At 32.7% G+C, this 59,376-nt stretch overlaps 6 protein-coding genes and 1 pseudogene across 6 annotated transcripts; all 7 read left to right on the forward strand.

Moving 5' to 3' along the window:
• Nucleotides 1-497: 497 nt before the first annotated feature.
• LOC123219626 lies at nt 498-9,838 on the forward strand (annotated as a pseudogene).
• Nucleotides 9,839-13,161: 3,323 nt separating this feature from the next.
• On the forward strand, nt 13,162-15,299 carry LOC123219421 (ankyrin repeat-containing protein BDA1-like). The gene is made up of 2 exons (XM_044641380.1): nt 13,162-13,811; nt 14,375-15,299. The coding sequence occupies exons 1-2, from the start codon at nt 13,215-13,217 to the stop codon at nt 15,170-15,172; spliced, it is 1,395 nt and encodes a 464-aa protein (XP_044497315.1). The 5' UTR covers nt 13,162-13,214; the 3' UTR covers nt 15,173-15,299.
• Nucleotides 15,300-27,068: 11,769 nt separating this feature from the next.
• On the forward strand, nt 27,069-29,479 carry LOC123219423 (ankyrin repeat-containing protein C6C3.08-like). The gene is made up of 2 exons (XM_044641382.1): nt 27,069-27,464; nt 28,959-29,479. The coding sequence occupies exons 1-2, from the start codon at nt 27,144-27,146 to the stop codon at nt 29,100-29,102; spliced, it is 465 nt and encodes a 154-aa protein (XP_044497317.1). The 5' UTR covers nt 27,069-27,143; the 3' UTR covers nt 29,103-29,479.
• Nucleotides 29,165-30,359, forward strand: LOC123219628. Its single transcript, XM_044641631.1, has 2 exons — nt 29,165-29,362; nt 29,913-30,359. Exons 1-2 carry the CDS (start codon nt 29,165-29,167, stop codon nt 30,357-30,359), a joined length of 645 nt encoding a protein of 214 aa, XP_044497566.1.
• A 5,243-nt stretch (nt 30,360-35,602) lies between these two features.
• Nucleotides 35,603-36,210, forward strand: LOC123219629 (ankyrin repeat-containing protein ITN1-like). Its single transcript, XM_044641632.1, has 2 exons — nt 35,603-35,803; nt 35,848-36,210. Exons 1-2 carry the CDS (start codon nt 35,603-35,605, stop codon nt 36,208-36,210), a joined length of 564 nt encoding a protein of 187 aa, XP_044497567.1.
• Nucleotides 36,211-40,378: 4,168 nt separating this feature from the next.
• LOC123219422 (ankyrin repeat-containing protein BDA1-like) lies at nt 40,379-42,346 on the forward strand. The gene is made up of 2 exons (XM_044641381.1): nt 40,379-41,004; nt 41,437-42,346. The coding sequence occupies exons 1-2, from the start codon at nt 40,414-40,416 to the stop codon at nt 42,217-42,219; spliced, it is 1,374 nt and encodes a 457-aa protein (XP_044497316.1). The 5' UTR covers nt 40,379-40,413; the 3' UTR covers nt 42,220-42,346.
• Nucleotides 42,347-52,405: 10,059 nt separating this feature from the next.
• Nucleotides 52,406-54,591, forward strand: LOC123219630 (ankyrin repeat-containing protein NPR4-like). The gene is made up of 3 exons (XM_044641634.1): nt 52,406-52,529; nt 52,853-53,256; nt 53,809-54,591. The coding sequence occupies exons 1-3, from the start codon at nt 52,406-52,408 to the stop codon at nt 54,589-54,591; spliced, it is 1,311 nt and encodes a 436-aa protein (XP_044497569.1).
• The last annotated feature ends 4,785 nt before the right edge of the window (nt 54,592-59,376 follow it).

A 59,376-nucleotide genomic window follows, 5' to 3' on the forward strand; every position in this document is an offset into this window, starting at 1 on the left:
ATGCAATTTAAATTTCATAATGTAGTTTACAATGTGATGTTCAGCATCTATACCTACTCTTATAAAACTGTAAAACTCGTAAACCAAATTTTTATATATGTTAAGTCTCATGAAAAATAAATTTCTCCATTTCATCCGATTAACAATCTCGATAAACAGACCAACAATGCCAATTTCCTCTAAAATAGGCAAGAATACACACCTTCCCACAAAAATTTATCTTAAAAAATCAATATTGACAAAAGATCAAATCATAACAAAATGTGTGTTGCCGAAGAGTAATACCTATTAAAAAAAAAAAGAAATTGTCCTTAATCACTACAACAAATTTCATAAAAGGTGACAAAATTTTTCATCCCAAAAAGTCATTCATGACTGAAGATTAAACATAAAAAAAGACGCATTACCAGAAGACAATACCCACGAGAAAAGAAAATCGTTTTTAATAACCAATCGTTGTTGACTGCTTAGGGAGAATTCCTCTCCATTTTGCTGCAATGAGAGGGAGAGTTGAGGTGATACAAGGGCTAATAAGTGCACAACCTGAGTCGATTCTCGTGCAAATCCATGGAGAAACAGCTTTACATTTGTGTGTTAAGCATAATCATTTGGATGCACTCAAAGTATTGGTGGCATTAGTTGATGATGAGGAGTTTCTCAACTCTAAAAACCTTGAAGGAAACTCTGTCTTGCAAGTATCTACTATGTTGCAACAATACGAGGTATAAGCCTTTTTATCTCTTGCTTAATTTACTTAAATTCTAGATAGGATTAAATTCAAACCGAATTTGTTTAAGTGTGAGCTTGGCTAAAATGAGTCTGAATTGGGCTCAACTCAAGTGAGTTCATACTTAAGCCTGAGTTAAATATTTTCAAGTTTAAGTTTTAGAGGTGTTTAGCATGTTAAATTCGTAAACTTGAAAAAATTTGACACAAATTAATTAAAATGATGTTGTTTTGGCCATACCCATGGGTTTATGGTTTGCCGCTTATCGCTATAATTTTTATACATGTAATAAGATTTTGCTGGTGGGTGTTGAAGAAGCTGTTCATGGGGTGATTTTTGTGGCTAAATGTTGCTGCTTTAAGAAGAACAAACAGCTTGATCAGCCTGTGGTGAGTGTTTAGAAAAATCAGATATAATCTTATCTATTGAAGTGGACACATTTGATCTATAAATTCTATATGAACAATAAAATTTTATGTAATCTATTGATAGACTTGTTATATTCTATCTGTTAATGTTACATTATGAGTTCTTATTTTGGATGAAAGTAGGAGGGGATAAAAGGTTGAAAAAATTAAATTTAACAAATGTTTGATTGATTGTCTATTTGTCTTAAGTCTTACTTTTGATTTCTCTTATCATTTTAAATATATGAAAAAATAGGGAACAATGTTATACGTATAATTTTTTTATTATATAAATAATATATTATTATGTGATTAAGTATTATTTTAATTTTAATTTAAAATTACATGTTCATATAATAATATACATCAAATATATATTTATTTTATACTCAGAATAAATATATATAATTTTATTAATAACTTTATTTTATCCCTAAAATTATCATTTAAGGCGAAACTAAAAATGTTTTTAAGAGCAATGTGTGGGTGACCTGAATAAAAGGTGAGTTTAGATTAAAATGGCTTAAGGGAAACCGACACGTGGCAGAAATTTCGTTTTAATGTTCTGTTGTTAGGTGGCTTTGTTTGAGGGTGAGGAAGAAATTGGAGAATGATCAGCCGTTGATTGGTTGACAGAAGTGACCATCCAGACAGTTTTTGAATTGTTCAAATGGTGGAGTGAAATAGATGATCCTAACCTCTTGGTCTAGTTGATGTGAAGTGACATGTAAATCGTATCCATTTTAAGGTAGGTTCAGGTGTGGGAGGGTGTATGAATATCTACATGGACACCTAAAAATAATTAAAAATATAATAAAATTATGTATATATAATCAAATATATAAATGATATATTATTATATGGTTAAATAATTTTAAAATAATATATAATCACATAATAATATATAATATATGTACAAAATTATATATTTAAAAATATGTATATATGATATTGTTCTGCTCATCACAGGTGATTTTGGGACTGACTGTTAATTTTATAAAGGCACTCCCAATAAAAATCAGCCACCTAGTTTAAAGGCACTACATTTTGTATGAAGACGATCAAAACTCCTCGTTCAAACATGTTGATACCCAAGGTCGAGTGAAAACGCAGAAAATGCATAATCTCATTTGAAAATTATTAGAAGGAATATGAGCGACTATTTACCATGACTTCCACGATCTCTCGAATTTAAATAATAATTTTACGTTGTCTTGGAACCATTTTTCGCATTTTTAGTAATTGTAATCAATGTAATATTGCTGCTTTCCTCTTCACATTATTCAAATAATATCACTAGGCTCTTGGTTTTTTTTGTAACCACATTAAAAATCGGTCATATCTTAATCTTTTTGTGTTTCTTTATCTTCTTATATTGAATTCTATAACCATTCAATGTACTTCTCATAGGTGTTAAGAGTGTTCAAAATTATCTGATAATCGAATCAAACCGAATTTTAAACCGAAAACCGAACAAAAAAATATATTATTTAAAAAACTAGTGCAAATATAGGTTCAAAAATATAGAAAAACTGACTTTTCATATTGATTATTGGTTAGTCTAATCTTTAAAACCGATTAATTTAACTAAATCAGTTTTTCAAAAAATGAATAACACTCAATTAATAGACAAGAGGTTGAGGTTGATATTCTCTCCTACCCTGAGATTGCAGGGACGGAACTGGCAGAGAAATTGCAGAAAAGAAAAACTATGTCAAGGGAAATGGAGATTATTGCTGAAAGTAACACTCAAATGTTGTTTGAAGCAAGCATGAGGGGATGTGTAGCAACCTTGAACACATTGATACAGAATGATCCATTAACTCTCCATAAAATTTCACTCACTCCCTTTCACTGAAACTCCCTTGCACATCTCAGCTTTGCTTGGTCATGTTGAGTTCACCAAAGCTATTGTGAGCCAAAAGCCTCAACTTGTCACAGAGTTGGACTCTTTCAAACTTTCACCTCTTCACTTGGCTGCTGCTGAGGGCCACGGTGAAATTGTCAAAGAGCTGTTAATAGCAAATAAGGATGTGAGTATGGTTGCTGACCAAGAGGGGAGAATTCCTCTCCATTTGGCTGCAATGAGAGGGAGAGTTGAGGTGATAAAAGAGCTTATAAGTGCAAAACCTGAGTCAATTCTTGTGCAAATCCATGGACAAACAGTTTTACATTTGTGTGTTAAGCATAATCATTTGGATGCACTCAAAGTATTGGTGTCATCAGTTGATGATGAGGAGTTTCTCAACTCTAAAAACCTTGAAGGCAACACTATCTTGCAAGTATCTGTTATATTGCAGCAGTATGAGGTACAAGTCTTCTTATCTCTTGCTTAATTTGCTTGAATTCTAGGAGAATTATCACATTGCACTAGGGTTGGACTTGAGCCGAATCAAGTTTAAGCTTGTCAAGCTTGCTTTGGAGGTGTTTGAGTTTCAATTTGTTTGAGAGGAGTCAAGTTTGAGTTTGATTTGAGTCCGAGCTCTAAGTTTGACTCGATACTAAAATAATATCGTTTTGATATATATAAATCAAAATGACATCGTTTTAATTGAATTTTATCAAATTTTTCGGGCTCATAGTTTGACTAGTCAAACACTCGTAAAACTTGAGCTTAAGTTTGAAAATATTTAACTTTTAAGCTCGAGCTCAAGATTAAACTCGCTTGAGCCAAACTTGTTTCAAATTTGTTCAAACCAAGCTCATGCTCGAACTCAAATAAGCTCGGTTCGAAACCGATCTTGCATTGCACATTCAAAGAGTAGGCAGACACTTCATGTTTCCTCGTTGTATAACACAACACATATAGGGAATTCTCATTTTGCTCACTCTATTGTAGTTTTATTTCAATTTGGTTGAATCTATTGATATTTTTTTTATCCATTTTTCTAATGTTAGTAGTAGGAAGATCATGAACAATTACGAAATTATGCATGTATATGCTTTATGCAGACCACTACCTACTTGCTTTCAGTGCCAAAAATAAGAGTGGATTTAAACTCCTTGATCAAAAATGACTGTCCAGCCTTTGATGGAAGCTGCAGAAATGGCACAACTCAAAGCAATTTACAGAAGAATCCCACCGAAGAAACAACCAGCCATGAAACAACAAGAGGCAACTTGATGGTGGTGGCCACTTTGATTGCCTCCATGAGTTTCCAGATTGCAACAAACCCACCAGTTGGCTACTGGCAAGAAGACACCACTAATCTGAAAGATGAAACCTGCCCAAAGGGGGTAATTTGCAGAGCTGGAACTTCAATTCATGCATACACTGATGATTACCACATATTAACAATCGTGAGCACAACCTCATTCTCAGCATCGCTCAGCATAATTTTGTGGCTCATTGTTCGAGTTCCTCTCAGGAATAGAGTTTCTATGGGAATTTTACTGGTGGGAATGTGGGCTGCAGTGCTGTTTATTGCTGCTGCATACTACTTGTCAATAAGCTTGGTGGTGCCACATGGTCAAATATTTCGTAGTACTAGTAAATTGTACCCGCGGATTTGGTTTTTTTCGCTTGTCGCTATAATCTTTATACATACAATTAGATTTTGCTGGTGGGAGTTAAATAAGTTGTTCATGGGGGTGATTTATGTGGCTAAATTTTGTTGTTGCAAGAACAAAAAACAGCTTGATCAGCCTGTGATGAGTGTTTAGAAAGATAAGATTTAATGCTATCTATTGAAACGGACACACTTGATCAATAAATTCGATATGAACAAGAACAGTTTATGTAAATGTTATATTATTGAATATAACATTCACTGTTTTTTGCCACTCAAACTATCTACTCAAAGCTATCATTCACTATTTTTATGACTTGAAATGATAGAATGAGATATTTTTAAGAGTAATGTTATATATAAACTCTTTTGAGTATATAATTATGTATATAAATTATGTGTCATTATATAAGAAAGTATTATTTTTATTCTTAATTGAGTAAAACCACACGTCTATGGGTCGTGTTCGATCGGAAAAATAAAAAGGGACACAAAGTTCTGATATGAATATTTTTGCATCCCTATTCTTTTTAGAGCCAAAACAGCACATAAGAAGAAAAGAAAAGGGAGTGACTAAAGGAGTTTGACCGGAGTTTGGACACCAAAAATCCTTCAGCCATGCCAAGATTAGCAAGAACTTCGGAGGACAAGTAAGTTTGGTGTTTCATTGGCCAAACAGTTTTCTGTTTTGATAAACTTCTAAACTTTATTCATGAGTTTAAGATTTATGGGTTATGAATTGATGTTGAGATGATTATATAAAGGCTTTCATGTTTAAAGCATGTGGAAATAATATAGCGTTATATAAATGTGCTGGTAGTGTTAATATTAAAGAGATATGATAATGTGGTTCTTGATTTGAGACACGTTTTGATTGATTGTATGTGATTGGATTGTTAAAAGTTGGCTAGAACTCATAGAAACCAATAGGGTATGATTTTTAGATCACAACACACGCTCTTGTATGACAGCTCTCACGCTCATCTATCCTTTAAAGAAACAGTTCTTGAGTAGTAGCATGTTCATCCTGAGTACAGTCATGTTGTATGGGACAAACACCCATGTGTGACTTCCCCAATAGTGGACATCCATATTGAGTTGGTAAGGAAGATGGGGATGTAAAACTTTAACATACCTATGTTTCATCCTTGTGATGAACACATGGAAGGCAAGGATGAAGAATGACCATGTATGTACTAAGAAATGGAAGATTATTTTATCCCTAGACTATGTGTAAGGAGGAGAAGAGGAAAGAAAGAGAAACAGAATTGCTTTAGCAGGCAACTTAAGCTAGCCAACCATAGTAAAGGTGTTCAGTTATGTGAAAGATGACACAAATCTTGACTAAGTCAAATCTGGGTTAAATATAGGAAAAATCAAGAAAATTGTTGTACACCTAATTAACCGCTAACTGTGTACGTAAGTGGCAAGATAAGTGAAAGTAATAGTGTTATATAAGAAATAGATACCCATGAGATGCATTATGTACTCGACACCAAGGCGTACTAACCAAATAGTTCAGTTTAGTTTATATGTGCATGGTAAGAGATAGTGGCACTTCAGTTAGTTTTTCACTTGGTCAATAGGATGCATCATATAAGTGCTCGTGATAGGTGACATCCAAGGATGGTATTTCAATTAACAATCCCGTAGCCATGTGCATGTGCATGTGGGACTATAACCAGTTTCCCTGTGTGACCAGAGTATTATAGCTAGTTAACCCAATAGTTCGACTGGCATGTGCGTGAGGCACAATAGTTAATTAGTAGATTCAAGATGTTGATTGTGTTTATTAGAGTAATAAATATGCCAAAATCAATTTAGGTTATAGTAGTTTATGTGAGAGCCTATATATTTAGGGCACGAGGGTGCTGAAAATGGACGAATGGACAAAAGAGAGGTCACATACTTATTAAGTGTTTCTCACTCATGCATGTCTTTTTGTGGTTTTGTAGGAAGAGGTGAGTAGCGGGTTATGCGGGGAGCAAGCAATCCAACCAGTTCATCGCATAAGGCTAAAGGGCAAAACCATCATTTGCACATTTTATGTTATTTATGTTATGTTTTTAGTATGGATTTTATGGTTTGTATTTATGTACTTATTTGAGTTGTTGCATTTCAAACACAACATTTTTTGAGACAATGGTTATTAGTTATGAATTTCAGTTATTTTAGTTACACCTTTTTGCCCATTTTAAGTGAAATTTGAACATGCTTTTTTATTCCTTTGTTTTAGTTAAGAGGTCAAGCTATGCATATTTCCTTGGGTCACATGCCATGTAGGAGTTTGTATTTGGAGAGATGTGTTAGAGTGATGAATATTTTTGTCCCTGAAAGTCAAAAATTTATCCCAAAAAGTCAATCTTGACTAAAGATGAAGTCATCACAAAAGGTGTGTTAGCAAAGGGTAATACCCATAAAAAAAAGAAATCGTCCTTAATCATTACAACAAATTTCATAAAAAATGATGAAAATTTTTGTCTTAAAAAGTCATTTGTGATGAAAGATTAAATCATCAAAAAAGGCACATTACAAAAGTAATACCTACGAGAAAAGATATAATTCTTAATAATGAGTTATTGTGAACGAAATGGTGTTTCATTATAAAATGATACACATTTTGAGATGAAATTTTTTATGCATAAATGAATTAGATTTCGTCGCAAGAATGAGGAGACGACAAAGTTTAGATACCTCAGAAACTGTTTGTTATCCTTTCTTGCCTCACTTACCAAGGTTTAGATACCTTAAGAAAAGAAAAAGTTCAACAAGAATGAGAAGAGTGCAAGGAAGATGAGGAATGATTAAAAGGGCCACCACCACAATTCCATCTGCCTGCTTTATTCATCAGAATTGTCAACATATATTCTTGCTTACGTTGATTTTTCTGTGCGAATGGCTTCTAATCACGGCAAATTTAATTTCCATCAATCTTGGAAGAAAAGCAGTGTATTGACTTTGATTCTTCCAACGTGAGAGAGGCTATGATCAATGATGATCAAGAAACAATAATTCATTTAGATTTGATGCAAGCTCAGGCGATAAATCATGTTGGTAGGAGGGATTAATCTACATATATGGGGCATAAGACCATGGATTAATTATTAAATTAAACGTGTTAGCTAGGATGATACAAGAGACATATCAAAAGACAACTTCGTCGTGGTGGGTCTCTTGACTCATATGTCCTATAGCTTCTTCTTTAACGCATGCCACCTAAATGCATAGATGACTATGCCCATTAAGAGTGGTCGCCATAACTCAATTCCAAGTTTTAGAATGGCTGACATTTTTTCCTGATGTTGGCGGATGCCTCAATCAACAAAGTCCTCTGCAATTTATATTGTTTCTTCTTAGCTTTTTGATATTTGTTCTTTGTACTTGGACAAGTTCTTGAAATCATGTATATATATGTATGACTTTGCAGGGAAGAGGACTCTGTCAACTGACCTGAGTAGTAATTCTGCGTAATCTGCCATAAACAGGCTAGAATTCAGGTCATAGATTCATTAAATGGCCAACAAATCGACTGCAGTAACACAGACAATGAATGAAACAGTGAAATTTTTTATCCATAAATGATAGTGTGGTGAATCTGAGACAATTTTTCATCCTTAATTTCTTGAATGTATAATGAATTTAGGATAATTTCTTTCATCCTTGATTGTGCAATGAATTAAGGATAAAATATTTCATCCTTAATTGTATAATAAATTAATGACAAATTTTTTTGTCATTGATTATGTGGTGAATTGGGGACAATTTTTTATGTTCTTGATTGTGTTGTAAATCAGTGACAAAAAATTTGTTCTTGATTATGTGGTGAATTAAGAACACAAATTTCCATTCTTGTTTATTTGGAGAATTTGAGAAAAGAAATTTGATCATAAATTAAAATTAATAGTTCTTTTAGTCTTCGAAATCAAACAAATCATATAAAACATCTTTTATCAAATTTTCAGCTTGTAACAGATGCCATTCTCTTCTTGTAGCATATCAAGCTGCAATTTATAAATTTACATTTGCTTGGACAGGTAGAGTTCACCAAGGCTATCGTGAGCCAAAAGCCTCAACTTGTCAGAGAGTTGGACTCTTTCAAACGCTCACCTCTTCACTTGGCTGCTGCTGAGGGCCACAGGGAGATTGTCAAAGAGTTGTTAATAACAAACAAGGAAGAAAGTATGGTTGCTGACCAAGAGGGGAGAATTCCTCTGCATTTGGCTGCAATGAGAGGGAGAGTTGAGGTGATACAAGAGCTAACAAGTGCAAAACCTGAGTCAATTCTTGTGCAACTCCATGGAAAAACAACTTTACATTTGTGTGTTAAGCATAATCAATTGGATGCACTCAAAGTATTGGTGGCATCAATTGATGATGAGGAGTTTCTCAATTCCAAAAACCTTGAGGGGAACTCTATCTTGCAAGTATCTGCTATATTGCAGCAATATGAGGTACAAGTCTTCTTATCTCTTAATTTGCTTAAATTTTAGATAAGATTAGATTTGGGCCAAGCTTGTTTAAGCTCGAGCTCAGTTTAAACAAGTCTAAAATGAACTCAACTCAATCAAGCTATAGCTCAAACAAGCATGAGCTCAAGATTGACTCTGTAAGTTAAATATTTTCAAGTTTGAGTTTTGTGGATGTTCAGTTTGTCAAGTTCATTACCCTGAAAAAATTTGACATAAATTGAGTAAAAAAAATCATTTTGACTAATACACATCAAAATAACATCATTTTAGTACTGAATCGAGTTTAAAGTCTCAGCTCGAGCCAAACTCAAACTTGACGATTTTCACACAAGTCAAGTTCGAGCATTTTTGAGGCGAACTCGAGTTTAAATATCGAAGTAAGCTTGAGTTTGACTCTGCTAAAACCGAACTGAGCTCCAGTCCCAAATAGCAGGCAGGCACTTCATGTTTGCTAGTTGTATAACACAACATTTATGGCGAATTACTGAATTATCATTTTGCTCACTGTATTCTAGTATTATTTCAATTTGGTTGAACTTTATGCAGACCATTAGCTACTTGCTTTCCGTGCCGAAAATAAGAGTGGATTTGAACTCCTTGATCAAAAATGGCTTTTCAGCCTTTGATGGAAGCTGCAGAAATGGCACAAGTCAAAGCAATTTACAGAGAATCCCATCAAAGAAACAACCACCAAAGTTCAAACCACCCAATCACCCCAAAAATTAAAATCAATAATAACATCATTCTTCAAATGGAGAAGGCCCAGCAAGTACAAGAGCGACCAGCATGAAAAAACAAGAGGGAACTTGATGGTGGTGGCCACTTTGATTGCCACCATGAGTTTCCAGATTGCAACAAATCCACCAGGTGGCTACTGGCAAGAAGACACCACTCATTCGAAAGCTGAAACCTGCCCAAAGGGGGTAATTTGCAGAGCTGGAACTTCACTTCATGCATACACTCATGAAAATGCGTTATTAACAATCTCAAGCATAGTCTCATTCTCAGTATCGCTCAACATAATTTTGTGGTTTATTATGTGATTATATATTATTTTATTCTTATTTTAAAATCGTTTAATTATATAATAATATATCATTTATATATCTTGTACACATAATTTTATTATATTCTTAATTGTTTGTTGATGTCCATGTAGATATTCATACACCCTCCCACACCTGAGCCCACCTTAAAATGGATAGGATTTACATGTCACCTGACATCGACTAGACAAGGACATTCGGATCATCGATTTCACTCCACCATTTGAACAAATCAAAAACCGTCGGATGGTCACTTCTCACAACCAATCAACGGCTAATCATTCTCCAATTTCTTCCTCACCCTCAAACAAAGCCACGTGACAGTAGAACATTAAAACGAAACTTTCTGCCACGTGTCGGTTTCCCTTAAGCCATTTTAATCTAAACTCACCTTCTATTCAGGTCACTCACACATTGCTGTTTCCCTTTGTAATACTTTCTTTGATGTTCTTTCGTATCTCGGTCTCTTTATTCCCGTAAGTCGAAACTCTCCAGCGAGTTATGCGGTCACCGGCCTCTACCTTGCGTGGTACGATCCACCCGTCGGTCTGGGTCTCCCTTGGTTTTTTCATTTGAAGTCCAGAAAAAGAACCAAAAAAAAAAAAAGAAACGAATTGTGTTGTTATAATAGCTGTTTATTGTAAATATTTGAGTTTTTTTTGGGGGGTGAAAATTTTTTTAATTTTTGTTGTGAAGATGAATTTAAGACCAGCGGAAGATGAATAACACAATAAACTTATAAGTTTATATCTCACATTTTAGGCATATAAAAAAAGTCTTCACAATCTAAAATATAAAACCAAATTACCTAAAATATTGTTAAAATTTAACAGTAATCTAATAATAGATAAAAAAGAAAAATGCGCATTTATAAGAATTATCTAAACTAAATTACACAATACAATTACTCACATTTTAATACAGATAATAGTTTACTTGAGAAACAAATGTAATCTTTATTGTTCAAAACAAATAAAAATAAGTTTTGTATCGACCGTTTATAAATCAGAACAATCCAATAATAAAATTGAAAACAAATGAACATCTTTTACAAATATATATTAAAAAATCAAGATAATATTTTTGTCTCTTCTTCTCTCTATTTTTATTTTACTTTTGTGTTATATATATATTTTTTATATAATATATATATATATATTACATAAAATAAATTTGAATTTCTTCCAATAACCAAACAATTATTACCATTTTTTATATAGCACTTATTGATTATTGCATAAAATTATGATTGACTTGTCAATCACAAACATGTTTTGTTTTTTTATCAAGGGAGTTTGTAAATTGTCAATATTACCCATCAGAGGTGCCTACTTTTTTGAAAGTGAAATCTCCAATATTAAGAGTCCAGTGACTTTCGCATGTGGTTTAGCGACTGACTTGTCAAATTTCAAAAGACTCCCAATAAAAATCAACCATCCACTATGTTATCTATGAGGACGATCAAAACTCCCCGTTCATACTTGTTGATACCCAAGGTCAAGTGAAAATGCAGACAATACAAAATCTCGTTTAAAAATTATTATAAGGAATATGAGTTACTATTTGCCATGGCTTCCACAATCTCTCGAATTTAAATAATAATTTTGTGTCGTCTTGGAACCATTTTTCACATTTTTAACCATTGTAATCAATGTAATATCACTGCTTTTCTCTTCAAATTATTCAAATAATATCACTAGGCTCTTGGTTTTTTTTGTAACCACATTAAAAATCGATCATATCTTAATTTTTTTGTGTCTCTTCCTCTTCTTATATTGAATTTTATAACCATTTAATGTACTTCTTGTGGGTGTTAGGAGTGTTCAAAATTATCTGATCACCAAACCAAACCGAATTTTGAATCAAAAACCGAATAAAAGATAGATTATTTAAAAACTAGTTCGAATATCAGTTTAAAAATTTAGAAAAGCTGACTTTTTGATTTGATTATTGGTTAGTCTAATTTTTAAATTCGATTAATTAAACTAACCGAGTTTTTAAAAAATTGAATGAAAATTGGGAGTATTTACAAAAAAAAAATTAATAAAATAAGATAATTCTTTGAAATTCGATTTAAAACTGATCAACTAAAAATTTGGTCTGATTAATTAGTATTTTCGATTTAATTCAAAATTGATTAATCTTTAAATCAGTTTTATTTCGGTTTATAATTTTTCTCAAATAAAAAATTTGATTCAATTTAAAAAATTGATAAACTAATTTAGTTAAATGGTTTTGAACACCCCTAGAGGGTGCAAATCCCATCACTAACAATATCAAAGATGTGGCTGCGTATTTGAACACAACAAATGCAAAAGTCTGTTTTGGTTGTAGAATTTTTTGCGGTATAGGCAATTTCGTTGAAATTTCAATTAATAGACAAGAGGTTGTGGTTTATATTCTCTCCTACCCTGAGATTACAGGGACAGAACTGGCAGAGAAATTACAGAAAAGAAAAACTAAGTCAAGGGAAATGGAGATTTTCGCTGAAAATGACACTCAAAGGCTGTATGAAGCAAGCATGAGGGGATGTGTAGCCACCTCGAACACATTGATACAGAATGATCCAATCATTCTCCATATCCGAAGTTTTAAGGAACAAAATTAAAATTCATCCTCAAAAGTAACATTTTAAAAATAAAGTCTAATTTTGTGTCTAAAATGAATCTTAAGTGTTAAGGAACGATATTAAAATTTCATCTTTTAAAAATAATATTTTAGACAAAACTTAAATTATTTGGAAAAATGAATCCTAAATTTTAGAAGATAAAAGTAATATTTTAGAAGATAGAAGACAAAACTTAAAAACAATATTTTGAGACGAAATTAAATTAAAATTTTGTTTCTAAAAATAACTTCTTGGGACAAAATTATAATAATGAAGTTGTTAGTTATATAAATGTTAAAAAGAATTTCTTTTTTAAAAGTGAAATATCCATTACTGTGAGTGCCGTCAGGCCCAAGTGGTTGATATTCTTTCTTTCTCTAATAACAATTCTTGGAGATAAAAGAATCCAGACAGGAGAGAATTTCAGCAAAACCAAGAGAAGACAGAAATGGAGATTCAAGCTCAGGAAGCAGCTCAAAATGACACTCAAATTCTGTATGAAGCAAGCATGAGGGGATGTGTAGCCACCTTGAACACATTGATACAGAATGATCCATTAATTCTCCATAAAATTTCACTCACTCCCTTCACTGAAACTCCCTTGCACATCTCAGCTTTGCTTGGTCATGTTGAGTTCACCAAGGCGATTGTGAGCCAAAACCCTCAACTTGTCACAGAGTTGGACTCTTTCAAACGCTCACCTCTTCACTTGGCTGCTGCTGAGGGCCACAGGGAGATTGTCAAAGAGTTGTTAATAACAAACAAGGAAGTAAGTATGGTTGCTGACCAAGAGGGGAGAATTCCTCTCCATTTGGCTGCAATGAGAGGGAGAGTTGAGGTGATACAAGAGCTAATAAGTGCAAAACCTGAGTCAATTCTTGTGCAACTCCATGGAGAAACAGCTTTACATTTGTGTGTTAAGCATAATCATTTGGATGCACTCAAAGTATTGGTGGCATCAATTGATGATGAGGAGTTTCTCAATTCTAAAAACCTTGAAGGGAACTCTATCTTGCAAGTATCCGTTATATTACAGCAATATGAGGTACAAGTCTTCTTATCTCTTAATTTGCTTAAATTTTAGATAGGATTAGATTTGGGCCGAACTTGTTTAAGTTCGAGCTCAGTTTGAATGACTCTAAAATAAACTCAACTCAATCAAGTTATAGCTCAAACAAGCTTGAGCTCGAGATTGACTCTGTGAGTTAAATGATTTCAAATTTGAGTTTTGTGGGTATTTAGTTTGTCAAGTTCATTACCTGAGAAAATTTGACATGAATTGACTAAAAAAAAGCATTTTGATTAATACGCATCAAAATGACATCGTTTTAGTATTGAATCGAGTTTAAAGTCTGAGCTTGAGCCAAACTCAAACTTGACTATTTTCACACAAGTCAAGTTTGAGCACTTTTGGAGCGAACTCGAGTTTAAATATCGAAGTGAGCTTGAGCTTGAATCTGCTTAAATCGAACCGAGCTCAAGTCCCAAATAGCAGGCAGGCACTTCATGTTTGCTAGTTGTATAACACAACATATATGGCGAATTACTGAATTATCATTTTGCTCGCTGTATTCTAGTATTATTTCAATTTGGTTGAACTTTATGCAGACCACTAGCTACTTGCTTTCCGTGCCGAAAATAAGAGTGGATTTGAACTCTTTGATCAAAAATGGCTTTCCAGCCTTTGATGGAAGTTGCAGAAATGGAACAAGTCAAAGCAATTTACAGAAGAATCCCATCAAAGAAACAACCACCAAAGTTAAAACCATCCAAGCACCCCAAAAATTTAAATCAATAATAACATCATTCGTCAAATGGAGAAGGCTCAGCAAGGACAAGAGCGACCGCTATGAAAAAACAAGAGGCAACTTGATGGTGGTGGCCATTTTGATGGCCACCATGAGTTTCCAGATTGCAACAAACCCACCAGGTGGCAACTGGCAAGCAGACACCATTGGTCTGAAAAATGAAACCTGCCCAGAGGGGGCAACTTGCCAAGCTGGAACTTCATTTTATGCAAACATTCGTATGCTTGAATTCAACACATTAACAATCGTGAGCACAATCTCATTCTCAGCATCTCTCGGCATAATTTTGTGGCTCATTAGTGGTGTTCCTCTCAGGAATAGAGTTTCTGAGGGGATTTTGCGGGTGGGAATGTGGGTTACAGTGCTGTGTATAGCCGCTGCATACTATTTGTCAATGAGCTTGGTGGTGCCACATGATGGAACTTTTAATGGCATTAGTAAGCATTTCCTACCGGCTTGGGTTTACTTTCTTATGTGTATAATTTTTATACATGTAATAAGATCTTGCTGGTGGGTGTTGAAGAAGCTGATTTTTGTGGCTAAATGGTGCTGTTTTAAGAAGAAAAAACAGCCTGATCAGCCTGTGGTGAGTGTTTAGAAAGATCAGATTTAATCTTATTATCTATTGAAGTGGACACATTTGATCAATAAATTATGTATGAACAAGAAAATTTCATGTAATCTATTGATGGACTTGTTGTATTCTATCAGTTAATATTGCATTATGAATTCTTATTTTGGATGGAAATTTAAGAAATGTTTGATTAATTATCTATTAGTCTTAAATCTTGCTTTTGATTTCTATTATTATTATTATTATATATATATATATATATATATATATATATATATATATAAACAAAGAGTATACTATGTGTATAATATTCAAGTACATAAATAATGTATTATCATATGATTAGATATTATTTTATTTTTAATTCAAAATCACTCAATCATTTGATAACACATATTAAATAAATATCTATTTTTTATACTCAAAATTGGTGCATATAGTTTTATTGATAAAAAAATATATAAAATTTTGCATTGATCCAAATATTATTATAATCTGTAGGGTTTATCTATATATCATATTATAAAATTTACAAAAAAAAAAATCCTAAAACATTAACATATCACTCTCTATTTTTTTTTTTTCCTTTTAATGAAAAATTTTTATTTAAGTTGAACTATCCTTTTAATACTGTATCTCCCACATCAAATAAATAAAATTTTAAATTTAATAACCGACTTCACATATATTTTCTTTGTTGTTTAGATGCAAGCATTTTTATTCTTGAAGCTATCATTCACTGTTTTAAAAACTTGAAATTATAAAATGAGATGTTCTGAAGAGCAATATTATGTATACACACTCTTAAATATATAATTTTGTACACTGATTATGTAATTATATATTTTTTTATTTTTATTTTAAAATCGTTTAATCATATAATAATATGTCATTTATATATATCTAATTATATATATATAATTTTATTATATTCTTAATTATTTGTAGATGTCCATGTAGATATTCATACACCCTCCCACACCTGAACCCGCTTTAAAATGGATAGGATTCACATGTCACCTTACATCAACTAGACAAAGAGGTTAGGATCATCTATTTCACTTTGCCATTTGAACAAATCAAAACCGTCGGATGGTCACTTCTCTCAACCCATCAACGGTTGATCATTCTCCAATTTCTTCCTCACCCTCAAACAAAGCCACCTGGCAACCGAACATTACAACGAAACCTTCTGCCACGTGTCGTTTTCCCTTAAGGCATTTTAATCTATACTCACCTTTTATTCAGTGCACCCACACATTGGGAAATTAATTAAAATAGACACTCGATTCACCACTTAAATCTTTTTTGGCAATAATTACTAACTTTTACCTTTTTAAGCAAATGATATTTTTCATTTCATAAATACCCTTCATCTTATTTATCTCCGTTTACAGTAGTTTTCACGTATTAATCTCTTATATTTCAAAGGATATGTATTAAACTTAATTTTTTTGTCATGAATAAGATTTACAGAAGAAAACAAGATATAATAATGGATACTTATATACTTTTACACATTTATAAAATGATAGACTTAACTAATACATGATGTCTGGGTTGTGTCGGATGAAAAAGGGTGCTCGTCTCTTCAAAAAGGTTGGAAACATTGCGAAAATGAGTGAAAGGGTGGGCGTATCCTCAAAACGGTGCGTTTTTTCGAGCAAGTGCGAAAATATGTGAAAGTGTAATGAGGTGCGTGAAAGGTTACGACAATGATGAAGGGGTGCGTGGAAGGGTGCGCCAATGTTGAAGGGGTGCATGGAAGGGTGCGACACTTTGCAATGGTGCATTATAATCTTAAGGGGTGCGTAAAAACCCTAAAAGGTGCGTCATTCTATCCATAGATGTGTGGATGGTGCGTTATTCTCTCCAAGGGTGTGTGCGTGTATGCATGCATAATTCATCAGTTGTAATGAAAACACTTTCGTACAAAGGGGTACGTGAAAATATAAATAGGTGCATAAAAATAAAAACGAGTGGGTAAAATATAAACAGGTGGGTGAAAATATAAATGGGTGCATAAAAATACAAAACGGCTGCGTAAAAATACAAATGGTTGCGTGAAAAAATAAACAGATAAATAAAAATATAAACAGATACGTGAAAAAGTAAAAGGGTGCGTGAAATACAAACGAGTACGTGAATTATAAAAGAGGTGTGAGAATTATAAAAAAATGTGCGGGAATTATAAAGGGGTGTGGGAGGTAATAATATATATTATATTAATAATATAATATATTAATATATAAATATATAGTATATTAATATATTATATTATTAATATATAATATAATATATTATTAATATAACATATATTATAAAAGGGTGCGGGAAATATGTTTATAATCTCCTGCACCTCTTTTATAATTCACGTATTCGTTTGTATTTTGAAACACCCATTTATATTTTCACACACCTGTTTGTATTTTTACACACCACTTTGTATAAAAATGTTTTCATTATAGCTGGTGAATTGTGCATGCATGCATGCACACGCCCTTGGAGAGAATAATGCACCATCCACGCACCCGTGGATAGAATGACGCACCTTTTAGGGTTTTCACGCACCTCTTGAGATTATAACGCACCCCTTCAAAGTGTCGCACCCTTCCACGTACCCTTTCAATGTTGTCGCACCCTTTCACACACCCCTTCAACATTTTCGCACTCTTTCACGCACCCCTTCATCATTGTTGCACCATTTCAGGCACCCCTTTACACTTTTGCACCTGCTCGAAAAAACGCAACGTTTTGAGGATACGCCCACCCTTTCACTCATTTTCGCACCGTTTCCAACCGTTTCGAAGAGACGGGCACCCTTTTTCATCCGACACAACCCACATATCCTGTGTTAGTTATATCCATCATTTTATAAATGTGTAAAAGTATATAAGTATTCATTATTATATCTTGTTTTCGTCTATAAATCTTATTCATTACAGAAAAATTAAGCTTAATGCATATCCTCTGAAATATAAGAGATTAATCTGTGAAAGTTACTGTAAATGGAGAGAATTAAGATGAAGGGTATTTTTGAAATAAAAAATATCATTTGCATAAAAAGGCAAAAGTTAGTAATTGTTGCCGAAAAAGATTTAAGCAGTGAATCGACTATCTATTTTAATTAATTTCCCCCCCACACATTGCTCTTTCCCTTTGTAAAATGTGAACTTTCTTTGATGTTCTTTCGTATCTCAGTCTCTTTATTCCGGTAAGTCGAAACTCTCTAGCGAGTTATGTGGTCACCGGCCTCTACCTTGCGTGGTAGGATCCACCCGTCGATCTAGGTCTCCCTTGGTTTTTTTATTTGAAGTCCAGAGAAAGAACCAAAAAAAAAAATGGAAACGAATTGTGTTGTTATAATAGCATTTATTGTAAATATTTTGATTTTTTTTTGGGGGTGAAATTTTTTTTTTAATTTTTGTTGTGAAGATGAATTCAAGAGCAGCGGAAGATGAAGAATCGGTTTCGGTGTCAGTATCCGGTCAAGAAATTGATGTGCCGAGCGATATCGATTGGCAAATGTTAGATATGTGGAAGTTTTTCTTACATGGGGCGGCGCTATTTTCTGGGGTTTCGGAAGCCCTTTATCTTGTAGTTGTGTTAAAAGACAAACCAAGTTGGTTAAGTGTCAAGTTTCATGTCTCATATTAACCATCAGAACTGACACTCCATCATCATCATTGCTAGCACCCACCGGTCATCATCACAGCTAACTATTGTCGGAAGGAAAAACAATTAAACTAGCAAGAGCAAAATTAAACTCTTCACGATGTGGTAATAAATAATTAACTAAAAATAATTTTATTGTACTAAATAATTAAAAAAATATAATAATTTATCGTAAGAACTTTCTAATTATAAAAATTAAAACACTTAGGTATTATCTAAATAAACTAATTTATTATATAAAAAATAATAATTTATTGTTTTCAGTTTGCCAATAAGTACACAACCTTTCAAAATAACAAAACAAAAAAATATCATAACTATAGAAAAATAATAAATTTCACAACAAACTTATAAGTATATATCTCACATTTTGGGCATAAAAAATATGTCTTCACTATCCAAAATATAAAACCAAATGTACTTAAAATATTGTTAAAATTTGACAGCAATCTAATAGAAGATAAAAAAAATACGTATTTATAAAAAATATCTAAACAAAATTATACAATACAACTACTCATGTTTCAATATAGATAACAGTTTACCTGAGAAGTAAATACAATATCTATTGTTCAGAACAAATAAAAATAAATTTTTTATCAACAGTTTATAAATCAGAACAATTCAATGATGAAATTGAAAACAAATGAAAATCTCCTACAAAAATATATTAAAAAATAAAGATAGTATTTTTGTCTCTTCTTCTGCCACTTTTATTTTACTTTTACGTTATATATATTTATTTTATATAATATATATATTACATAAAATAAATTTGAATTCCTTGTATAACCAAACAATTATTACCATTTTTTATATAGCACTTATTGATTATTGCATAAAATTATGATTGACTCGTCAATCACAAACATGTTTTGTTTTTTTATCAAGGGAGTTTGTAAATTGTCAATATTACCCATCAAAGATGCCTACTTTTTTGAAAGTGAAATCTCCAATATTGAGAGTGCCTTGCTTTTCGCATGTGGTTTAGGGACTGACTTGTCAATTTTCAAAAGGCACTCTCAAAAAAAATCAACCACCCACTATGTTACCTATGAAGACGATCAGAAGTCCCGAATCCCGATTCATACTTGTTGATACCCAAGGTCGAGTGAAAATGCAGACAATACAAAATCTCGTTTAAAAATTATTATAAGGAATATGAGTTACTATTTGCCATGGCTTCCACAATCTCTCGAATTTAAATAATTATTTTATGTTGTCTTGGAACCATTTTTCACATTTTTAGTAACTGTAATCAATGTAATATCACTGCTTTTCTCTTCACATTATTCAAATAATATCACTAGGCTCTTGGTTTTTTTTGTAACCACATTAAAAATCGAATATATCTTAATTTTTTTGTGTCTCTTCCTCTTCTTATATTGAATTTTATAACCATTCAATGTACTTCTTGTGGGTGTTAAGAGTGTTCAAAATTATCTGATAACCGAACCAAACCGAATTTTGAATCGAAAACCAAATAAAAAAATAAATTATTTAAAAACTGGTTTGAATATCAATTCAAAAATATAGGAAAACTGGCTTTTTGATTTGATTACTGGTTAGTCTAATTTTTAAAATCGATTAATTAAACCGAACCAGTTTTTAAAAAATTGAATAAAAATTGAGAGTATTTACAAAAAACAAATTAATAAAATAAGATAATTCTTTGAAATTCGATTCAAAACTGATCAACTAAAAATTCGGTTCGATTAATTGATATTTTTGGTTCAATTCAAAATTGATTAATCTTTAAATCAGTTTTATTTCAGTTTATGATTTTTCTCAAATCAAAAATTTGATTCAATTTAAAAAATTGATAAACCAATTTAGTTAAATGGTTTTGAACACCCCAAGCGGGTGCAAATCCCATCACTAACAATTTCAAATATGTGGCTGCATATTTGACCACAACAAATGCAAAAGTCTGTTTTGGTTGAGGTTGATATTCTCTCCTGCCCTGAGATTACAGGGCCAAAAACTGGCAGAGAAATTACAGAAAAGAAAAACTAAGTCAAGGGAAATGGAGATTATCGCTGAAAATGACACTCAAAGGCTGTATGAAGCAAGCATGAGGGGATGTGTAGCCACCTTGAACACATTGATACAGAATGATCCAATCATTCTCCATAAAATTTCACTCACTCGCTTCACTGAAACTCCCTTGCATATCTCAGCTTTGCTTGGCCATGTTGAGTTCACCAAAGCTATTGTGAGCCAAAAGCCTCAACTAGTCACAGAGTTGGACTCTTTCAAACGCTCACCTCTTCACTTGGCTGCTGCTGAGGGCCACGGTGAAATTGTCAAAGAGCTGTTAATGGCAAATAAGGATGTGAGCATGGTTGTTGACCAAGAGGGGAGAATTCCTCTCCATTTGGCTGCAATGAGAGGGAGAGTTGAGGTGATAAAAGAGCTTATAAGTGCAAAACCTGAGTCAATTATTGAGCCAATCCGTGGAGAAACAGCTTTACATTTGTGTGTTAAGCTCAATCATTTGGATGCACTCAAAGTATTGGTGCCATCAGTTGATGATGAGGAGTTTCTCAACTCCAAAAATCTTGAAGGAAACTCTATTTTGCAAGTATCTACTATGTTACAGCAGTATGAGGCATAAGCCTTTTTATCTCGTGCTTAATTTGCTTAAATTCTAAGTACAATGAGATTCAAACCAAGTTTATTTCAGTTTGAGCTAGGCTACAATGAGTCCGAAATGAGTTCAACTCAAGTGAGTTAAAACTTAAGTATGTGAGTTAAATATTTTTGAGTTTGAGTTTTAAAGGTGTTCAGTTCGTTAAATTCGTAAACTTAAAAAAATTTGACACAAATTGACTAAAAAATGTTGTTTTGGCCAATACGCATCAAAATGATGTTATTTTGGTATAGAGTCGAGTTCAAAGCTCAATTTGAGTTCGAACTCAAGCCAAACTCAAACTCAACTCCTCTCAAACAAGTCAAATTCGAATACTTTTGAAGCGAGGTCAAGCTTGGATCTACTTAAATCGAACCGAGCCCGAGACCCAAAGAGCAGGCAGGCACTTCATGTTTGCTAGTTGTATAACGCAGCATATGTAGTGAATTATCATTTTGTTCACTCTATTCTAGTATTATTTCCATTTGGTTGAACTTTATGCAGACCACTAGCTACTTGCTTTCCGTGCCAAAAATGAGAGTGGATTTGAACTCTTTGATCAAAAATGGCTTTCCAGCCTTTGATGGAAGCTGCAGGAACGGCACAACTCGAAGCAATTTACAGAAGAATCCCATCAAAGAAACAACCACCAAAGTTCAAACCACTCAATCACCCCAAAAGTTAAAATCAATAATAACATCATTCTTCAAATGGAGAAGGCTCATCAACTGCAAGAGCGACCACCGCGAAAAAATGAGAGGCAACTTGATGGTGGTGGCCAGCTTGATTGCCAACATGAGTTTCCAGATTGCAACAAACCCACCAGGTGGCTACTGGCAAGCAGACGTCACTAATCTGAAAGAAGAAACCTGCCCAAAGGGGGTTTGCAGTGCTGGAACTTCAATTCACGCATACACTCATGAAAATGAGTACCACTTATTAACATTCGTGAACACAGTCTCATTCTCAGCATCGCTCAGCATAATTTTGTGGCTCATTAGTGGAGTTCCTCTCAGGAATAGAGTTTTGGTGGGAATTTTTTGTCTTAAATCTTACATTTGATTTCTCTTGTCATATTAAATATATAAAAAAAAACCAAATAATGTTATGCATACAATTTTTTATTATATAAATAATTTGTTATTATATAATTAGGTGTTATTTTTTCTTTAATTTAAAATTATACAATTACATGATAACACTCATCAAGTGTGTATCAATATTTGTACTCAAAGTGGATATGTATAGTTTTATTAATAAAATACATACATAATTTTGCATTGATCGAAATGTTATTATAAGATGTAGGGTTTCTTTATATATCATCTCATAAAATTTACAAAAAATTTCCTAACACATTACATATCATTCACTGTTTTTTTTTAAATGAGAAATTCTTATTTAAGACGAATTATCCTTTTAATGTTAAACTAACCATATCAGATAAATAAAATCCCGAATTTAATAACTGACTACACATATGTCTTCCTTGTTATTTGGATGCAATCATTTTTGCTGCTTAAACTATCTACTCGAAGCTATTTTCACTGTTCTTAAGACCCGAAATCATAGAATGAGATATCCGTAAGATCAATGTTATATAGGCACACTTCTAAGTATATAATTATGTACATATTATGTGTCATTTTATGATTAGGTATTGTTCTACGCTATACTTGATATAATTATGTACACATTTTTTAGTATATAATTACACTTTTGATTATATAATTGAGCAATGCCAAAGATGTCCATGTGTTATTTTCGGCAAGAAAAATAAAAAAGGGTGCAAACGCTTGATATGCGTATTTTTGCATCCTTATTCTTTTCATAGCCAAACCAATAGCTGCCAAGAAGAAAAATGGATTGACTAAAGGAGTTTGAGTCAAGTTTGGACATTGGAAACCCTTCAGCCTTGCCATGATTAACAAGAACCTCAGAGGACAAGTAATTATGGTGTGGCTTTGGCAAAACTGTTTTCTCTTTTGATGAATTTCTAAACTTTATTCATGAGTTTAAGATTTATGGGTTATGGATTGATGTTGAGATGATTATATAAAGGTTTTTACATTTAAAGCATGTGGAAATAGTATAGAGTTATATGAATGCGCTGGTTGTGTTGAGATTAAAGAGATGATAATGTGGTTCTTGATTTGAGATGTGTTTTGGTTGGTTGTTATTGGATTGCTAGAAGTTGGACAGAATTCATAGAAACCTATAGGGACAATTTTTAGATCACAGTATACGATCATGTGACAGCTCACATACCCATGTATCCCTTTGTAAAGAAATAGCTAGCGAGTAGCAGCACATTCGTCCTAAGGAAATGCTCAAATGATCATGCAATATAGGACAAACATCTGTGTCTAGCTTCCCCATTAGTGGACGCATGTGTTAGAGTATGATGAAATGCCCATGTTGAGTTGGCAAGGAATATGGGTATGTAAAACTATAACATGCCCATATGTCATCCTTGTGAAGAACACGGGGAAGGCAAGGGTGAAGAACACCCATATATGTACTAGGAAATGGAAAAGACTATTTTATCTCTAGGTTATGTTCAAGGAGGGGAAGAGGAAAGAAAGAGAAACAAAAAGGCTTTAGCAAACAACTTAAGCTAGCCAACCATAGTAAAGGTGCCCGAAAATGTGACAGATGACACAAACCTTAACTAAGTCAAATCTGGATTGAAAATAGGAAAAATCAAGGAAAGTGGTGTACACCTAGTTATCCATATGCAGTATGCATAAGCGGTAAGATAAATGAAAGCAATAGGGTTATACGAGAGATAGATACCCATAAGATATATCATATAGTTCGATTTATGTGTGCATAATAAGGGATAGTGGCAGTTCAGTTAGTTTTTCATGTGGTCAATGAGATAGAGCACATATATGCTTGTGGTAGGTGTCATCCAAAGATTGTATTTCAGTTAGCATACTCGTAACTAAGTGTATGTAGTAAGGGAGGGACTTCAACTGGTTTCCTTGTGTGACCAGGTTATCATAGCTAGTTGACCTGATAGTCTGGTTGACATGTGCATAGGGCACAATAGTTATTAGGCATTCGAGATGTTGATTACTTTCACTAGGGCATCAAAAATGTTGAGATCAACTTAGGCTATAATAGTTTATGTGAGAGAGCTTATGTATTTAGGGCATGAGGGTGTCGAAAATAGACAGATGACCAAATGAGAGTGCTAGAAAATATATGTTTTAACAACATAGAGACTTAATAATGGAACATCAATTATAAGATTTTATGTTATATGTAGGGTGTCAAAACGTCACCTACTTACTAAGTGTTTTTTACTTGTGCATTTCTTTGTGGTTTTGCAAGTAGACATTAGTAGCGAGACATACAGGGGAGCAAATGATCCAACCAATTTGCTGCATGAGGCTAAGGGGCAAAACTATTATTTGCACATTTTATGTTATTTATGTTTTATTTTTTGTATGGATTTTATGGTTTGTATTTATGCATTTATTTGAGTTTTAGGTTTTAGACACAACATTTATTCAAACGATGGTTACTAGTTATGAATATCAGCTATTTCAGTTAAATCTTTTTGCACACTATGAATGAAGTTTGAATGCATGCTCTTTTATTCCGTTGTTTTAGTTAAAAGGTCAAGTAATACACATCTCTTCAAGTCATATTCCTGTAAAGGTATATATTTGAAGAGATGTTATAGTGATGAATATTTTCATCCTAGAAGTCAAAAATTTATCTTAAAAAATCAATATTGACGAAAAATCAAACATTACAAAAGGTGTGTTGCCAAAGAGTAATATCGATAAAAAGAAAAGAAGAAATTATCCTTAATCACTACAACACATTTCATAAAAAGTGACCAAAATTTTCATACCAAAAAGTCACTCAAGACGAAAGATCAAATATAAAAAAAGATGTGTTACCAAAAGACAATACCCATGAGAAAAGAAATTGTTCTTAATAGCCAATCATTGTTAACAGAACAGTATTTTCTCAATACGCATTTTGGGATGAAATTTTTTCTCTATAAATGAATTAAATTTCGTCCCAAAAGGAACACAATTACGAACAAAATTAGGAACAAAATCATTCATCCTTGATAGTGTGGTGAATGTGGGACAAAATTTGTTGTCCTTAATTGAGGAGTGGTATATCTAACGGGAACCTAAAGCAATTAACATTTTTTCCAGCGGTTAACCACAACTAAAACATTTTTTCTTATTATTCTAAGCGAAAGGCTAATTAACTGCTTAGCAGGGAAAGTAAAAGGTTGAGTCGTCTTAATGGTGAAACAAAGAATCAAGAATTAATCAGCAAAATTTTGGATCAAATGACATCCAAAGAAAAACGAAATTTCAAATCAAATGAAAATAGCACATGCAAGTCAAAGAATTAGCCACATACCATAACATGAACTATCGAAGACGAGTTCGCAACTTAGCTCTGCCGAGAAATCAAGATACACAGAAGAAATATAACTAAGAGTTGAATAAATGTAACCAGTGATTCTACCTCAATCCTAACTATTCAACAGGAAACAAACATAAAAGCTAAGTAGAGATATCAAAATAATCCATATAAATGAGAAGCAGTCTGTAAAAGAGACAATCATATATAGGCAAGAAATATATATAGAAAACTAAGTTTACTAAGAAATCAGAACATACAGTTGCATCGAATGACTATACAAGGGCAGATGGACGTTTACTGTAAGAGAAAAGTATTTCGTTCAAGAAAAAGGCAATATATTCACTTGTTTTTACTAATGATATTCTTCTCACGGTTACCAAAAATAATAATAAGAATAAGAATCATTCACTTGCTTTTATCTTTAACTCAATTATCAGAGGCGATCTCATTGCATGTATAAAGGAAAGGACAATCATCAGAAGTGAATAAACCAAAAAGGTCATAACTCAATTATCTTTAACAAGAGTATCCAAAGTTCAAAGTGAACATCCATTTTCGATTTCATCAGAAACATTTTAGGAGGAAAGTTAAATTTCATTCCTAAAAATGAATCATAAGTTTTAAAGAACAAAATTAAAATTTGGTCTTCTAAAATAACAATTTTATAACAAAATTAAATTTCATCTTTTAAAAGAACATTCTTAGATGAAATTAAATTTTATTTCTAAAATTCTCATTTTGGAACAAAACTATAATTATCTCTAAAAAATGAATCTTAAGTTTTAGAAAACAAAATTAAAAATAACATTTTGGGAATAACATCAAATTTCAGGTCCAAAAATGACTCCTAAGTTTTAGGGGAGGATGTTAAAATTTTATCTCCTAAAAGTAATATTTTGGACAAAACTAGAATTGCTTCAAAAAATGAATCATAAATTTTAGAAAACAAAATTAAAATTTTATCTCTAAAAATAATATCTAAAAAGAAATTAGGTTAAAATTTTGTTTTTAAGAGTAATATCCTGGACAAAACTATAATAATGACGCTTGTTAATTATATATATGTCAACAAGAATTTCTATGAGAACTAGACCTGTGAAGCTGTCATTCATCCTACAGACTTCTAAATCACAAACACGCCTTCTTTTTTAAAAGTGAAATATCCATTATTGAAAGTGCCTTCAGGCTCATGTGGTTGATATTCTTTCTTTCTCTAATTACAATTCTTGGAGATAAAAGAATCCAAAAAGGAGAGAATTTCAGCAAAACCAAGAGAAGACAGAAATGGAGATTCAAGCTCAGGAAGCAGCTCAAAATGACACTCAAATTCTGTATGAAGCAAGCATGAGGGGATGTGTAGCCACCTTGAACACATTGATACAGAATGATCCATTCATTCTCCATAAAATTTCACTCACTCCCTTCACTGAAACTCCCTTGCATATCTCAGCTTTGCTTGGTCATGTTGAGTTCACCAAAGCTATTGTGAGCCAAAAGCCTCAACTTGTCACAGAGTTGGACTCTTTCAAACGCTCACCTCTTCACTTGGCTGCTGCTGAGGGCCACGGTGAAATTGTCAAAGAGCTGTTAATAGCAAATAAGGATGTAAGTATGGTTGTCACAGTCTAGATCCTAATTTTGATTTCTCATATATTATATATATATAAATAATAATAATAATATCTTATATATCTTTTTTAATATATAAATAATAAGTTAATATATGATTAAATGTTATTTTAATTTAAAATTATTTAATTATTTGATAATATATATAAAATATACATATATTTTTGTATTTAAAGTAAGTAAATATAGTTTTATTAATAAAAAACATATAGAGTTTTGTATTGACCTAAATATTATTATAACGTGTAGAGTCTTATTTTTATATCAACTCATAAAATTTATAACAAAATTCCTAATACATTAACAGATCATTCACTATTTTTTTTTTAATGAGAAATTTTTATTTGAGTTAAATTGTTCTTTTAATATTATATCATCCATATCAAATAAATAAAATTTTAACAATATTATATATATATATGCTTTTGAATATATAATTATATATATGATTAAATGTTATTATGTAATTATATATTATTTTATTTTTAATTTAAAATCATTCAATTATATAATGATATGTCGTTTATGTATTTAATTGTATTTGCATAATTTTATTGTTCTTGGGATTGTTTATGGATGTCCATGTGGATATTCATACACCCTCCCACACCTGAACCCACCTTAAAGTGGATAGGATTTATATGCCATCTTACATCAACTAGACAAAAACGTTAGGATCATCTATATTATTCCACCATTTGAACAAATCAAAAACCGTCGGATGGTCACTTCTCTCAACCGATCAACGGCTGATCATTCTCCAATTTCTTCCTCACCCTCAGACAAAGCCACCTGACAACCGAATATTAAAACGAAACATTCTGCCACGTGTCGGTTTCCCTAAAGCCATTTTAATCTAAACTCACCTTTTATTCAGGTCACCCACACATTTCTCTTCTCTATTGTAGGATGTAGACTCTCTTTGACATTGTTTCGTATCTCGGTCTCTTTATTCCGGTAAGTCGAAACTCTTCGGCGAGTTATGCGGTCACCGGCCGATACCTTGCGTGGTCAGATCCATCCGTCGATCTGGTCTCCCTTGGTTTTTTCATTAGAAGTCCAGAAACAGAACAAAAAAAAAAGAAACAAAACAGAGTAAACCAGAGCAAATTTTGTGTTGTTGTAATAGCTGTTTATTGTAAATGTTTTGATTTTATTTTGGATGGAAATAGGAGAGAATAAATGGGTGAAAAAATTAAATTTAACAAATGTTTGACTTATTATCTATTTGTCTTAAGTCTTACTTTTGATTTCTCTTATCATATTAAATATATAAAAAAAAAAAACTAAACAATGTTATCTGTATAATTTTTTATTATATAAATAATATTTTTTATTTATGATTAGGTGTTATTTTATTTTTAATTGAAAGCCATATAATTATATAATGATAGTTAATACAGAATGATTCATTCATTCTCCATAAAATTTCACTCGCTCGCTTCACTGAATCTCCCTTGCACATCTCAGCTTTGCTTGGTCATGTTGAGTTCACCAAGGCTACTGTCAGCCAAAAGCCTCAACTTGTCGCAGAGTTGGACACTTTCGAACGCTCACCTCTTCACCTGGCTGTCGCTGAGGGCCACAGCGAAATTGTCAAAGAGCTGTTACTAGCAAATAAGGATTTGAGTATGTTTACTGACCAAGAGGGGAGAAATCCTCTCCATTTGGCTGCAATGAGAGGGAGAGTTGAGGTGATCAAAGAGCTGATAAGTGCAAAACCGGAATCAATTTTTGAGCCAATCCGTGGAGAAACAGCTTTACATTTGTGTGTTAAGCACAGTCATTTGGCTGCACTCAAAGTATTGGTGGCATCAGTTGATGATGAGGAATTTCTCAACTCCAAAAACCTTGAAGGAAACTCTATCTTGCAAGTATCTACTATGTTGCAGTAATATGAGGTATAAGCCCTTTTATCTCGTGCTTAATTTGCTTAAATTCTAGGTACGATTAGATTCAAACCGAGTTTATTTAAATTTGAGTTAAGTTAGAATGAGTCCGAAATGAGCTCAACTCAAATGAGTTAAAACTTAAGTCTGTGAGTTAAATATTTTCGAGTTTGAGTTTTAAAAGTGTTTAATTCGTTAAATTCGTAAACTTAAAAGAATTTGACACAAATTGACTAAAAAATATTGTTTTGACCAATACGCATCAAAATGATATTATTTTGGTATAGAGTCGAGTTCAAAGCTCAATTTGAGTTCGAACTCAAGCCAAACTCAAACTTGACTCCTCTCAAACAAGTCGAACTCGAATACTTTTGAAGCGAGGTTTAGTTGGATCTACTTAAATCGAACCGAGCTCGAGACCCAAAGAGCAGGCAGGCACTTCATGTTTGCTAGTTGTATAACGCAACATACGTAGTGAATTATCATTTTGCTCACTCTATTCTATATTATGTCCATTTGGTTGAACTTTATGAAGACCACTAGCTACTTGCTTTCCGTGCCAAAAATGAGAGTGGATTTGAACTCCTTGATCAAAAATGGCTTTCCAGCCTTTGATGTAAGCTGCAGGAACGGCACAACTCAAAGCAATTTACAGAGGAATCCCATCAAAGAAGCAACCACCAAAGTTCAAACCACTCAATCACCCCAAAGGTTAAAATCAATAATAACAACATTCTTCAAATGGAGAAGGCTCATCAACTACAAGAGCGACCACCATGAAAACATAAGAGGCAACTTGATGGTGGCGGCCAGCTTGATTGCCAACATGAGTTTCCAGATTGCAACAAACCCACCAGGTGGCTACTGGCAAGCAGACGCCACTAATCTGAAAGAAGAAACCTGCCCAAAGGGGGTTTGCAGAGCTGGAACTTCAATTCACGCATACACTCATGAAAATCAGTACCACTTATTAACATTGTGAGCACAGTCTCATTCTCAGCATCGCTCAGCATAATTTTGTGGCTCATTAGTGGAGTTCCTCTCAGGAATAGAGTTTTTGTGGGAATTTTGCCTGTAAAAATGTGGGTTACGGTGCTGTTTATCGCCGGTGCATACTATTTGTCAATAAGCTTGGCGATGCCACATGAAATACTTGATAGTATTAGAAACTGGTACCCATGGGTTTATGTTTGGTCGCTTATCGCTATAATTTTTGTACATGTAATGTAATAAGTTCTTGCTGGTGGGTGTTGAAGAAGCTGTTCATGGGGGTGATTTTTGTGGCTAAATGGTGCTGTTTTAAGAGGAAAAAACAGCTTGATCAGCCTCTGGTGAGTGTTTAGAAAGATCAGATTTAATCTTATCTATTGAAGTGGGCACATTTGATCAATAAATTCTATATGAACAATAAAATTTTATGCAATCTACTGAGAGACTTGTTATGTTCTATCAGTTAATGTTGCATTATGAGTACTTATTTTGGATAGAAATGGTGTGGAATAAGAAGTTGAAAAAATCAAATTTAATAAATGTTTGATTTATTATCTATTTGTCTTAAATCTTACTTTTGATTTCTCCTATCATATTAAATATATAAAAAAAAAACCGAATAATGTTGGCATACAATTTTTTATTATATAAATAATATGTTATTATACAATTAAATGTTTTTTTTTAATTTAAAATCATACAATTACATGATGACACTCATCAAGTGTGTATCAATATTTATACTCAAAGTATGCATGTATAGTTTTATTGATAAAATACATACATAATTTTGCATTGATCGAAATGTTATTATAACATGTATGGTTTCTTTTTATATCATCTCATAAAATTTACAAAAAAATTTCCTAACATATTACATATCATTCACTATTTTTTTTAAATGAGAAATTCTTATTTAAATTGAATTGTCCTTTCAATGTTAAACTAACCACATCAAATAAATAAAATCCCGAATTTAATGACTGACTACACATATGTCTTCTTTGTTATTTGGATGCAATCATTTTTGCTGCTTAAACTATCTACTTGAAGCTATTTTCACTGTTTTTAAGACCCGAAATCATAGAATGATATATTCGTAAGAGCAATGTTATATATACACACTTCTAAGTATCCAATTATGTATATACTATGTGTCATTTTATAATTAGGTATTGTTCTACCTTATGCTTGATATAATTATGTACACATTTTTTAGTATATAGTTACACTTCTGATTATATAATTGAGCAACACCTGAGATGCCCATGTGTTATTTTCGACAGGAAAAATAAAAAGGGGTGCAAATGCTTGATATGCGTATTTTTGCAACCCTATTCTTTTCATAGGCAAAACAATAGCCACTAAGAAGAAAAATCGACTAACTAAAGGAGTTTGAGTCAAGTTTGGACATTGGAAATCCTTTAGTCTTGCCATGATTAACAAAAACTTCAGAGGATAAGTAATTATGGTGTGGCTTTGGCGAAACAGTTTTTGTTTTGATGAATTTCTAAACTTTATTCATGAGTTTAAGATTTATGGGTTATGGATTGATGTTGAGATGATTATATAAAGGTTTTTATGTTTAAAGCATGTGGAAATAGTAAGAGTTAAATGAATGTGTTGGTTGTGTTAAGGTTAAAGAGATATGATAATATGGTTCTTGATTTGAGATGCGTTTTGGTTGGTTGTTATTGGATTGCTAGAAGTTGGCCAGAATTCATAGAAACCTATAGGGACGATTTACAGATCACAATACACGACCATATGTGACAGCTCAATGCCATGTATCCTTTTGTAAAGAAATAGCTGGCGAGTAGAAACACATTTGTCCTGAGAAAAAGCTCACATGATCGTGTGGTACAGGACACACATCTATGTCTAGCTTCCCCACTAGTGGGCGCATGTGTTAGAGTATGATGAAACAGTCGTGTTGAGTTGGTGAGGAACATGGGGATGTAAAACTATAACATGCCTATGTGTCGTCCTTGTGAAGAACACGGGGAAGGCAAGGGTGAAGAACGCTCGTATATGTACTAAGAAATGAAAAAGTCTATTTTATCCATAGGCTATGTTCAAGGAAGGGAAGAGGAAAGAAAGAGAAACAAAAAGGTATTAGCAAACAACTTAAGCTAGCCAACCATAGTAACGGTGTTTGACTATGTGACAGATGACACAAACCTTAACCAAGTCAAATCTGGATCGAAAATAGGAAAAGTCAAGGAAAGTGGTGTACACCTAGTTATCCACCAGTAGTATGTGTAAGTGGTGAGATAAGTGACAACAATAAGGTTATACGAGAGATAGATACTCATGAGATATATCATATAGTTCAATTTAGGTATGCATAGTAAGAGATAATGACACTTCAGTTAGTTCTTCAGGTGGTCAGCAATTTGCAACACATACATGCTCGTGGTAGGTGTCATCCAAAGATTGTATTTCAGTTAGCATACTCGTAACTAAGTGTATACAGTAAGGGAAAGACTTCTACCAATTTCCTCATGTGACCAAGTTATCATAGCTAGTTGACCTGATAGTCTAGTCAACATGTGTGTGAGGCACAATAGTTAGTAGGCATTCGAGATGTTGATTGCTTTCTCTAAGGCATCAAACATGTTGAGATCAACTTAGGCTATAGTAGTTTATGTGAGAGAGCCTATGTATTTAGGGCATGACAGTATTGAAAGTGGACAGATGGGCAAATAAGAGTGCTAGAAAACATGTTTTAACAACATAGAGACTTAGTAATGGAACATCAATTATAAGACTTTATGTTATATGTAAGATGTCGAGAGGTCATCTACTTACTGAGTGTTTTCCATTGGTGCATTTCTTTATGGTTTTGTAGGTAGACGTGAGTAGCGAGACATGCAGGGGAGCAAACAATCTAACCAATTTGTTGCATGAGGTTAAAGGGCAAAACTGTTATTTGCACATTTTATGTTATTTATGTTATGTTTTCTGTATGGATTTTATGGTTTGTATTTATGCATTTATTTAAGTTTTAGATCTTAGACACAACATTTATTCAAACGATGGTATATATTTGAAGTTAAGAGGTTATGTTTTCTTTTATTTCATTGTTTTAGTTAAGAGATCAAGTTGTACACGTCTTTTCAAGTCATATTCCTTGTAAGGGTATATATTTGAAGAGGGATGTTATAGTGATGAATATTTTCATCCTAGAAAGTCAAAAATTTATCTTAAAAATCAATATTGACGAAAGGCCAAATCATTACAAAAGTTGTATTTGCCAAAGATAAATACCTATTTAAAAAAAAAAAGAGAAATCATCCTTAATCACTACAACAAATTTCATAAAAGGTGATCAAAATTTTCATCCCAAAAAGTCATTTGTGACGAAAGATGAAACACAAAAAAAGACACGTTACCAAAAGACAATACCCACGAGAAAAGAAATTGTTCTTAATAATCAATCATTGTTGATAGAATAGTGTTTTGTCAATATGCATTTTGGGATGAAATTTTTTCTCCATAATTGCATTAAATTTTGTCCCAAAAGGTACACAATTATGAACAAAATTAGGAACAAAATTATTCATCGTTGATAGTATGGTGAATGCGGAACAAAATTTTTCTTCTTTAATTATATAGTGCATTAGAAGCAGTTTTTTCTTCCTTAAATATATAATGAATTTAGGACAATTTTTTCATCCTTGATGATGCAATGAATTAAAATACAAAATTTTTAGTCCTTAATTGTATAATAAATTGGGGACAAAATTTTTCGTCCTTGAATATGTGAAAATTTGAGGACAATTTTTGATAGAATTTTTTGTCTTTGATTATGTAGTGAATTGAGGACAATTTTTTATGTCCTTAATTGTGTTGTAAATCAATGACAAAAAATTTGTTCTTGATTATGTGGTGAATTAAAAACACAAATTTTTGTTCTTGTTTTTTTTTTGGAAAATTTGATAAAAGAAATTCGATAATAAATTAAAATTAATAGTTATATTAATCTTTGAAATTGAACAAATCATATAAAACATCTTTTATCAAATTTTCAGCTTGTAACAGATGCCATTCTCTTTTTGTAGCATGTCAAGCTGCAATTTATAAATCTACCTTTGCTTCTTCCAATGGTTGGAAACAATAAATAGCTTCTTCCAATGTATCTCAAAGGTCATATGTGTCTTCAACAAGACATAAATCGAATGAAAATAGCGCATGAAAGTGAGAGAATTAGCCACATACCATAACATGAACTATAGAAGATGAGTCCGCGACTTAGCTTTGCCGAGAAATCAAGATACACCGAAGAAATATAACAAAGATTTGAATAAATATAGCTAGTGATTTCAATAGGAAACAAACATAAAAGCTAAGTAGATATATCATAGTAGTTGAATTGTATATTGTATCATGTATCGAAACTTATTTTTTTGTATCGTGTATCAAGTATCATATTATATTGTATCACATGATACAATTTTTAAAAAATAAATTATTAAAAAATCTAATCGATATGTCATTATTTTGAAAACTATCACAAACATCTTTAAAAATTTTAAATTTTTTATATACATTCCTCCTATATTATCATTTTTTTTAAAAGGTACATTGTTCTGTGTCGATAATATGTCTCATATTATATATATCATATTGTATAATACATCCACTATCTCATATTAATTCAATATACCTCATTTTATGTATCATTTTATATCTATATTGTATTGTATTATAAGATACACATAGGATACTGATATCTATAAATATATCATTTTATATCTATATTGTATTGTATTGTATTTTGAAAACTATAATAATGAAGTCTGTTAATTATTTATGAGTAATGTTATGTGTATTTATTTTTGATACATAATTCATGTATACAGTGATGTGTCATCATATAATTAGGTGATTTTAAAACATGTGTCATCATATGATAAAAAAACATCTAATCACACAATAATATTTTATCTGTGTATATAAATTGTGTACCAAAAGTAGGTAACCATACTTTTATTGATTATTTATATGTTAACAAGAATTTCTATGAGAGCGAGACATGTGAAGCTGTCATTCATCGTACGGACTTCTAAATCACAAACACGCCTGTTTTTTTTAGAAGTTAAGTCTCATTATTGAGAGTGCCTTCAGACTCGTAGTTGATATTCTTTCTTTCTCTTATTACAATTCTTGGAGATAAAAGAATTCAAAGAGGAGAGAATTTCAGAAAAAATGCAAAACCAAGAGAAGACAGAAATGGAGATTCAAGCTCAGGAAGCAGCTCAAAATGACACTCAAATGCCGTATGAAGCAAGCATGAGGGGATGTGTAGCCACCTTGAACACATTGATACAGAATGATCCATTCATTCTCCATAAGATTTCACTCACTCCCTTCACTGAAACTCCCCCGCACATCTCAGCTTCGCTTGGTCATGTTGAGTTCACCAAGGCTATTGTGAGCCAAAACCCTCAACTTGTCACAGAGTAGGACTCTTTCAGACTGTCACCTCTTCACTTGCTGCTGCTGAGGGTCACAGGGAGATTGTCAAAGAGTTGTTAATAACAAATAAGGAAGTAAGTATGGTTGCTGACCAAGATGGGAGAATTCCTCTCCATTTGGCTGCAATGAGAGGGAGAGTTGAGGTGATACAAGGGCTAATAAGTGCAAAACCTCAGTCAATTCTTGTGCAAATCCATGGAGAAACAGCTTTACATTCGTGTGTTAAGCATAATCATTTGGATGCACTCAAATTATTTTGCCGGTGGATGTTGAAGAAGCTGTTCATGGGGATGATTTTTGTGGCTAAATGGTGCCATTTTAAGAATAAAAAACAGCTTGATCAGCCTATGGTGAGTGTTTAGAAAGATCAGATTTAATCTTATCTATTGAAGTGGACACATTTGATCAATAAATTCTATATGAACAATAAAATTTTATGTAATCTATTGATAGACTTGTTATATTCTATCAGTTAATGTTGCATTATGAATTCTTATTTTGGATGAAAATTTAATAATGTTTGATTAATTATCTATTTGCCTTAAATCTTACTTTTAATTTCTGGTATCATATTATATACATAAAAACAAAGGAGTATACTACATGTATAATATTTGAGTACATAAATAATATGTTATCATATAATTAGATAATATTTTATTTTTAATTTAAAATTATTTAATTATTTGATAACACACATTAAATATATACTTATTTTTTATACTCATAGTAGATATATATAGTTTTATGAATAAAAATATATATAAAATTTTGTATTGATCCAAATATTATTATAATGTGTAGGGTTTATCTATATATCATCTTATAAAATTTACAAAAAAAATTCCTAACACATTAACATATCATTCTCTTTTTTTTTTTTTTTCCTTTTAACGGAAAATTTTTATTTAAGTTAAACTATCATTTTAATATTGTATCTCTCACATTAAAAAAATAAAATTTTAAATTTAATAACCGACTTCACGTATGTTTTCTTTGTTGTTTAGATGCAAGCATTTTTATTCTTGAAGCTATCATTCACTGTTTTTAAAACTTGAAATTATAGAATAGAGGATTTTAAAGAGCAATATTATGTATATTATTTTTGAATATATAATTTTATACACAGATTATATGTTATTATGTAATTATATATTATTTTATTTTTATTTTAAAATCATTTAATTATATAATAATATATCATTTATATATCTAATTATATATACATAATTTTATTATATTCTTAATTGTTTGTAGATGTCCATGTAGATATTCATACACCCTCCCACACCTGAACCCACCTTGAAATGGATAGGATTTACGTGTCACCTGACGTCAACTAGACAAGGACATTGGGATCATCGATTTCACTCCACCATTTGAACAAATCAAAAACCGTCGGATGGTCACTTCTCACAACAAATCAACGGCTGATCATTCCCCAATTTCTTCGTCACCCTCAAACAAAGCCACGTGACAGTAGAACATTAAAACGAAACTTTCTGCCACGTGTCGGTTTCCCTTAAGCCATTTTAATCTAAACTCACCTTCCATTCAGGTCACTCACACATTGCTGTTTCCCTTTGTAATACTTTCTTTGATGTTCTTTCGTATCTCGGTGTCTTTATTCCCGTAAGTCGAAACTCTCAGGTGAGTTATGCGGTCACTGGCCTCTACCTTGCATGGTAGGATCCACCCGTCGATCTGGGTCTCCCTTGGTTTTTTTATTTGAAGTCCAGAAAAAGAACCAAAAAAAAAAAAAGAAACTAATTGTGTTGTTATAATAGCTGTTTATTGTAAATATTTTGAGTTTTTTTTGGGGGGTGAAAATTTTTTTAATTTTTGTTGTGAAGATGAATTTAAGAGTAGCGGAAGATGAAGAATTGGTTTCGGTATCGGTATCTGGTCAAGAAATTGATGTGGTTTAGGGACTGACTTGTCAATGTTCAAAAGGCACTCTCAATAAAAATCAACCACCTACTATGTTATCTATGAAGTCTATCAAAACTCCCGATTCATACTTGTTGATACCCAGGGTCGACTGAAAATACAGACAATGCATAATCTCGCTTAAAAATTATTATAAGGAATATGAGTTACTATTTTCCATGGCTTCCACAATCTCTCGAATTCAAATAATAATTTTATGTTGTCTTGGAACCATTTTTCACATTTTTAGTAATTGTAATTAGTCCTGGCCATGGTTCATATCGAAATTGCCGGTTCATGCTTCGAAAAAATAAGGATCCTGAACCAAAACCGTAATAGGACGGTTTGTAACCGGTTTGGAACCGACGGCTCCGATTTAGGACCCCGATTCGGAACCAACGGTTTCAGTTTAAAACCGATATTGAACCTTCAATTCTAATACATAATCTTGATTTAATTTTTAAATTATTAATTACAATAATTAAAAATTAAAAGAAAGGCTTGGACTTAATTTTTCAATTAAGTTTCCTACGTATCTTCTTGGAGTTTAGAATAATCAAAGTCTACGTAGTTCTCTTACCTTTGCATATCTAATAGCTGACAGTATCCTCTTACTTTATCATTCACCTCCACTATCTTGAGTATTATTTTCATTATAGCTGATGAATTGTGCATGCATGCATGCACACACCCTTGGAGAGAATAACGCATCATCCACGCACCCGTGGATAGAATGACGCACCTTTTAGGGTTTTCACGCACCCTTTCAGCGTTGTCGCGCCCTTTCACACACCCCTTCATCGTTATCGTGCCCTTTCACCCACCCCTTTAGCATTGTCGTACTCTTTCACGCACCCCTTCATCATTGTTGCACCCTTTCACGCACCCCTTTACACTTTTGCACCTGCTCGAAAAAACGCAACGTTTTGAGGATACGCCCACCCTTTCACTCATTTTCACACCGTTTCCAACCGTTTCGAAGAGACGAGCACCCTTTTTCATCCGACACAACCCACACATCCTGTATTAATTATGTCCATCATTTTATAAATGTGTAAAAGTATATAAATATCCATTGTTATATCTTATTTTCGTCTGTAAATCTTATTCATTAAAGAAAAATCAAGCTTAATGCATATCCTCTAAAATATGAGAGATTAATCTGTGAAAATTACTGTAAACGGAGAGAATTAAGATGAAGGGTATTTTTGAAATGAAAAATATCATTTGCGCAAAAAGGCAAAAGTTAGTAATTGTTGCCGAAAAAGGTTTAAGTGGTGAATCGACTCCCGATTTTAATTAATTTCCCCCCACACAATGCTTTTTCCCTTTGTAAAATGTGAACTTTCTTTGATGTTCTTTCGTATCTCGGTCTCTTTATTCCGGTAAGTCAAAACTCTCCGACGAGTTATACGGTCACCGGCCTCTACCTTGCGTGGTAGGATCCACCCATCAATCCGGGTCTCCCTTCGTTTTTTAATTTGAAGTCCAGAAAAAGAACCAAAAAAAAAAAAAAAAAAAGAAACGAATTGTGTTGTTATAATAGCTGTTTATTGTAAATATTTTGAGTTTTTTTGGGGGGAGGTGAAGTTTTTCTTATCTATTGAAGTGGACACATATTAATAATTAACTAATTGGTTAAAAGTTAAAAATGACTTGACTGAGATAAAAAAGAGCAGGTATATCATAAATGACTGGTTGATTATTTCTTAGAAGGAGTGGTCACTTTGTTGACAAGACCTTGTCAAGTCACCATTTAGCTACGTGTCTGTTTTGTAGTTTTGTAACAAATTAGTGAGAAGGATCGAAGAGATTACCGAAGAAAATATGAGAGTCTACGATTTGCGTCAACATTATTTTTATTAATTACAGTGACTGTATTAAGAATCATTTTTATCATATCAATTTTATTTACCACATAACTTTTACTGTAATATAATAAGTCAAGCACAACTTGATACTCGTGTTTTATTTCTACAAAAATGAAAATTCTTGCAAAATATCGGTTATGATTAATGTTTTTAAAACTGGTTAATAATTAAATCAATTATCTTATTAGATTATTATTTAATTTATTCGATTGATTTAATTAGATAATTCAATTAATTTTTAAATTATAATATATTTCTTGAATACTATTAAATATTTATCATATTTTTTAAATATAAATAATATATATTTAAACATAATTATCTAATATCACTCATTTAGTTTTTTAATATTAAAAATATTTGTATAAATAATTAACTTATTTCAACTAAAATTAATCAACTAAAAATTTGGTTTGATTAATCGGTATTTTAGGTTTAATTCAAAATCAATTAACCTTTAAATCAATTCTATTTCAATTTATGATTTTTCTCAAATCAAAAATTTAGTTCAGTTTAAAAGATAAACAAACCAATTTGGTTAAATGGTTTTGAACACCCCATCATTGACAATATCAAAGATGTGATTGTGTATTTGAACACAATAAATGCAAAAGTCTATTTTGGTTCAAGAATTTTTTAATGGTATAGGCAATTTCGTTGAAATTTCAATTAATAGACAAGAGGATGAGGTCGATATTCTCTCCTACCCTGAGATTACAGGGACAGAAACTGGCAGAGAAATTACAGAAAAGAAAAACTAAGTCAATGGAAATGGAGATTATTGCTGAAAGTGACACTCAAATGTTGTATGAGGCGAGCATGAGGGGATGTGTAGCAACCTTGAACACATTGATACAGAATGATCCATTCATTCTCCATAAAATTTCACTCACTCCCTTCACTGAAACTCCCTTGCACATCTCAGCTTTGCTTGGTCATGTTGAGTTCACCAAAGCTATTGTGAGCCAAAACCCTCAACTTGTCACAGAGTTGGACTCTTTCAAACGCTCACCTCTTCACTTGGCTGCTGCTGAGGGCCACGGTGAAATTGTCAAAGAGCTGTTAATAGCAGATAAGGATGTGAGTATGGTTGCTGACCAAGAGGGGAGAATTCCTCTCCATTTGGCTGCAATGAGAGGGAGAGTTGAGGTGATAAAACAGCTTATAAGTGCAAAACCTGAGTCAATTCTTGTGCAAATCCATGGAGAAACAGCTTTACATTTATGTGTTAAGCATAATCATTTGGATGCACTCAAAGTATTGGTGTCATCAGTTGATGATGAGGAGTTTCTCAATTCCAAAAACCTTGAAGGGAACTCTATCTTGCAAGTATCTGTTATATTGCAGCAATATGAGGTACAAGTCTTCTTATCTCTTGCTTAATTTGCTTAAATTCTAGCAGAATTATCCCATTGCACACTCAAATAGCACACAGGCACTTCATGCAGGAATGTTAAAAAATATTCAATAACCGAACCAAACCGATTTTCAAACTGAAAAGTAGATTATTTAAAAATTGCTTGAAGTACCAATTCAAAAATACGAAAAAGCTAGTTTGTTTTTTATTTGGTTACCAATTTGTCAATTTTTTAAAACCAGTTCAAATCTGTTTTTTAAACATTGAAAAAAGATAATAAAATAGGATTATATCGCTATATAATGAATTGTCACTTTGTATTATATCAATTTGGTTGAATCTTGTAATATTTTTTTTATCTGTCTTTCTACCGTTAGTAATAGGAAGATCATGAACAATCTTGAAGTTATGCATGTATATGCTTTATGCAGACCACTAGGTACTTGCTTTCAGAGCAAAAAATAAGAGTGGATCTGAACTCCTTGACCAAAAATGGCTTTCCAGCCTTTGATGGAATCCGCAGAAATGGCTCAATTCAAAGGAATTTACAGAACAATCCCATCAAAGAAACAACCACCAAAGTTCAAACCACCCAATCACCCCAAAAATTAAAATCAATATGGAGAAGGCTCAGCAAGCACAAGAGCGGCCGCTATGAAAAAACAAGAGGCAACTTGATGGTGGTGGCCATTTTGATGGCCACCATGAGTTTCCAGATTGCAACAAACCCACCAGGTGGCAACTGGCAAACAGACACCACTAATCAGGGCTGCCCAGAGGGGGAAACTTGCATAGCTGGAACTTCAATTCATGCATACACTCATAAAGATGAGTACCACAAATTAACAATCGTGAGCACAATCTCATTCACAGCATCTCTCGGCATAATTTTGTGGCTCATTAGTGGTGTTCCTCTCAGGAATAGAGTTTCTGTGGGGATTTTGCTGGTGGGAATGTGGGTTGCACTGCTTTGTACAGCCGGTGCATACTATTTGTCAATGAGCTTGGTGGTGCCACATGATGAAATATTTCATGGCATTAGTAAGTATTACGGACGGACTTGGGTTTACTTGCTTATGGGTATACTTTGTATTCATGCAATTAGATTTTGCTGGTGGGTGTTGAAGAAGCTGTTCATGGGGGTGATTTTTGTGGCTAAACGTTGCAGTGTTAAGAATAAAAAACAGCTTGATCAGCCTGTGATGAGTGTTTAGAAAAATCAGATATAATCTTATTATCTATTGAAGTGGACACATTTGATCAATAAATTATGTATGAACAAGAAAATTTCATGTAATCTATTGATAGACTTGTTGTATTCTATCAGTTAATGTTGCATTATGAGTTCTTATTTTGGATGGAAATTTAATAAATGTTTGATTAAATTATCTATTAGTCTTAAATCTTACTTTTGATTTCTATTATTATATCATATATATATATATAAACAAAGAGTATACTATGTGTATAATATTTAAGTTCATAAATAATGTATTATCATATGATTAGATATTCTTTATATTCAAAATTGGTGCATATAGTTTTATTGATAAAAAAATATATAAAATTTTGCATTGATCCAAATATTATTATAATGTGTAGGGTTTATCTATATATCATATTATAAAATTTACAAAAAAAAAAAAAAATCCTAAAACATTAACACATCACTCTCTATTTTTTATTTCCTTTTAATGAAAAATTTTTATTTAAGTTGAACTATCCTTTTAATATTGTATCTCCCACATCAAATAAATAAAATTTTAAATTTAATAACTGACTTCACATATATTTTCTTTGTTGTTTAGATTTAAGCATTTTTATTCTTGAAGCTATCATTTACTGTTTTAAAAACTTGAAATTATAAAATGAGATGCAGTGGCTAATTAAACTTACGTGCCTCACAAGACTATTAATAATCACAATAATTTGTTACTCCAGTAAAACCTGAACCTGAAGTGCAGTGGTGTAGCTCTTCATCTCCGAATTTTTTTATTCTTTTCTTTTATATACACTGAATCTGACGCCCTTTTTTTGGCTTCTTCTTAAAGGTATTTATTTACTTAATATTTAATCTTATTCTTTTATACTTACCAAATTTCTATGCATGTGTTCTTGTAGAAAGCAACTTCAGTTGTGACCACTGGGGTACACTATTTCAAACACTTATAACTCCCCATAAATTCTCCACCCTTTTTCTCCCTAAAAAGATGCCTAGAGTCTCTTTTATTATTTACCTACATCAATTTGAGAAACAACTTATAAATTTAAAAATATAATAAACACTCTTAAATATATAATTTTATACAAAGATTATATATTATTTTATTCTTATTTCAAAATCGTTTAATCATATAATAATGTATCATTTATATATATCTAATTATATTTACATAATTTTATTATATTTTTAATTATTTGTAGGTGTCCATGCAGATATTCATACACCCTCCCACACCTGTACCCACCTTAAAATGTATAGGATTTACATGTCACCTTACATCAGCTAGACAAAGAGGTTAGGATCATCTATTTCACTCTGCCACTTGAACAAATCAAAAACCGTCGGATGGTCACTTCTCTCAACCAATCAACCGCTGATCATTCTCCAATTTCTTCCTCACCCTCCAACAAAGCCACCTGACAACTGAACATTAAAAACGAAACTTCTGCCACGTGTCGGTTTCCCTTAAGCCATTTTAATCTAAACTCACCTTTTGTTCAAGTCACCCACACATTGGGAAATTAATTAAAATAGGCACTCGATTCGCCGTTTAAATCTTTTTCGGCAATAATTACTAACTTTTACCTTTTTAAGCAAATGATATTTTTCATTTCATAAATACCCTTCATCTTATTTCTCTCCGTTTACAGTAGCTTTCACATATCAATCTCTTATATTTTAAAGGATATGCATTAATGTTAGAACTAATTAGGTTTGTTAAGAATGTTCATGCAAGATTATCATGATTATTCAGCAACCAAACAGAATAATACAAAATACGAAATCAACAAAAGCAGAAACAGAGAACACAAGAAATACTTGGTTCGGGTTTCGATTTGCAACCCTACGTCCAAGGCAGAGACAAGTCTCTTAGTCAAATCCACTATAGAACACAAGCGATTACAGCTTACAGAATACCCTCCGATTAACCTCTCACGATTATAATACACCGCAAGATAATGCCTCCTAACAAGCCTTCTACCAGACTCAAGACAAACGCACAATCGGAGAAAACCAGGAGATTTCTCCTTTGGCTCAACTAAATCAAAGAACCAGAACAGTAAACCCTAATCGCAAACCAGAGCAGAGCAAACCAGGGAGCCGACTCTATCAATCAAATGAGCGCTCAACTTTAATATAGTTAGGGTTACATTTCAGTGAAAAGACCAGCTTGCCCTCAATGTACAAAATGACATTATACACCCTAATAAGTCTTATAATGACCAATCTCTCCTTAATACTTTTTTAAGCCATATTCCACATAACTCCACCTTGGCTTAAATTTGGAGATGAAGTGCATTCCACTAGGAGACCTTCTCTGCAGTTTTATTTCTGTCACAGTTTTTGACAGATTTTCAGGAAGTTTAAGGTTTCCTTGAACTTGCTCACAGGAACAGCTTTAGTCAGAATATCTGTTGGATTCACACTAGTCATGATTTTCTCAATCAATATTTGCTTTCTGGACAACACATCTCTGATGAAATGAAGTCTCACATCAATATGCTTAGTCCTCTCATGATATGCACTGTTTTTAGAAAGATGAATGACACTTTGTGAATCACTATAAATCACAAGAATATCTGAACTTAAACCCAGTTCAGATGTGATTCCCTTTAGCCACATAGCCTCCTTCACAGCTTCTGTTAAGGCAATATATTCTGCTTTAGTGGTGGATAATGCCACAATAGATTGCAAGTTACATTTCCAGCTCACAATATTTCCACCATAGGTGAAAATATAGCCAGTTAAAGATCTTCTTTTATCCAGATCAGTTGCAAAATCTTAATCACAAAATCCTTTTACAAGTAAACTGTTAGTAGGATCAGACGTGAACAATAACCCAAGGTCTGCAGTACCTTTGAGATATTTCATTAACCATTTTACAGCATACCAGTGATCTTTGCAAGGATTGCTCATAAATCTACTTACTAGGCTAATAGCATAGGCAATATCAGGTCTTGAACCAATCATTGCATACATCAAACTACCTACTGCATTTGAATAGGGTATTTTATTCATAAATTCAGATTCAATAGTAGATAGGCTGACAGTAGATTTTAATCTAAAATGAGCACCCATAGGAACACTAACTAGTTTAGATTCAGACATATTATATATGCTTAATATCTTTTTAATGTATCCTACTTGTGATAAGAATAAAGATCTTTTACTTCTATCTCTTTCAATATCCATACCTAATATTCTTTTTGCTGATCCTAAATCTTTCATAACAAATTCAGTTTTCAGCATTTGTTTCAAAGTTATCAAAGCAGACATATCTTTGGAAGCTAAAAGCATATCATCAACATATAATAGCAAGTAAACATAGCATCCAGCATCAGACTTTAAATAATACACACAATGGTCATAATTGCATCTTAAGAAACCAATAGACAGAACAAACTCATCAAACCTCTTGTACCATTGTCTCGGAGACTGCTTTAGCCCATACAGAGATTTGTGAAGCAGGCAGACTTTGTTTTCAGCTCCAGGTTTTTCAAAGCCTTCAGGTTGCTCCATCAGAATCTGTTCTTCCAGATTTCCATGCAAGAATGCTGTTGTGACATCCATCTGTTCCAGTTCCATATCAAATAACACAACAGTTGACAATATGAGTCTTATTGAGGTATGCTTCACAACAGGGGAAAATACTTCATGGTAGTCTATCCCTTCTCTTTGTGAGAAGCCTTTTACCACTACCCTTGCTTTAAATCTTGGCTGTTCTACTCCTGGAATACCTGGCTTCCTTTTAAAGACCTATTTACATCCAATTACCTTTTTCTTCAATGGTCTATCAACAAGTGTCCAAGTGTTATTCCTTTTTAGAGATTCTATTTCATTTTCCATTGCTCTTAACCAATCTGAGCTATATTTACTTTCACAGGCTTGGGTGAAATTCAGGGGTTCACTCATCTCAATCAAGTCTCCTATTTGGAAAGCATAAGAGATGAGATCAGCATGAGCATATCTAGAGGGTGGTCTTATTTCTCTTCTTGGCCTATCTCTAGCTAATTTATAGTTAGAAAGGTTTTGTTCTTCTGGGCTATGAGGACATTGAACTTGACTCTGAGGTGGGAGTTGCTGATTCAAGTTTGTGATTTCGTACTTTGAAGTACGAATTGAATCCAAACCCAAATCAGGTCCCTCACCAGACTTTATAGACTGAGATGCAGACTCTATAGTACTATGATGTCTAGACACAGGTGTCTCCACCTCAAACTGAACCTGCCCAGTTTTTCCTTCTAAAGAGAAAAGATCTTTGTAGAATTTTAATTCATTAAAAGTAACATTTCTACTCACAACACACTTATGCTCTTCTAACAGCCACAATTTATAGCCCTTAGTGCCTATGGGATAACCTAGAAAGACAGCCTTTAAAGCTCTTGGGTTCAGCTTACCTTGACTAACATGCACATAGGCAAGACATCCAAAAGGTTTCAAGTGATGTAAAGAAGGTGGTCTTTTAGACCATATTTCAATTGGGGTCTTAAAGCCTACTGCTGATGATAGTGACCTATTTATTAAATAGCAGGCAGTTGCAACAGCTTCAGCCCAAAATTTCTTGTCTAATCCAGAATCAGCTAGAATACATCTAACCTTATTTAGGATGGTCTTATTCATTCTCTCAGCCAAGCCATTTTGCTGTGGTGTTTCACTACATGTTCTGTGCCTAAGAATTCCATGTTTCTTACAAAAATCAGAAAAATGTTTGTTGCAATATTCAAGGCCATTGTCAGTTCTAAGCACTTTAATTTTCTTGTTAGTTTGATTTTCAACTAGATTTTTCTAGTCTTTAAAGCACTCAAAAGCCTCATCTTTTTGTTTTAGGAAATAAACCCATACTCTCCTAGAGTAGTCATCAATGAGTGTCATAAAATAGTGTGCATGAGATAATGAATCAGGAACATGAGGAGAACCCCACAAATCAGAGTGCACATACTCAAGTATATCATTTGATCTACATGTGGCAGTAGAAAACTTTAACTTATGAGATTTACCAAGCACACAGTTTTCACAGAACTTTAAATCAGAAAGCTTATTTTGATCAATAAGTTTTTGTTTACACAATTCATTCAAGCCTGCCATACTAATATGCCCAAGTCTTTTATGCCACAAGATTGTTTCATCAAAATTATCATGAGCAGAATGCATATTATCAGACACCACACTACCTTCTAATATATATAACCCATTTGATAATTTTCCTTTCATTACAACTAAGGAACCTTTCATGATTTTTAAAACTCCTTTTTCAGATTTATATGAAAAACCATTTAAATCAAGTGAGCCAAGAGAAATCAGATTTCTTCTTAACTTAGGCACTAGCCCGACATTTTCAAGAGTTTTTATAGAACCATCAAACATTTGGAATTTAACATTACCAATAGCAGTCACATCACAGGAGTCATTATTCCTCATCAAAACTTTCCCACCATTTATGTATTTTAAATCAGTAAGCCATTCTTTCTTAGGAGTCATATGAAAAGTACAACCTGAGTCCATTACCCACTCTTCATCTAACCCTATTTCAGAAAGAACTAACACTTCTGCACTTTCATACCCCTCAAGAAAATTTGCTAGTTCTAGATTTTCAGTTTTATTAGAAAGGGCTTTCCTTTTCTCTGGACAATTTCTTTTAAAGTGGCCCTCCTTATGACATAACCAGCAAGTTTTCTTAAATCTAGATTTTGACCTAGATATCTTCTTGTTAGGTGCATTAATCCTCTTTTCTTGTCTGCCCCTAATCTGAAGACCCTCCCCAATAGATTTCTTCTCAAATTTTATTTCTAATTCTTTAGACCTTAGGGCTCCTAAGACTTCATCCAATGACAAGGAATCTCTCCTATATTTTATGGCAGCCTTAACATCCCTAAAAGATTCAGGTAAAACATTCAAAATTATTATTGCCTGATTTTCATCTGATATTTTTTCATCAATACTGTTCAGATCAATAACAATTCTGTGAAACTCATCAAGATTATCATCTAAAGACTTAGAAGGGTCCATTTTAAAACCAAACAACTGTTCTTTCAAATATATTTTGTTTATCAATGATTTAGTCATATATAGGGATTCAAGTTTTAACCATATTTTTGCAACAGTATCAGTATCATCAATTTTCCGCAACACATTATCAGACAGATGCAAAATTAATAGACTATAGGCTGTTTCCATTACCTCAGCTATTTCAACATCAGTCATACCTTCTGGAAACTCAGATGGTTTTCCCAATGCCTTCGCACATTTCTGATGCACCAGTACCGTATACATCTTTTTTTTCCACATGTTGAAATCGCCTTTGCCATCAAATTTATCGACATCGATTCTGGTTGAACCCATTCTTCCTTTCTAACAATTTACTTTACAATCTTTTGGCAAGAAGCAAGATTAGTAATATCAGAGAATATATATTAAAGCAAAGATTCAAAGATATCACCAGAAGTCGATCAATCAAAACATTCAAAACATAAAACCCTAACTGGCTCTGATACCACTTGTTAGAACTAATTAGGTTTGTTAAGAATGTTCATGCAAGATTATCATGATTATTCAGCAACCAAATAGAATAATACAGAATACGAAATCAACAAAAGCAGAAACAGAGAACACAAGAAATACTTGGTTCGAGTTTCGATTTGAAACCCTACGTCTAAGGCAGAGACAAATCTCTTAGTCAAATCCACTATAGAACACAAGCGATTATAGCTTACAGAATACCCTCCGATTAACCTCTCACGATTATAATACACCGCAAGATAATGCCTCCTAACAAGCCTTCTACCAGACTCAAGACAAACGCACAATCGGAGAAAACCAGGAGATTTCTCCTTTGAATCAACTAAATCAAAGAACCAGAACAGTAAACCCTAATCGCAAACCAGAGCAGAGCAAACCAGGGAGCCGACTCTATCAATCAAATGAGCGCTCAACTTTAATATAGTTAGGGTTACATTTCAGTGAAAAGACCAGCCTGCCCTCAATGTACAAAATGACATTATACACCCTAATAAGTCTTATAATGACCAAACTCTCCTTAATACTTTTTTAAGCCATATTCCACAATTAAGCTTAATTTTTCTGTAATGAATAAGATTTACAGAAGAAAACAAGATATGATAATGGGTACTTATATACTTTTATGCATTTATAAAATGATGGACATAACTAATACAAGATGTGTGGGTTGTGTCGAATGAAAAAGGGTGTCGTCTCTTCGAACGGTTGGAAACGTTGCAAAAATGAGTGAAAGGGGTGGGCATATCCTCAAAACGGTGCGTTTTCTCGAGCAGGTGCGAAAATATGTGAAAGTGTAATGGGGTGCATGAAAATGTGCGACAATGATAAAGGGGTGCGTGGACTCTTTCAAACGCTCACCTCTTCACTTGGCTGCTGCTGAGGGCCACAGTGAAATTGTCAAAGAGCTGTTAATAGCAAATAAGGATGAGTATGGTTGCTGACCAAGAGGGGAGAATTCCACTCCATTTGGCTGCAATGACAGGGAGAGTTGAGGTGATACAAGAGCTTATAAGTGCAAAACCTGAGTCACTTCTTGTGCAAATCCATGGAGAAACAGCTTTACATTTATGTGTTAAGCATAATCATTTGGATGCACTCAAAGTATTGGTGTCATCAGTTGATGAGGAGTTTCTCAATTCCAAAAACCTTGAAGGGAACTCTATCTTGCAAGTATCTGCTATATTGCAGCAATATGAGGTACAAGTCTTCTTATCTCTTAATTTGCTTAAATTTTAGATAGAATTGGATTTGGACCGAGCTTCTTTAAGCCCGAGTTTAGTTTGAACAAGTTTAAAATGAATTCAACTCAATCGAGTTATAGCTCAAACAAGCTTGAGCTTGAGATTGACTTTGTGAGTTAAATATTTTCAAGTTTGAGTTTTGTGGGTTTTTAGTTTGTCAAGTTCATTACCTTGAAAAAATTTGACATAAATTGATTGGAAAAAATCATTTTAACTAATACGCATCAAAATGACATCGTTTTGGTACTGAATCGAGTTTAAAATCTGAGCTCGAGCCAAACTCAAACTTAACTAATTTCAAACAAGTCAAGTTCGAGCACTTTGGAAGCAAACTCAAGTTTAAATATCAAAGCGAGCTCAAGTTTGGATCTGCTTAAATCGAACTGAGCTCAAGTCCCAAATAGCAGGCAGGCACTTCATGTTAGCTAGTTGTATAACGCAGCATATATGGTGAATTACTGAATATCATTTTGCTCACTGTGTTCTAGTGTTAATTGAATTTGGCTGAACTTTATGCAGACCACTAGGTACTTGCTTTCAGTGCCAAAAATAAGAGTGGATCTGAACTCCTTGACCAAAAATGGCATTCCAGCCTTCGATGGAATCTGCAGAAATGGCACAATTCAAAGGAATTTACAGAACAATCTCATCAAAGAAACAACCACCAATGTTAAAACCATCCAAGCACCCCAAAAATTTAAAACAATAATAACATCATTCTTCAAATGGAGAAGGCTCAGCAAGCACAAGAGCGATCGCTATGAAAGAACAAGAGGCAACTTGATTGCCACCATGAGTTTCCAGATTGCAACAAATCCACCAGGTGGCTACTGGCAAGAAGACACCGATCATTCAAAAACTGAAACCTGCCGAAATTTGCAGATGAGCTGGAACTGCAATTCTTGCATACACTGATGAGTACCACTACTTAACAATCGCAAGCACAATCTCAATCGGCATCGCTCAGCATAATTGTGGCTCATTGTGGATTAGTGGAGTTGCTCTCAGGAATAGAGTTTCTGTGGGAATTTTGCTGGTAAAAATGTGGGTTACGTTGCTCTTTGTTGCCTATGCATACGCTCTCTCAATAAGCTTGGTAACGCCATATGATTATTTACTTGATAGTTGGAATAGCCCGTGGCTTCAGGTCTTCTCGGAAATTTGGGCTTTGTCGCTTATCGGTATAATTTTTATACATGTAATAAGATTTTGCTGGTGGGTGTTGAAGAAGCTGATTTTTGTGGCTAAATGGTGCTGTTTTAAGAAGAAAAAACAGCTTGATCAGCCTGTGGTGAGTGTTTAGAAAAATCAGATATAATCTTATTATCTATTGAAGTGGACACATTTGATCAATAAATTATGTATGAACAAGAAAATTTCATGTAATCTATTGATGGACTTGTTATATTCTATCAGTTAATGTTCCATTATGAGTTCTTATTTTGGATGGAAATTTAATAAATGTTTGATTAATTATGGATTCTTAGCGCCCTAGTTTTGATTTCTCATATTATATATATATATATATATATATATATATATATATATATATATTAAAATATCTTATATATCTTTTTTTAGTATATAAATAATGTGTTAATATATAATTAAATGTTTTTTTAATTTGAAATTATTTAATTATTTGATAATATACATAAAATATACATATATTTTTTATATTTAAAGTAGGTAAATATAGTTTTATTAATAAAAAATATATAGAATTTTGCATTGATCGAAATATTATTATAACGTGTAGGGTCTATTTTTATATCATCTCATAAAATTTATAACAAAATTCCTAATACAGTAACATATCACTCACTGTTTTTTTTTTTTAATGAGAAATTTTTATTTAAGTTAAATTGTTCTTTTAATATTATATCGTCCACATCAAATAAATAAAATTTTAGCAATATTATATATATACACACTTTTGAATATATAATTATGTATATGATTTTGTGTTATTATATAATTACGTATTATTTTATTTTTCATTTAAAATTATTCAATCACTTAATGATATGTCATTTATATATTTAATTATATATGCATAATTCTATTATAGTCGGGACTGTTTATGGATGTCCATGTGGATATTCCTACACCCTCCCACACCTGAACCCACCTTAAAGTGGATGGGATTTATATGCCACCTTACATCAACTAGACAAAAACGTTAGGATCATCTATTTTATTCCACCATTTGAACAAATCAAAAACCGTCGGATGGTCACTTCTCTCAACCAATCAACGGCTGATCTTCTCCAATTTCTTCCCCATCCTCAGACAAAGCCACCTGACAATCGAATATTAAAACGAAACCTCTGCCACGTGTCGGTTTCCCTTAAGCCATTTTAATCTAAACTCACCTTTTATTCAGGTCACCCACACATTTCTCTTATCCTTTGTAGAATGTGGACTCTCTTTGATATTGTTTCGTATCTCGGTCTCTTTATTCCGGTAAGTCGAAACTCTCCGGCGAGTTATGCGGTCACCGGCCGCTACCTTGCGTGGTCAGATCCATCCGTCGATCTGGGTCTCCCTTGGTTTTTTCATTTGAAGTCCAGAAACAGAACAAAAAGAAAGAAACAAAACAGAGTAAACCAGAGCAAATTTTGTGTTGTTGTAATAGCTGTTTATTGTAAATATTTTTATTTTATTTTGGATGGAAATAGGAGGGAATAAATGGATGAAAAAATTAAATTTAACAGATGTTTGATTTATTTTTTTAATTAAATATTATTTTATTTTTAATTTAAAATAACATAATTATATGATAACAGCTGATACAGAATAATCCATTCATTCTCCATAAAATTTCCCTCACTCCCTTCACTGAAACTCCCTTGTACATCTCAGCTTTGCTTGGTCATGTTGAGTTCACCAAGGCTATTGTGAGCCAAAAGCCTCAACTTGTCGCAGAGTTGGACTCTTTCAAACGCTCACCTCTTCACCTGGCTGCTGCTGAGGGCCACAGCGAAATTGTCAAAGAGCTGTTACTAGCAAATAAGGATGTGAGTATGTTTACTGACCAAGAGGAGAGAATTCCTCTCCATTTGGCTGCAATGAGAGGGAGAGTTGAGGTGATAAAAGAGCTTATAAGTGCAAAACCTGAGTCAATTTTTGAGCCAATCCGTGGAGAAACAGCTTTACATTTGTGTGTTAAGCTCAATCATTTGGATGCACTCAAAGCATTGGTGCCATCAGTTGATGATGAGGAGTTTCTCAACTCCAAAAACCTTGAAGGAAACTCTATCTTGCAAGTATCTATTATGTTGCAGCAGTATGAGGCAAAAGCCTTTTTATCTTGTGCTTAATTTGCTTAAATTCTAAGTACGATAAGATTCAAACCGAGTTTATTTCAGTTTGAGCTAGGCTAGAATGAGTCCAAAATGAGTTCAACTCAAGTGAGTTAAAACTTAAGTCTGTGAGTTAAATATTTTTGAGTTTGCGTTTTAAAGGTGTTCAACTCATTAAATTCGTAAACTTAAAAAAATTTGACACAAATTGATTAAAAAATATTGTTTTGGCTAATACGTATCAAAATGATGTTATTTTGGTATAGAGTCGAGTTCAAAACTCAATTTGAGTTCGAACTCAAGCCAAACTCAAACTCGACTCCTCCCAAACAAGTCGAATTCGAACACTTTTGAAGTGAGGTCAAGCTTGGATCTACTTAAATCGAACCGAGCTCGAGACCCAAAGAGTAGGCAGGCACTTCATGTTTGCTAGTTGTATAACGCAACATATGTAGTGAATTATCATTTTGCTCACTCTATTCTAGTATTATTTCTATTTGGTTGAACTTTATGCAGACCACTATCTACTTGCTTTCCGGGCCAAAAATGAGAGTGGATTTGAACTCCTTGATCAAAAATGGCTTTCCAGCCTTTGATGGAAGCTGCAGGAACGGCACAACTCGAAGCAATTTACAGAAGAATCCCATCAAAGAAACAACCACCAAAGTTCAAACCACTCAATCACCCCAAAAGTTAAAATCAATAATAACATCATTCTTCAAATGGAGAAGGCTCATCAACTACAAGAGCGACCACCACGAAAAAATGAGAGGCAACTTGATGGTGGTGGCCAGCTTGATTGCCAACATGAGTTTCCAGATTGCAACAAACCCACCAGGTGGCTACTGGCAAGCAGACGCCACTAATCTGAAAATAGAAACCTGCCCAAAGGGGGTTTGCAGTGCTGGAACTTCAATTCACGCATACACTCATGAAAATGAGTACCACTTGTTAACATTCGTGAACACAGTCTCATTCTCAGCATCGCTCAGCATAATTTTGTGGCTCATTAGTGGAGTTCCTCTCAGGAATAGAGTTTTTGTGGGAATTTTGCTGGTAAAAATGTGGGTTACGGTGCTGTTTATCGCCGGTGCATACTATTTGTCAATAAGCTTGGTGATGCCACATGAAATACTTGATAGTATTAGTAACTGGTACCCATGGGTTTATGTTTGGTCGCTTATCGCTATAATTTTTATACATGTAATAAGATCTTGCTGGTGGGTGTTGAAGAAGGTGTTCATGGGGGTGATTTTTGTGGCTAAATGGTGCTGTTTTAAGAGGAAAAAAACAGCTTGATCAGCCTGTGGTGAGTGTTTAGAAAGATCAGATTTAATCTTATCTATTGAAGTGGGCACATTTGATCAATAAATTCTATATGAACAATAAAATTTTATGTAATCTATTGATAGACTTGTCATATTCTATCAGTTAATGTTGCATTATGAGTTCTTATTTTGGATAGAAATGGTCACTGACAAATAGTTGGGGAGAAATATTCACAAAATGTTGCTAATAAGAAGTTGAAAAAATTAAATTTAATAAATGTTTGATTTATTATCTATTTGTCTTAAATTTTACTTTTGATTTCTCCTATACAATTTTTTATTATATAAATAATATGTTATTATATAATTAAATGTTATTTTTTTAATTTAAAATCATATAATTACATGATCACACTCATCAAATGTGTATCAATATTTGTACTCAAAGTGAGCATGTATAGTTTTATTGATAAAATACATACATAATTTTGCATTGATGGAAATGTTATTATAACATGTATGGTTTCTTTTTATATCATCTCATAAAATTTACAAAAAAAATTCCTAACATATTACATATCATTCACTATTTTTTTTAAATGAGAAATTCTTATTTAAATCGAATTGTCCTTTCAATGTTAAACTAACCACATCAAATAAATAAAATCCCGAATTTAATGACCGACTACACATATGTCTTCTTTGTTATTTGGATGCAATCATTTTTGCTGCTTAAACTATCTACTTGAAGCTATTTTCACTGTTTTTAAGACCCGAAATCATAGAATGATATATTCATAAGAACATTGTTATATATACACACTTCTTAGTATATAATTATGTATATATTATGTGTCATTTTATGATTAGGTATTGTTCTACCTTATGCTTGATATAATTATGTACACATTTTTTAGTATATAATTACACTTTTGATTATATAATTGAGCAATGCCAAAGATGCCCATGTGTTATTTTCGACAGGAAAAAAAAAAGGGGTGCAAACGCTTGATATGCGTATTTTTGCATCCCTATTCTTTTCATAGGCAAAACAATAGCCACTAAGAAGAAAAATGGACTAACTAAAGGAGTTTGAGTCAAGTTTGGACATTGGAAATCCTTTAGTCTTGCCATGATTAACAAAAACTTTGGAGGATAAGTAATTATGGTGTGGCTTTGGCGAAACAGTTTTTTGTTTTGATGAATTTCTAAACTTTATTCATGAGTTTAAGATTTATGGGTTATGGATTGATGTTGAGATGATTATATAAAGGTTTTTATGTTTAAAGCATGTGGAAATAGTAAGAGTTAAATGAATGTGTTGGTTGTGTTAAGGTTAAAGAGATATGATAATGTGGTTCTTGATTTGAGATGCGTTTTGGTTGGTTGCTATTGGATTGCTAGAAGTTGGCTAGAATTCATAGAAACCTATAAGGACGATTTTCAGATCACAATACACGACCATATGTGGCAGCTCAATACCCATGTATCCTTTTGTAAAGAAATAGCTAGCAAGTAGCAACACATTCGTCCTGAGAAAAAGCTCACATGATCGTGTGGTATAGGACACACATCTATGTCTGGCTTCCCTACTAGTGGGCGCATGTGTTAGAGTATGATGAAACGGCCGTGTTGAGTTGGTGAGGAACATGGGGATGTAAAACTATAACACGCCCATGTGTCGTCCTTGTGAAGAACATGAGGAAGGCAAGGGTGAAGAACGCCCATATATGTACTAAGAAATGAAAAAGTCTATTTTATCCATAGGCTATGTTCAAGGAAGGGAAGAGGAGAGAAAGAGGAACAAAAAGGTATTAGCAAACAACTTAAGCTAGCCAGCCAAAGTAACGGTGCTTGACTATGTGACATATGACACAAACCTTAACCAAGTCAAATCTGGATCGAAAATAGGAAAAGTCAAGGAAAGTGGTGTACACCTAGTTATCCACTAGTAGTATATGTAAGTGATGAGATAAGTGATGAGATAAGTGACAACAGTAAGGTTATACAAGAGATAGATACCCATGAGATATATCATATAGTTCAATTTAGGTGTGCATGGTAAGAGATAATGACACTTCAGTTAGTTCTTCACGTGGTCAGCTATTTGCAACACACACATGCTCGTGGTAGGTGTCATCCAAAGATTGTATTTCAATTAGCATACTCGTAACTAAGTGTATGTAGTAAGGGAAAGACTTCAACCAATTTCCTCATGTGACCAAGTTATCATAGCTAGTTGACCTAATAGTCTGGTCAACATATGTGTGAGGCACAATAGTTAGTAGACATTTGAGATGTTGATTGCTTTCTCTAAGGCATCAAACATGTTGAGATCAACTTAGGCTATAGTAGTTTATGTGAGAGAGCCTATGTATTTAGGGCATGACAGTGTTGAAAGTGGACAGATGGGCAAATAAGAGTGCTAGAAAACATGTGTTTTAACAACATAGAGACTTAGTAATGGAACATCAATTATAAGATTTTATGTTATATGTAATATGTCGAGAGGTCATCTACTTACTGAGTGTTTTTCACTGGTGCATTTCTTTGTGATTTTGTAGGTAGACGTGAGTAGCAAGACATGCAAGGGAGCAAACAATCTAACCAATTTGTTGCATGAGGTTAAGGGGCAAAACTGTTATTTGCACATTTTATGTAATTTATGTTATGTTTTCTGTATGGATTTTATGGTTTGTATTTATGCATTTATTTGAGTTTTAGATTTTAGACACAACATTTATTCAAATGATGGTCACTAGTTATGAATATCAGTTATTTCAGTTACATTTTTTTGCACACTTTTAATAAAGTTTGAATGCATGTTCTTTTATTCCGTTGTTTTAGTTAAAAGATCAAGTTGTACACGTATCTTCAAGTCATATTCCCTGCAAAAGTATATACTTGAAGAGAAATGTTATAGTGATGAATATTTTTGTTCTAGAAAGTCAAAAATTTATCTTAAAAAATCAATATTTACGAAAGATCAAATCATTACAAAAGGTGTGTTGCCAAAGAGTAATACCCATAAAAAAAAAAAAATCGTCTTTAATCACTACAACAAATTTCATAAAAGGTGACCAAAATTTTCATCCCAAAAAGTCATTCGTGATGAAAGATCAAATATAAAAAAAGACGCGTTACCAAAAGACAATATCCACTAGAAAAGAAATCATTCTTAATAACTAATCATTGTTGATAGAATAGTGTTTTGTTAATACACATTTTGGGACAAAATTTTTTCTGCATAAATGAATTAAATTTCATCCCAAAAGGAACACAATTAGGAACGAAATTATTTGTCCTTGATAGTGTGGTGAATGTGGAAGAAAATTTTTCATCCTTAATTGTATAGTGCATTAGAAACAAATTTTTCTTCCTTAAATGTATAATGAATATAGGATAATTTTTTTCATCATTGATTGTGCAATGAATTAAGGACAAAATTTTCCATCCTTAATTGTATAATAAGTTGGGAACAAAATTTTTCGTCTTTGATTATGTGAAAATTTGAGGACAATTTTTGACAAAATTTTTTGTCATTGATTATGTGGTGAATTGGGGACAATTTTTTATGTCCTTAATTGTGTTATAAATCAATGACAAAAAATTTGTTCTTGATTATGAAGTGAATTAAGAACACAAATTTCCGTTCTTGTTTATTTGGAGAATTTGAGAAAAGAATTTCGATCGTAAATTAAAATTAGTAGTTACATTAATCTTCGAAATCGAACAAATCATATAAAACATCTTTTATCAAATTTTCAGCTTGTAACAGATGCCATTCTCTTCTTGTAGCATGTCAAGCTGCAATTTATAAATTTACATTTGCTTCAAACTTTCTGCTTCAGGACATATTATAGCATTCAGTTAAAAATTAAAATGGTTGGAAACAATAAATAGCTTCTTCCAATGTATTTCAAAGGTCATATGTGTCTTCAACAAGACATAAATCTGCTGGAGGAGCGTGACATAATTCATCAAGAAGCGCAGAGGCTTCACACTGGTCTCGTGAATCTTTTATATTGAGGAGTGGTATATCTAACGAGAACCTAAAGCAATTAACATTTTTTCAGGCGGTTAACCACAACTAAAACATTTTTTCTTATTATTCTAAGCGAAAGGCTAATTAACTGCTTAGCAGGGAAAGTAGAAGGTTGAGTCGTCTTAATGGTGAAACAAAACAAAGAATCAAGAATTAATCAGCAAAATTTTGGATCAAATGACATCCAAAGAAAAACGAAATTTCAAATCGAATGAAAATAGCGCATGAAAGTGAGAGAATTAGCTACATACCATAACATGAACTATAGAAGATGAGTCCGCGACTTAGCTTTGCCGAGAAATCAAGATACACCGAAGAAATATAACCAAGATTTGAATAAATATAGCTAGTGATTTCAACAGGAAACAAACATAAAAGCTAAGTAGATATATCATGGTAGTTGAATTGTATATTGTATCATGTATCGAAACTTAATTTTTTGTATCGTATATCGAGTATCATATCATATTGTATTGCATGATACATACAGTTTTTAAAAAATAAATTATTAAAAAACCTAATTGACATGTCATTATTTTGACAAATATCACAAACATCTTTAAAAATTTAAAATTTATCATATACACTTCTATTATATTATCATTTTCTTAAAAAAAAATGTATTGTTCTGTGTCGATAATATATATTATATCATATTATATATATCTAATTGTATAATACATCTACTTTATCATATTAATTCAATGCACCTCATTATATATATCGTTTTATATTTATATTATATCGTATTATAGGATACATATTATATAT

The sequence above is a fragment of the Mangifera indica genome, chromosome 6, assembly GCF_011075055.1.
Source record: "Mangifera indica cultivar Alphonso chromosome 6, CATAS_Mindica_2.1, whole genome shotgun sequence".
NCBI classification, from domain to species: domain Eukaryota; kingdom Viridiplantae; phylum Streptophyta; class Magnoliopsida; order Sapindales; family Anacardiaceae; genus Mangifera; species Mangifera indica.

Bases quoted from the DNA above. Each gene is read 5' to 3' on its own strand.
- LOC123219421 (XM_044641380.1), top strand. From the start codon at position 13,215: ATGGAGATTCAAGCTCAGGAAGCAGCTCAAAATGACACTCAAATTCTG. The intron at 13,812-14,374 runs GTACAAGTCTTC...AACTTTATGCAG, and splicing joins TTATATTACAGCAATATGAG to ACCACTAGCTACTTGCTTTC.
- LOC123219423 (XM_044641382.1), top strand. From the start codon at position 27,144: ATGGAGATTCAAGCTCAGGAAGCAGCTCAAAATGACACTCAAATTCTG. The intron at 27,465-28,958 runs GTAAGTATGGTT...TGCACATCTCAG, and splicing joins TGTTAATAGCAAATAAGGAT to CTTTGCTTGGTCATGTTGAG.
- LOC123219628 (XM_044641631.1), top strand. From the start codon at position 29,165: ATGAGAGGGAGAGTTGAGGTGATCAAAGAGCTGATAAGTGCAAAACCG. The intron at 29,363-29,912 runs GTATCTACTATG...AACTTTATGAAG, and splicing joins AAGGAAACTCTATCTTGCAA to ACCACTAGCTACTTGCTTTC.
- LOC123219629 (XM_044641632.1), top strand. From the start codon at position 35,603: ATGGAGATTCAAGCTCAGGAAGCAGCTCAAAATGACACTCAAATGCCG. The intron at 35,804-35,847 runs GTGAGCCAAAAC...GGACTCTTTCAG, and splicing joins TTGAGTTCACCAAGGCTATT to ACTGTCACCTCTTCACTTGC.
- LOC123219422 (XM_044641381.1), top strand. From the start codon at position 40,414: ATGGAAATGGAGATTATTGCTGAAAGTGACACTCAAATGTTGTATGAG. The intron at 41,005-41,436 runs GTACAAGTCTTC...TGCTTTATGCAG, and splicing joins TTATATTGCAGCAATATGAG to ACCACTAGGTACTTGCTTTC.
- LOC123219630 (XM_044641634.1), top strand. From the start codon at position 52,406: ATGTGGACTCTCTTTGATATTGTTTCGTATCTCGGTCTCTTTATTCCG. The intron at 52,530-52,852 runs GTCTCCCTTGGT...TGTACATCTCAG, and splicing joins AGATCCATCCGTCGATCTGG to CTTTGCTTGGTCATGTTGAG. The intron at 53,257-53,808 runs GTATCTATTATG...AACTTTATGCAG, and splicing joins AAGGAAACTCTATCTTGCAA to ACCACTATCTACTTGCTTTC.